General features: G+C 50.9%; 1 protein-coding gene and 1 long non-coding RNA gene across 2 annotated transcripts; one reads left to right on the top strand and one right to left on the bottom strand.

Annotated features, from left to right (window-relative positions):
- The first annotated feature begins 18563 nt into the window (after positions 1 to 18563).
- On the top strand, positions 18564 to 31080 carry ACKR3 (atypical chemokine receptor 3). Its single transcript, XM_069544223.1, has 2 exons — positions 18564 to 18673; positions 29162 to 31080. Exon 2 carries the CDS (start codon positions 29188 to 29190, stop codon positions 30274 to 30276), a length of 1089 nt encoding a protein of 362 aa, XP_069400324.1. The 5' UTR covers positions 18564 to 18673; positions 29162 to 29187; the 3' UTR covers positions 30277 to 31080.
- Positions 31081 to 31261: 181 nt separating this feature from the next.
- LOC138415777 (uncharacterized) lies at positions 31262 to 52030 on the bottom strand. Its single transcript, XR_011247416.1, has 3 exons — positions 51979 to 52030; positions 45478 to 45552; positions 31262 to 33061 (listed from the first exon to the last, which is right to left on the bottom strand). It is a non-coding gene; the product is annotated as an uncharacterized lncRNA (long non-coding RNA).
- Between the last annotated feature and the right edge of the window lie 18679 nt (positions 52031 to 70709).

Below are 70709 nucleotides of genomic sequence, written 5' to 3'. Positions count from 1 at the left end.
ACCAGTTCTGCATATTCACGGATATATATGGAATTTAGAAAGATGGTGACGATGATCCTAGATGCAAGGTAGCAAAAGGGCTACATTCCTATTTTCTTGTTTCTCCCCAACAAGTCCACTACCTTGTCGGCAGGTTTGGATTTGCTGTTTGTTGTCTACGCTCAGTCAGCCTTCCTCGTGCCTTGTCTGCTCACGTATTCTGTGACTTCGCTTCTAAGTTTATTTGTGAGCTTATTATCAGTGGTCTTTGTCTCAGGGAACTCTCTGAGGGCTGGGTTGACAGCACCTCTTCCAGAGATATTTGTATTCACTTCTGTCTGGCTCTTGCAAGAAGGTCTACTTCAAACTAACTTTTGTGGTTCAAACTAACTTCTGGACCACAAAAGTGGGACAAAATCTGCCCCAAAACTCACATAAGTCTGTCCTGTTATTATGAAGTCTGGGGAGTATTTTTTCTCCCTGTAAGCAGGATCAAAGAATCGATGTTGTCAAACTGTGGTGCTGGAGAAGACTCTTGAGGGTCCTGTGGACTACAAGGAGATCAAACCAGTCCATCCTAAAGGAAACCAACCCTGAATATTCATTGAAAGTAATGATACTGAAGATAAAGCTACAATACTTTGGTCACCTGATGCAAAGAGCCAACTCATTGGAAAAGACCCTGATGCTGGGAAAGATTAAGGGCAGGAGGAGAAGGGGACAGCAGAGGATGAGATGGTTGGATGGCATCATCAACTCAATGGACATTAGTTTGAGCAAGCTCTGGGAGATAGGGGAGGATGAAGGTGCCTGGCAAGCTGCAGTCCATGGGTCGCAAAGAGCCAGACACGACTGAGCCACTGAACAACAGCAAGCAGGACCAAGACCAAGAGAGGAAGATTCTTCATCATCTCCCTAGTTAACCTCCTCTCGGAGGGTATGGTACTGTGTGTGGAGGTCCCTGACCTGACCCTTCTTCTCTGTCTCCTGCCCCATGTTTCTTGAGCAAACCAACCCAGCAAGAGGAAGCAGAGAGGACCCTGCAAACCTCTGGCTAGGAGCCTTGTTCTGCCTGGGAATGGAGTGCCGTGTGACACAGGCAGAGAGGCTGGAGAGCATCGTCTGGGGAGACTTGCAGATGTTGGCTTTTTTTCTGCCCTAACAGCCAATAAAAATTCACATCAGCACAGTTCAGCATTTATTTAATTTTGGCTTATATTTACTAGATGAGTTTCTTGCCAGCTAGCTCATTTAAAAAACGTATCTAAAGAGGCGGCATTACCACTTTGGAATATACTGCCTAAAGGCAGACAGCAAGGGCATACATATGCTAGCCTTAAAACTCTTAACTTGAGCAGCTTTTGGTTACCAATTAGAGTTATTTAATAGAAAACCTTAATTTTCTTTGTTCAACCTTGGAAGGAAATGTGAAACAGCTTTAACGGGTTACTAAGAACCCTTGGCAATCTTCACAAACTCTGTTGATCTGAAATGAAATAAACTCTCCTCTTTTGCAATAAAATTGAACTGAGATGCTTTTGAGAGGTTGATGTGTTTCTGTCTGTCTGTCCATCTGGGGGAGGTTTGTCTGAGCTCATGACTTCCATGGAGAACCCTCCCCTCTGTTCTAGCTCTGCCAGCTTCAGGCTCCATCCTCATTCCTGACCCAACCCTTCAGGCCTGAAGGGCTGCAGAAAGGAGGTGCTTCCACCTCTGTGGCCCCAACACGCTTCACAATCTCTGGGTCTGTCTGTGAACCGCCCATCATCCTTTATGGGTCCCTGTTCAGTCACCCTTCTTGGGGTGCCATCTGACCTTGCTCCTGCCTGAAAGGTGACTCTGGGTACCCCATGTTCCTCTTCAATGGACAGAAGGCTTCCACCTTGGGGTCCCCACACACAGCATGCTGGAGGGCCCATTCCTCCCAAGGGCTCTTCTCCATGAGGTATCTTTACCAACAGTTGGGTCTGGATACCACGGGAAGCAAGCTGCCAGTAGGTTTCCAAGTGACTCGGTTTTTAACTAAACCATGACGGAGCGAAGATGCTCACCCAGGCAACATCCTCCTTCCTTGGCTGTAGGTCTGATTGTGAGAACATGGCCACAGCTGGTGCCAGAGACTGGAGCAGGGCCCCCATCCCACGCTGCCCCTGTGTGCCCGCAGAGCTGTGACAGGTCCACAGGTTTGGGCTGTGTGCCCGGTACATCCCCAGGGAGTGCGTTTTGAAGGTGGACATTATGTCTGTTTGTTGTCATTGTTCATTCACCAAGTCATATCTGACTCTTTGTGACCCCATGGATGGCAGTATGCCAGGATTCCCAGTCCCTCACCATCTCCCAAAGTTTGCCCAAGTTCATGCTCATTGAATCGGTGATGCCATTCAACCATCCCATCCTCTCTCGCCCCCAATCCCCCTTTGGATGGCAAGGAGATCAAACCAGTCCATCTTAAGGGAAATCAACCCTGAATATTCTTTAGAAGGACTGATGCTGAAGCTCTGATACTTTGGCCACCTGATGGGAAGAGCCAGCTCACTGGAAAAGGCCTGATGCTGGGAAAGTCTGAAGGCAGGAGGAGAAGGGGGCGACAGAGGATGTCTTGTGCTTAGTAGAAGCCAATGGTCTGGGGAACCATGAGTCATTTCACTTATTTCCAGAGGGCTGATGGGTGAGTAGTGTTGGCAAATCACCACTTTCTCTACTGTGACTGAGGACGTTTCCACGGGACTCTCGTCCCTGACATAACCTTTGTGATGTGACTGCTGGCGAGGACATCTGACCAGACAGGGCGCTGCCTGCTGGGGACACTCACTGACCTTTGACAAGTGCAACCTGAGAGTGGATAATCGCAGACTTTGGCTCAGCATTGTGGATTCTCGTTTTGTACCCTGTCCTTTCCCATGCCAGTGGTCACCAGAGGGCCTGACTTTCTGCAGGCAGGCTGTGCAGTGTGGGAGTTACAGGAGAAAAGTCAGTTACATCCTTTCTGGTGTCTGTGACTGGGATAGAATGGGCTGGAATGCCTGAACAGGAGCACTGCTTTGCCAGACGAGGCCCAGCGGGGGATGTCGGGGGTGGGTGGGTGCCTGGGGCCCTCTTGTCTACCAGGCCAGTGAGCTGACCCGTCTAGTCAGGTTAGAGACAAGCTCTCAGTTTCCAGAGGTGCAGATGCAACTGGTGAGTCAACATTCTTCGTGTCAACGAGCAGTAAATCCGTGCTGATGGATGGCATTACCTTTCGAGGAATCCAGCCTGGGGGACTGCTTTGCTTTGTTTCAGGCCAGAGTCTCATGCAAAGGGTGACAAAAGCCCTAGGCCAGCTCCAGGCGAGGTGGGATCTCTGGGAGCAAATGACTCAGCCTCCCTAACCCAGGCCGGAGACAACTGGACAGCTGGGCAAGATTTGGGGCACAAAGCATGGCACCTCCCTGAGCCTCAGTCTCCCCATCTGCAAGATGGGAGTATTGATGCTTTCTGAAGGGCTGTTACCTGGGTTCAGAGATAAATGCAAAGCCTCTGGTAAAGAGTCAAGGCTCAGAAAGGATCTACTTATTCTTGTCATTGTACTTTTGCTGTGAAAACAAAGCCATTCCTTGCGTCAGCCCTGAGCTCCCTGCTCCTGGCATCTTATTGCTAAGTTTTTCTCTTGTACATTGTTCTGAAGGCAGAGTCTTCTTCCCCATGGGTGTCCCCTCCTTGGTCTTCCTGGTCCCTCAGCACTGCAGATGCACCTGCCCTTGGCACTCTCTTCCACAGGGTGCTGCCTGCCTCTGCATCTCACGTCCCACCTGAGGGCTGGTCTCGGAGGGGCCTGGCTGGCAGGACAAGCAGCTGCCTCACTGGCACCCGCTTCTATGCCATCTTTGGAACATCCTGGCTCCTTGCCCAGACCTCCTCGGGAGGCTGACCTCTCATGCACCAGAGCCCCTGCCCCTCCCCCGGCCAGGGAGCCTCACCATGACTTTGAGCTGAAGGTGGCTGCTTGCAGGCGGAGTGATGGGCCTGCAGGAGTGAAAGTGTGCTCCAGCCTGCCTATGGGGAGCTCAGAGAGTTTTTCCCCGTGGAACTCTGAGTCCCCAGCCCCGGGGTGGGCTGTCTACGCTGACACAAGGAGGTTGAGCTGTCAGCTCCCTCCCCAAGTCAGGCTGCCACCGCTATTCACTCACTAACTGACCCCAAAGTCAACACAGGTTGTGTGGGAACAGTCCACCTGTTCCCCGCCCTCACCACCTAATCCACAGAAGGATGGCTTCTGAAAGGCAAGATGGAATATTTCCAAACAACAAAATGTGTTAGAGGCTGTTTGATATAGAGGACCTCTCCTTTCCAGCGTCAGCCAGCACAGGTTTATATTTTAACCCAGACCTCCAAGCCCTCCACCAACTTGGACACCTGAGCCCCTGGGTCTCTGGTTCCTGCAGCTTGGACCTGGAGGAAGCTGGGCCCCACCCCCTTGGAGCCCACTGGGGCATCGGGGAGACCATGGCTGTGGCTCAGAGGCCCAGCTTCTGGTCTGGCCACTGGTCCCACCCATCCTGCCGTGGGACTCAGGTACCCCTGTTTGGACTCTGGGTGTGTATGCTAAGTCACTCAGTCGTGTCCAACTCTTTGTGACCCCATGGACTGTAGCCCGCCAGGCTCCGCTGCCCGTGGGATTCTCTAGACGAGAATCCTGGAGTGGGTTGCCATTCCCTTCTCCACTTTGGACTCTAGCCTTGCTCCGTATCATCAAGTTCTTTTCCTTTTCTCCCGTTTTAGTAACTGAACCATGGTCTCTGTCTCCTGTGGAAACTTCGGCAGAGTTTCCAATCCAGCACCTTCATTCAGAGTTTTTACCTTTTTGTGGGGGAGACAAGATTTCTCAAAGCAAAGTGGGGACGATCTTTTCGAAAAATTCGTATTTATTTATTGATCATGCTGGATCTTCGTTGCTGCTCGCAGACTTTCTCTAGTTGAGGACAGCAGGGCCTGCTTTCCAGTTGCTGGGCACGGACTTCTCATTGCTGGGGCTTCTCTTGTTGCAGAGCACAGAGAAGGGTATTTGGTAGTTGTGTGTCTCAGGCTTAGCTGCCCTGCAGCATATGGGATCTTCCTGGAGCAGGGATTGAATTTGCAGGCAGGCGGAGTCTTAACCTCTGGACCACTGGAGAAGCCCAGGGATGATCTTTGAAGATGTAAATGTGCTTTGTGAACCCCTGGATGAGATGTGAAGCAGAGGAGACCTCCCTGGTAGGGGACTCTGACTGAGGACGTGTGTCCTGATGGGCATGTCTCAGGGCAGCGGGAGAGGACAATGTTTGGGAAGAGAGAAAGGACTCTTTCCACCTGCCTGTCATCCATCTACAGTTTATTTCACTCATTTCTATTTTACATGGTGAAGAACTGAGAAAATTAGCGAAATCAGAACTAAAGGAACATACCAAGATGGGCACCACCATCCAAACAAAGCGCCCTATAGAGTTTTGGTGTATTTCCTTCCAGTCTTTTCCTCCATGGTTCCACCCTTTGGATAGCACTGATCACCCTGGGCTTTGGTGACCCCAAAACATTTTTTCCTCTGGGGGTAAGGATTCTTTTTTGGAAAAAATGTAAATATCTGCTATTGTCGAAAAATTAGAAAATATAAGCTGATTGTCATGACACCATGAGGTGTGTTTGTCTGCTAAGATCTGGGTGTGGGGACTGGAAGGGGTGGGGTGACAGTCTGCACAGCCAAGGGACCCCTCTCAACACCCACCCCCAGCCAGAAGCAGAGGGACCACAGCGCTGTCCATAGGACTTCATGCTGGCCACTTGCACAGGCTCCTCCCCTCCCAGGCCCCCGGGGAGGCTCATGGTATCACATTTTTGGGGACGTTTGTAGAAGGAACACATTTTACTGACAGTAGGTAATGCACGTCCCTTCCCATTCTGATTTCAATCCCCCTTGTCCCTTTTCCTGTGCCTGGTGGTCTGGAGCGGCCCAGGTGTGTTTAGTCATAATTCTGAGCTCTTTTCCTGAAAGGGGCAACAGAAACGCATCACTTCCAGGCCCCGCAACATTGGGTCCACCGTCATGCAGAAGGGGTAAGGGCTTCCCCACTGTCTCGGAGTAACGACTCTGTCTGCCAATGCAGGAGACATGGGGTCAGCCCCTGGATTGGGAAGATCCCCTGGAGAAGGAAATGGTAACTCACTCCAGTATTCTTGCCTGGACAGTCCCATGGACAGAGGAGACTGGTGGGCTACAGTCCACAGAGTTGCCTGATGTTGGTGGATCTGGAGGCACCCGAGGTGAGGGTGAGAGGGCAGGGGGAACTCTCTTCCTATTTGCTGTGGACCCTGTGGATGCGTCCATTAGGTCAGCCTCCTGGTGGAGAACAGGTGGGGAGGGTGATGTGAGGATCCCATCACAGAGGGATGGATCTTGGCTCCACCGAGGACTGAGGGAAAGATCGTGGCACTGAGTACATCCCACCACCAAGGCAGCCGCTGGTGACATTGCGTCACATGTATGCTTCAGTTCAGTTCAGTTCAGTCGCTCAGTCGTGTCCGACTCTTTGCGACCCCATGAATTGCAGCACACCAGGCCTCCCTGTCCATCACCAAATCCCAGAGTTCACTCAGACTCACGTCCATCGAGTCAGGGATACCATCCAGCCATCTCATCCTCTGTCGTCCCCTTCTCCTCCTGCCTCCAATCCCTCCCAGCATCAGAGTCTTTCCCAATGAATCAACTCTTCGCATGAGGTGGCCAAAGTACTGGAGCTTCAGCTTCAGCACCATTCCTTCCAAAGAAATCCCAGGGCTGATCTCCTTTAGGATGGACTGGTTGGATCTCCTTGCAGTCCAAGGGACTCTCAAGAGTCTTTTCCAGCACCACAGTTCAAAAGCATGCATGCTTACTGTCCTTTAAAGAGAATTCTGCCTGAGGCCAGAAAGACCAAGATGCAGAGAAGCCAATGAGGAAGAACCAGAACAGTGAGAAAACAGATTACTGAGGGGCTCAGTCAAGGAGAAGCTGGAAAATAACCTGGCTGCTTAGAACAGAACCCCCAGTTCTATAAAGTAAGGAACAGATAGAGATGCACCTGCTTCAAATCTGAGGTGGAAAGGAAACCCCTCAGGCCTGGACGTGTTTGGGAGAATACATGAAACATAGCTGCTCAGAGGCCTGCAGAACCGGCTCTGTAGGTGGGAGATGGGAGCCCTCCCCCACCGCACCCCCGCCCCAGGCTTATGTGCAGATGTTGGGCTTGTGGAGGAACAGTTTGGTTTGTGGGCATCTGAAATGGTAAAACAAGAAGGAAGTGTCTCAGAAAAAAATAAAGACTTCAGAAGAAGAAAGTGTTTTCTTTGGTGATATTTTAATTATTTCATCTCAACTTGTTTCAGCCATTTTGGGAAAATTGTCCAGCACTGTTGTTCCATGGTGTGGGGTTTTGTTTAGGAAATGCTTTTGCATCTCATCTCTGTATCATAGCTAGATAGGATCCAGGTCAGAAACTCACAAAAGGCTCTTGTAGTGGGGCGATGGCAGGACACAGTGCCCTGAGGAGCAATGCTCAGTCATGGCTGAGAGTCAGCGGTGGATTTGAATTTCGGCGGGACTTAACTTCAGGGCTTCCCTGGTGGCTCAGCGGTGAAGAATTCGCCTGCCAATGCAGGAGACATCGGTTCAAACCCTGGGTTGAGAAGATCCCTGGAGAAAGAAATGGCAATCCACTCCAGTATTCTTGACTGGGAAACCTGATGGATAGAGGAGCCTGGAGGGCTCATGCACCAGTTCAGTTCAGTCGCTCAGTCGTGTCCAACTCTTTGTGACCCCATGAATCGCAGCATGTCAGGCCTCCCTGTCCATCACCAACTCCCGGAGTTCACTCAGATTCATGTCCATCGAGTCGGTGATGCCATCCAGCCATCTCATCCTCTGTCATCCCCTTCTCCTCCTGCCCCTAATCCCTCCCAGCATCAGAGTCTTTTCCAATGAGTCAACACTTTGCATGAGGTGGTCAAAGTATTGGAGCTTCAGCTTTAGCATCATTCCTTCCAAAGAACACCCAGGGCTGATCTCCTTTAGAATGGACTGGTTGGATCTCCTTGCAGACCAAGGGACTCTCAAGAGTCTTCTCCAACACCACAGTTCAAAAGCATCAATTCTTCAGCGCTCAGCCTTCTTCACAGTCCAACTCTCACATCCATACATGACCACTGGAAAAACCACAGCCTTGACTAGACAGACCTTTGTTGGCAAAGTAACGTCTGCTTTTCAATATGCTATCGAGGTTGGTCATAACTTTTCTTGCAAGGAGTAAGCGTCTTTTAATTTCATGGCTGCAATCACCATTTGCAGTGATTTTGCAGCCCCCCAAAATAAAGTCTGACACTGTTTCCACTGTTTCCCCATCTATTTCCCATGAAGTGATGGGACCGGATGCCGTGATCTTCGTTTTCTGAATGTTGAGCTTTAAGCCAAGTTTTTCACTCTCCTCTTTCACTTTCATCAAGAGGCTTTTTAGCTCCTCTTCACTTTCTGCCATAAGGGTGGTGTCATCTGCATATCTGAGGTTATTGATATTTCTCCTGGCAATCTTGATTCCAGCTTGTGCTTCTCCAGCATTTCTCATGATGTACTCTGCATATAAGTTAAATAAGCAGAGTGACAATATACAGCCTTGACATACTCCTTTTCCTATTTGGAACCAGTCTGTTGTTCCATGTCCAGTTCTAACTGTTGCTTCCTGACCTGCATACAAGTTTCTCAAGAGGCAGGTCAGGTGCTCTGGTATTTCAATGTCTTTCAGAATTTTCCACAGTTTATTGTGATCCACACAGTCAAAGGGTTTCGTATAGTCAATAAAGCAGAAACATGTTTTTCTGGAGCTCTGTTACTTTTTCCATGATCCAGCGGATGTTGGCAATTTGATCTCTGGTTCCTTTGCCTTTTCTAAAACCAGCTTGAACATCTGGAAGTTCATGGTTCACGTATTGCTGAAGCCTGGCTTGGAGAATTTTGAGCATTACTTTACTAGCGTGTGAGATGAATGCAATTCTGCGGTAGTTTGAGCATTCTTTGGCATTGCCTTTCTTTGGGATTGGAATGAAAGCTGACCTTTTCCAGTCCTGTGGCCACTGCAAAAATGCATAACCTATATCTAACCACAAGGAAACATCAGACAAACCCAAATGGAAGAGCAGTCTACAGTATGACTGTTTTGTTATTTTCAAACCTGTCCACATCATGGAACTCAAGGAAAGACTGAGAAACTGCTGGATGGACAAGGAAAGAGATATAATGACCAGGGCAAGCCACGATTCAGAGGCTCCTTTTTCTATACACGATACTGCTGGGATAAATGGCAAAACTTGAATGGGCTCTGGAGACTTGGAGGCATGAACGATTTGATGTTAATTTTCTGGATTTGGTGGCTGCTTTGGGATAAAAGAAGGAGAATATCCTTATTTGTGACAAAAGCGCATTAGGTATTTAAGGGGCTGATAGAACATCATGTCAGCAACTCAGTCTTAGACTGTTTAGGAAAAGAAGAGTCTTTGTTCTCTACTTATAATTTTCCTGTAAGTTCGTAATTATTTAAAAATAAAAAGGAAAGAGGAAGGAAGGAAAGAAAGAAGAAACAAAGGAAGGAAGAATGGAATCTCATTCTAATTTTGCCTCACGTGGTGTTTTAAGCTTTTTAGAGGTATTTTCAAACTACATGGAAACGAACATATATATAACATATATAACAGGTATAAAATTTGGATTCTTAAAACCCATAGCAGCTGGAATAATTTTATTAGATATACTCAGATATTTCTTCTTTGATTGTCTTCAGGTTTAGATATTTTTTAAGCTGAAATTGCTTTTAGACTTTGAAGCTCAGATCTTTATATTGAAGTTTGTGGAATGTTAAATCACAATACTTCTGAATGTTGCCAAAGTTTCAGAAGAATGAGACTTAGTCTGACCTGATGTGCTTGGTATCTCATTAGGCTCTCCATGCTTTGATGCGCTTTCCTGGCAAAAGTCTCCTGGGCTCACTCAGAGATCAGAAAACATTCTATTCTGTGTCAAACTTGACAGTGAAGTAAAAGTAGAGGAAGCCGTGCTTCACTCAGAATTTTCTATTCAAGTTTTCTTTTCTTTCTTTTCTTAAAATTTAAAAGCTAAGAATGAAAAATTTCAAATATGGAGAACAGCAAGTAATATAACGTATTCCCATGAACCCACCAGTAAGATTTAACAGATGAGAGTATTTTGCCTAAAGAAATAAAAACATTACAGAGACAGTGCGCCTACTCCTGTTCCTCACTCCATTGTATTTCTCTTTCTCTGCTGATGAAACCTTCGTTCTCAGGTTGCTGTATAGTCATTCTTCCATCTGTGTAGGCTCTTTGCATAGTTCCACAAACAATATATACTTTTCTTTAAGTGCTTTACATTCTTATATAAGTAATATCCCTTTGAATGTATATATGTGTGTATATATATATATATATATATATGATTCTGATGCTGGAAAAGATTGAAGGCAAAAGGAGAAAGGGGCAGGAGAAGATGAGATGGTTAGACAGCATCACTGACTCAATGGACATGAATTTGAGCAAACTCTGGGAGATAGTGGATGACGGGGAAGCCTGGCGTGCTGTAGCAAAGAGCTGGACATGACTTAGCAACTGAACAACAACAACAAATATGTACAGTCTTCAACTTTTTAGAATCAGTAAAATTTAATGAAAATCTCAGGGCTTCTCTGGTGGCTCAGCTGGTAAACTATCCGCCTACAATGTGGGAGACCTGGGTTCTATCCCTAGGTTAAGAAGATCCCCTGGAGGAGAGCATGGCAACCCACTCCAATATTCCGGAGTTTTAAGCCAGATTTGCAAAAACCACACCAGATTGATCATGTATCTTTATATTAAGCCATAAAATCACAAAATATAAGTTCTCCAACATTCTTTCAAGTTAGTTTTAAATATTTTTAGGTCTTTTCAATTACCATTAAAATATGAAAATCAACCTGTTAATTCTGCCAAAGAATATTCTGTGGTTTTGATTAGGACTACATTGAGTTTACACACAAATTTAGGAAGAATTAATGTAGTAACATGTATTGAGTCTCCCAATCCATGAACACGCTTTACCTCCTCATTCATTTTTGAGGAGAGCATAGCAACCCACTCAATTCCCTTGGCTGGAGAATTCCAAGGACAGAGGAGCCTGGCGGGCTCCATTCCCTTTGGTTTCATTTAATTTCTCTCATGGCTGTTTAGTTCTTGAATTTATTTTGTAGATTCATCAGGATTTTTTATATGTAAATAATCATGTCAACTGCCAATAAAAGAAATTTCACATGTTTTTTCCAATGGCAACCCACTCCGGTACTCTTGCTTGGAAAATCCTGTGGAAGCAGAAGCCTGGTAGGCTACAGTCCATGGGGTCGCAAATAGTGAGACATGACTGAGCAACTTCACTTTCACTTTCTTTCCAATCCATTGCCTTTATTTCTTTTTTTCCTTATTGAGACTAGCTCAGAAACCAGTACAATGTTGAAAGGAGATGGTAAAAGTGGGTATCTTTGCTTGTTTTTAATTTTAGATGCAGTTAAGGTATTCAATTTTTCAGAGTTCAGTATGATGTTAACTAAGTATTCATACATGCCCTATATCAAGTGTATACATTGGTTATATCAAACTAAGAAATTAAATCAGATCAAGATCATTTCATTTCCAGATTGCTGAAAGTTGGTTGATTTTGAAGGTTTTCAAATGCTTTTTTATTAATTTAGTGAATTCTATTAATTTTGAAATGTTTAACTGGCCTTGTATTTCAAGAATAAACCCCACTTAGTCATGATATATTATACTGTTATATTTGATTTGCTTTTTAAAGGACTTTTATGTTCATGAGGGATATAGGTTTGCAAGATCCTTTTTGGCTGATGTCTGGTTATTTCTAGTTTGAGTTCTTATAAATAGTCCTGTTGTAAACATTCTGGCATTTTTTTTTTTTGCTGCAGTATAACACCTTTAAGGTGTGTGTATATGTTGCAATGGAACTTCTGGGTCACAGGGTATACATATGTTTAATTTTAGCAAATCCCGCCAAAGTGGTTGTGGTATTTTGCACCTCCACCATCCGGGTAGAGTGTGTCACTGGACATGTGTGCTGTGAGCTACTTGCTGCTAGTCTGCAAAGGTCCAGAAATCAAGAGTGAGCATTTAGAAACTTCTAGAAATGTGCCACAGCTATGGCACACAGATCCACAGTCGGCAGCCTTGTGTGACAGTGCACACGGACACTTCAGTCAGCACACCTGCCTGAGGGGGCTCAGGCACAGGCTTCTGTCCTGGTGCTTCTCAGTGGACCACGTTTTGGTCTTCAACGCACTGGAGCCTGCAAAGGATGCTGGTCTTTCACCGCACAGAGTTTGAGAAGCAGGGGTGTGGGAGAATTCTGGTGGTTCCACAGCCTTTGGTAACATTCAGTCATGTCATTTGATTCTTTCTGATGGGTCCAGTTGTCTGGCCCCGTTATTTTAGTTTGCATTTTCCCGATGACTAAGGAAGTTGTACACTTATCGTCAAGTGTTTAGGTCATCTGGAGATCCCTCTGTGTGAAGCATCCACCTGCTCACACTTTTTGCCCACTTGCAAGGTTGATATTTTTTCAACTGAAGTATTGTTTTCATTCAGTCGCTCAGTCATGTCCGACTCTTTGCGATCCCGTGGACTGCAGCATACCAGGCTTCCCTGTCCTTCACCATCTCCCGCAGCTTGCTCAGACTCATGTTGATTGATTTGGTGAAGCCATCCAACCATCTCATCCTCTGTCATCCTCTTCTCATGCTGCCTCAATCCTTCCCAGCATCAGGGTCTTTTCTAATGATTCGGCTCTTTGCATCAGGTGGCCCAAGTATTGGAGCTTCAGTTTCAGCATCAGTCCTTCTAATGAATATTCAGGATTAACCTCCTTTACATGCGGAGAGTTGACTCATTGGAAAAGACTCTGATGCTGGGAGGGATTGGGGGCAGGAGAAGAAAGGGACAACCCAGGATGAGATGGCTGGATGGCATCACGGACTCGATGAATGTGAGTCTGAGTGAACTCTGGGAGTTGGTGATGGACAGGGAGGCCTGGCGTGCTGCGATTCATGGGGTCGCAAAGAGTCGGACACGACTGAGCGACTGAACTGAACTGAACTGAACTTCCTTTAGGGTTGACTGGTTTGATCTGCTTGCAGTCCAAGGGACTCTCAAGAGTCTTGAGAATTGAAATATAGTTGATTTCTAATATCATGTTTGTATAAGGAGAAGGCAATGGCACCCCACTCCAGTACTCTTGCCTGGAAAATCCCATGGACGGCAGAGCCTGGTGGACTGCAGTCCATGGGGTCGCACAGAGTCGGACATGACTGAGCGACTTCACTTTCACTTTAAGGTATACAGTAGAGCAATTTACACACACACACACACACACACACACACATATTCTTTTTCAGATTCTTCTCCCTTATAGGTCATTACAAAATATTGAATATGGTTCCCTGTGCTATACAGTGGTCTTTGTGGGTTATCTATCTCATATATAGTAATGTTCATATGCTAATCTCAAGCTCCTGATTCAGTGTTAATGTTTCAGGTTTCCCCAAAACCCTTAACCTGGATTCTTTCCTAAACCCCATCCCCCACTTCTACGAGGGAGAAGATGAGCAAAATAGGAGGAGAGCAAAACCCTAATTTGAAAGTGAGATTTGTCTGAGTTTATTCAGGCCATATTTATGAGCACTCACCACGAGCCAAGCATCGAGTGTGCCCACAAGAACACAGCACTGAAACAAAACAGGCACATTCTTGCTCTTGCAGGAATTTACACTCTAGCGGGTAGAAGACAAACACGAAACGATGACTTTGGATGGTGAGTAAGTGTTAACGAAGAGAACAGAATACATTATTCATCCCAGAGAGTAACTGGGATGGGGGGATTTTTGGCTAGAGTGGAGAATGTGTTTCTAAAGCAATTGTATTTAAGCCTGGAAAAGGATAATGAGAAGAAGGCAGCCATATAACAATTACTGGAAATAGCATTTTAAGAACAGAAAACATCAGGGGCAAAGGTCCTGAGGTGGAAACAAGCTGGTCCAGGTCTTGATTAAAGACTTTTTTCCTATGTGGGGCAAATCTGATAAATTATATGCCCCACAGGCCAAGTGTAGTGGACGCTGGTGGTGTTGGCCCCAGGTCCCTTTGACCCCTTTCTAGTTCTGCGTACCCCCCTGGAACTCTTAATGTGGGTTTACTGCCCAGGCTTGAGACTGGGCGAATCTATGAGAGGCTGACATCGATTTCCTAGAGCAGCTTTGCCCACACAGGTTGAGAAGGGGAAGTATCTGTGGTTATATTCCCTGACCCAGCATGCAGCAGTCCAGATCCACTGGTTGAAGGATATAGGACAGGAAAACTAGCTTCCTTGCTGGGGTTTGGCACAAATTAGGGTGCAATTTAGACTTCAGAGAGACATCAGGGATCAGGCTACAGTTGAGACTTAGTCAGAAATGGTATCTCTGGTTATCTTTCCCCCTGCACTCACCAGCCTCTTCTGGGAGCAGTTCCTTAATACATCAGAGCCCCCTGAATTTTCATCTAAGAGTCTGCTTTTAGAACCCTGGTACACGTTTTACATTTCTTTTAAGAGTATGTCTTTCTGTGCTAGAAAGCTGGGCAAACCAGGCTGAATCTCCCTCTTTTCACAGGCAATGACCTGCCCAGGGGAAGGCTGCCCACTCCCTCTAGGCCTTTAGTTTCCTCAGTTACAAAAGCAGGACAAAAACAGACACTTTAGGTTAAGGGCTGCTGTGATGGGGTTAACTGAAAGAATGCAACGCTTAGCACAGAGACGGGCAAAAGTCACACACTCACAGCTGTTATTGCACAAAGTTTAGGAAGAGTTCATAAAATGTTGCAAGGCTTTAGTTTTATATCTTCAACGGTGCTCTGTGTCACCAGAATTTGGCCAGGGCCAGAGGATGAGGAAGGAGAGAAATAGCCTTTCTGGGACCTACAAGGTGCCTCCAACCTTTTCTTTTAAGCCTGAGAGTGACAGTGAAAGTCTCTCAGTTGCGGCTTTTTGCAACTCTTTGTGACCCCATGGGCTATACAGTCCGTGGAATTCTCCAGGCCAGAATACTGGAGTGGTAGCCTTTCCCTTCTCCAGGGGATCTTCCCAACCCAGGGATCGAACCCAGGTCTCCTGCATTGCAGGTGGATTCTTTACCAGCTGAGCCACCGGGAAAGGCCAAGAATACTGGAGTGGGTAGCCTATCCCTTCTCCGGCGGATCCTCCCAACCCAGGAATCAAACAGGGGTCTCCCGAATCGCAGGCAGATTCTTTACCAGCTGAGCCACCGGGAAAGGCCAAGAATACTGGAGTGGGTAGCCTATCCCTTCTCCGGCGGATCCTCCCAACCCAGGAATCAAACAGGGGTCTCCCGCATCGCAGGCAGACTCTTTACTGGCTGAGCTACCAGGGAAACCCTAAGCCTGAGCTGCACCTGCCAAGAATAGAAGGTTCTGTTATAATCACTTTAAAGACAGGAACCTAAGTGTCCAAAGACATAAGATGCCTAAGGAGACATGGTGTGAAGTCAGGCTCTAAATCAGACCCATCGGACCCGGGCCCAGCCTGGGACCTCCATCCCCTTGAGGGCAGGGCTCTGTCTTCCCTTCCAGGTCCTCTCACCATGCCAGGCATTGGCATCTGTGGTTTGGGGGGGATGTCCAGCCCTGGCTGAGATGACTCCCGCCAGGCCAAGCCTCTAGCTGGTTCCAGGAATCCGTAACACCTGCTGTGATGTGCTGAGGTTACAAGGAAGACCTGCCCTGGGGCCAGGATAGTCTTCGGCCCTCGGGCGACGGTGCAGGGGAGCCTCTGTGGGCCACGTATGCAGTCATCAGAGACCACCGTCTCTCCATCCTACTGTGCCCCCCAAAGCCCCCACCCTGCCCGCCATCAGAGACCACCGTCTCTCCATCCTACTGTGCCCCCAAAGCCCCCACCCTGCCCGCCATCAGAGACCACCGTCTCTCCATCCTACTGTGCCCCCCAAATCCCCTACCCTGACTGCCACAGCTCTGGCCCTCCAGGATCCCTCTGAAAGGGCACTGGGGTTTCGAGGCAGGAGGTGGATGGGGCCACAGTCACAGGCAAATCAGAGCTCAGTGGGGACAGCTGCTCTATGGGAGTCTAAAATCCCAGGTGCAGATTACAGACAGGGAAAGGGGGGCTTGGCTGAACACCCCTTCACGACACCACTGCATGGAGTAGTCAGGGCTAGGAACGGGTCAAGGAGCTATGAGTTCTGGACAACCCTAGGCACAATGACCCGTTCCTGCCTCTCCGAGTTTCCCATGGGGGTAAGCAAACCCATTCTTCCCCAACTAACCCCTCCATTAGAAACACAATCCTCCCAACAGCAGGGCAGACTTCCAAACGTTCCAAGAGACATTTTGGGTCCCAGGGTGATGGATTCCTGTTCCCTTGCAAAACCTGGCTTACTTACCCTCTCAAATCCCCCAGGACTGGGTTTTCCAAGAGGACTGGGGGTGGGGACAGCCGGGGAGTACTCGGACCTGGAAGGGTGGTGGGCGGGCGCACGCAGCTCTGCACGAACCGGTACCAGGATCCCTGCACCCCTCGCCCTTCTCTGGACGCGGAGCCAGGCGCGCCAGCCCAGCCCTCTCGGGGAGCACAGGCCCCACAGCGTCTGACCTGAAGTGGGTTCTTTTTTCTTTTTTTAACATCTAGTTTGCGTTTTCCTTCCTCCGCTTTAGCAACTGCATCCTGTTGCACTGGTTTTTCTGCGAGGAGGCTTGCTTTCTTTTCAACACAGCACACCTAATTGAGAGCAGACTCAAACCCATCCTGCCTTGAACCTGCCAAAGGAGAATCGCGTTCACTGAGGCACAGATCAAGTTCGTAGACATAGAAGGTCAGCCTGTGCGTCGCTGTCCAGAGGAGGGCAGCTCTGTCCTGGCCACCGCCGCGGGCATTTGTCAGGATCACACTCAGGGTCACCTGCCGGGAGAAAACAGGTCTAGGAAAGTCCTGAGCATGTACTTACAGACTCCCCCAAATCCTGCGTGTGTGCATCCCGCCGGCCTGCGGTTTTACTTCACAGTCACTTTCACTCTGGGAGCTCGGAGATGGGGCTTTGGGAGCCCAGGAGATAGGGCAGGAAGGAGGTCCCTGCTAGCTGTTAAGGACAGCGACCTGAGGAGCAGGGACAGGGTGGGCAAACCCCCTCTGAGAGCCTCCCGGAGCAGGTGTGCTCTTAGCTCGTATTTTGGAGTGATTTCACTGTGCCGGTGAAGTTTCATCTAAACAAAATGTTTCTTTTGTTGAGGGCTTTCTGCAACACGGAGGCCTTCTGGCTGCCTAAGAGTTTGACCTCCCAATTCTCCAGACTCGGCATTTGGCCGTCTGCTGGTATTTTTAGTGGAGGTATAAAAAGAACCTCAGAAAGTTTGGGCTGGGGAGAGGGAGAGGAGAGGACTGGGTGCCTGCATATAGTGACTTGAGCCACGGAACTACCACCAGGAGGCAGAAAGCAAAGCAGAAGCTGCAGAACAGCACCTTACTCTGGGGGAAAAGCTCAGTCAGCATGGCTTTAAAAGTGAAAGTTCAAGTCCTTGTCTTACCCTTGATTTATCTAAAATAGGGCAGTAGAGGTGATTATCATGTGAAGCACATTTTTAGGTCTAATTCCCCCATGGACAGAACTTCAGCCCTCCACTTCTAGATAAGAATGTACGTGTCAATAATAAAAATAAATATTTGCTAAATTAACCTCCGAACAGGACATTATCAAAAGACAGGTCTGATACCTCTAATGTGTGTCTGGCACTAGGTAGGTGGTTCAGAACGTTATTTTCACCAGACTTTCAAGATTTACAAATAAAAGAATCTAAATAAAATCTATTACAAATGTTCCGTCCCCTCCTTTGGGGGTAGTACGATGTGGTACAGATTCATTGCTCCCCTTCCAAAACTGTTGCTTCTGTTTTGGAGGAATTAACAAAGACAATCCAGGCTTAATAAATCAACACTGAAGTTCAGAAGTTCAGAGCAATCTGTCTTGGGAACAAAGTCTTCCCTAGAGCTAAGATGCATTCAAAGGAATTCTTGTTGTTAATGGGATTATTAAAGATATCTCTTAGACCCAGATAAATATTTGATGATTTGGCAAAGCGCTGGGGTTTCTTTGCCGGTGTTTCTTCTGCTGACGCATCTGCCCCCTCCACCTAGGGTCTGGACCTTGTAGCTTCATTAGACTCTGCAAATGAAGGCAGGCTGGGATTTCCCCAGAGTATGCTTGTGTGCGAGAGCTTGGCCGGAAACTACAGATTGGGGTTTACCAGAGGGGTGAGGGTGCGCGCACGCCTGCAAGTGTGTGCGTGCATGTAAGCATGTGTGTGTGTGTGCGCGCGCGCGCGCGCACGGAGGGTGGGTGGCCAGGGCGGAGGGATGTAGGGGGAGGGGGCCCGGGAAAGGAAGCAGCAGATGCCGGTTACAAAGCTGCCATCTAGAGGCCGCCCGCCCGCAGTGTATATAACGCGAGTCTGAAGCCCCAGAAAGCTCACACTTCTGCGAACTGCTCAGCCCTAAGGCACCGAGCGCCGGAACCCAGAAGGCAAGCCGCAGGAGCCCAGCGCCCAGGTAAGGAAACGCTGCTGGGTCCGCAGGGCGTGCGGACGGCGGGCAGGGGTCTGCTCTTAAGCGCAGTGGTCTTTTTCCAGAGCTCTTCTTTCTAATAAGCTCTGATGGGTGCTGGCGAGTCCGCAGGTCTTGTTTCCGAAAGCCCAGGCGGCGTGTTGCCTTGCGAAGTGCGCCTGCTAACTCGGGGCTTCCCGTGGGCTGCAGAAAGTCAACAAGGGCTGTTTTCTGAGGTGGAAGGCGCTCTCTGTGTGTGTCTCCGTTGGACTGAGGAGTCTGAGGTTCATCTGCAGGCAGACTCCATCCCGCTTGCTCAAAGTTGGCATAGGGGTCAGCTTAGCACCGCTGCCTGCCTGGTTTCTCTTCTGCCTCTCCACTGGGGAAACAGGACTGGCACTAAACGTGTAATTCCAGAAAGATGTGCCCGTTACGAAGAGGCGTCCTCCAGCGGAGAAGAAAACTGGGCTGAGAGTCTTTTTGGGTCCAGAATGGGTTTGAATTCACTGCGCTGGAGGATTACCAGAGCCTGTAAATCCGGAAGCTATAATAGTGCATGTTAAATACAGCCCGGCCCTCTTGCCTCTCCACTACATCCTTCTTAATCTGACTATTTGCTGTTCTCTCAGAAGGTGTTAAATCTGACTACAGTTGGAAAAAAAAAACAAAAAAGGCACACACAGAAGTCCAGGATCTTGCACTGTGATTGTACTCTTGAAGTAAAAAACATGAATTTTGTTCGATTTTGTTCGCCTGCATGAAGATCTGAGGAGTGACTCAAAACTCTGCAGTGAGGTCAGGCTTGGGTGGTTAGCCAAGACTTGGAAGTTCCAGGGAGAATGAGAAGCTGTAAAAGTCAGACTGCCTGTCTCCCTTTTTCTTTCTCTGTCTTTCTTTCTTTCCCTCAATTCATTTGCTCACACCAGGATCATTACGTTTTCCAGACGTAGAAGAGCCCCCCCCCACCCCAAATGGTTTACAGCCCTTTGAAGGTATTTGATGCCCTGACATCTCTTGAAACATTCATTCTGCAGAGTCTCAATGTGGTAACTTTTTCTTTTCTCTTTAAACGGGCAGATGCTGCCTTTGTGTCGCTTTATTTATTCCAGGGAAATGCGGAGATCAAATAGGCTCTCCTAGAAAGGCAAGTGGAGGCGGCTGGTGTCTGCGCTTCACTTTCCATAGATTTTAAATGGATAAACTGCTTGCCCTTCTTTCATCAGCCCTTGAGCTTCCCCAGATGCAGAGCCTTTTTCTAAAGCAGAGTTGCACATGGGGAGCTCTAGCTTGGAAACAATTTGCTCTTTTTTCCCCAGTCTCTGCCATAAACACTCCAGTGTGCACCAACTGTAGAGCTCCGTGCCCTAAGCTCCTGGAGATGAGGGTTGGGGAGGAGGGTTGCACAGGATTTGGGTGGAAAAGCAAAAGAAAATTGAGACTTGCTGCTGTGTTTTGCTGCTCATCTGATTTTTTAAAAGGGTATGCATTGCAGTTATCATTTTTTAAAAGTTCTGGAAGGTACAGTGTAGGCAGCATGCAGATGCTCAACTGAGTTAGGACTTCCGAGGTTATCCCATATTAGCAGCTAGTCTTGAGAGACTGGAGAAGGTATTATGGTTTCTAATCAGGTCCAGAACAGGCAAAGTATAGTCTTTCTGGATGGAAAAAAAAAACCCAAAACAAAAAAAAAAAACCTTACTTAATCAGGAACAGTGGCTTTTTGTCTGATCACTCCAGGCAAAGAGAGAGGCTCGTGTTTTCCAGGAGACACCAGGGAAATTGGTTACTCAAACCTGAGACTGAAAGAGGGTCATTCTATGAACCCTAAGGGTAACCAGGAGAAGGAAAAAACCTTAAAGGTTTTAGGACTTGTGATGTTCTCAGTGATTCTGCGGAACACGAGTGGAATTTTGGGCTAGAAAGTATTTGTATTTTTCATCCAGGCAACCATGGAACTTGGTTTTTATTCAGGAACAGAAATAGTTTTAGAAGGGCTTCCAGACAAATTGCGTGTGTGTAGGTGGAAATTTGTGTGTCATGTCAAGTGTTTCTAAAGTTCAGGAAATTATAGCTCTGGGAGACATATGTTTTATTAAAGTGAAAGCAAGCAGAAAAAAAGGAAAGAGAAAAAACGGGGCAGTTCTCTGATTTTGAATACTTAATGGTTTGCTGCTGGAATCTTTTGGTTACACAAGAATCGACTCAGCTTAGAACTGGAAAAAAAACATACGCTGTTGCTTGGTTCTTCAAGCGATGAGAGAGTTGCGTATTTTCATAGTGAAAATTTTGCGGAGCCCTAAGCAGATTTGGAAGCTGACTCTGCTTTTTGTTCCGAGGTGGAGGGGCTGAGGCCCCCTCAGGTGGTGCCCACGGGCAGGGGACAGATAAAGGGGGCAGGGCCAGCCGGATGGCCAACACCTCCCAGCTCTCTTATGGTCCAGGAAACCTCTGTCACGTCTTCTCCTAGTTTTAAGTCTAAGATGGGAATCCCACTGTGTGTAGCCCAGGGTTTGGGGTTGTCCTAGGCTGGCTGACCCCCCACCGTTCGTCCTGCTTCTAAGCTGGGTGGGAATTAGGGCTCTGGTTACACCCGCCAGCCCAGACGGCAGCCTTTGTGCCGTGGGAACCTCTGGGTCTGCCCTCCTGGGTCCTGTGCCGCTTCCCAGTCGGGCCGCTGAGCACAATAGGACAGATCAGGTTTCTGGATGTGGGGTTCCTTCTCTTTCCCCCAGTTCTCCCCGGGTATCCATGTGAAGTGTGTCTGAGGACTCTGGAAATAGATGGCCTCTATCTGGATTAGGGTTTGGATTTTTCTCTCTCTCTCAAACAACTCAGAGCAGTGCTTTACTTGTGAAAAATAACAGCAGGCAGGATGTCATTGTTCTGTTTGTTTGACATGGGGTAGGGGGAGACAGACTGCCCCCCTGCCCCCATTCTGCTCTCAGTCCTAGCAGGTGGCCTCTCAAGCCTGGGCCGAAACTTGCCTGGACATCCCCGTAGATTTAATGCAGGATTGATAAGAAATGAAACAAACCCCAGAGCTGTGCAGTTTCCTAAGGACTTTTAGAATTGGTGCTCTGGGACAACCCAGAGGGATGAGGTAGGGAGGGGGATGGGGGGACACATGTATACCCGTGGCTGATTCATGTCGATGTTTGGCAAAAACACCACAATATTGTGATTAGCCTCCAGTTAAAATAAATTAATTAATTTGAAAAAAAAAGAGAAAGGAATAATGCAGGTCTTCGTATATAAATTGCGCTCCTGGAGTGGAAAGGTCTGGGCTTTCGCAGGAGACCTGCTTCTGCGTCCCCCTGGAGAGTCCCTGGGGACTAGGGAGGGTGAACAGAGTTGGTTTCAGCCACACCCCTGAGTTTCTGGCCCCGCTGCCTGTCTGGCCTCAGTTTCCAGGTGCCCAGTGGCGAGGTTAGCCAGGCTGGGTGATCGTGGTGGGACAACACTGAGCTGCTCCGTGAAATTCCATCCTGGGAGGACATGAGTTGAGCCCCAGTTGCAGAAAAGCCAGTGAAGAAGGTCGCCAGCGGGCACAGGTCCTGGAGAGCCCCGGATCCCCTCGGTGCCGAGTCAGTGCCCTGGGTGGCCCGGCCCACGCCACCTTCTCTACACTGCACCTGGGCCTGACAAGCACCCGGCTTCTCCTGCAGGCCTGCTGCCTCCTCCCTCAAAAGCCTTTTCTGCCCCAAAGCGAGGCCCCTGCTCAAGACCGTGGTGGCTCCCGCATGGACAGGCTCAGCCAGGTTTGGTGACCCTCTGGTAGCACATCACTGACCACCCCAGCACCCACTTTTTTCTGGGGGGTCCCCATCGGTCACTGGAGGGAAGTCCCTCTCCATGCTCCAGTGGTGTCCGCACTGCCTTCCCGCCTTCCCAACCCTCTCGGTCAGCTGGCAGGTTCCCGGGGGTGGGTGTGGAGTGATGATTCTGGTCTGTTATTGCCCCAGAGCAGTGCCTCTCACAGAAGGGGCTTCATAAACATTGGGAGGGGCATAGAAACAGGTGAGACTTAGCTCAAGGGAGGGTTCCGGAATAGTCTCCTTGGGGCTCCTCTTTCCGTTGATAATCTCACATTTCTGGTCTCGGGAACTTGATTCACTATTGATTCATTGATTATGAATTCATTGAACATGTGCTTTGTCCAGGCGCCACTGCTGGCTGCCAGTATGACATCATGGGGGTGGGGGCTTGAGGAGGAAGGAGGGGAGACAAGGGCACAGCCTCTACTCACACAGAGTAGAGGTATAGGCCTGGCTGGCAGAAGGTGGGGGCACTAGAGGCGTAAATGGGGAGAGGAGGGCCTACCCGGCTGGCCAGGAAGGGCGCTCCAGGTCTGTGACTGGACTTTGCACGTGTGCTGAAGGCACTGTTGGGGAACTCCGGCTGGGTACCTGAACGTGGGGCCGTCTGTGTCCTGCAGGGAGCGACTGTGGTCCAGTGGAAAGACATGTTCCTTGCAGGCCAAAGCACCAGCCCACGGACTCTGAACTTGGAGATGTCTCATTCTGGCTTTGCCTTCAGCTTGCCGGGTGTGTGCAGGGAGACCACTGGGGGCAGCTGAATGTGTCGGGCCGCTTGGAGCTGTGGTCACCAAGGAACGTCGATTGATGAATAATAAGCCCGAGAGACGAGGGGACATCTCCCTTCTAGCAAATGGGGACATGAGTGGTAGATGAGTCTCTTACAGATGCCAGTGTGGGGTTGGGGGGTGGGATGACAAGGTGGACAGACGCTGGTTCTCCATCCTGCAGGCCATAGGAAAATCTGCTTCCTGAGGTGGAAGTGTGATGCTCTCTGGGTGCAGATGTTGGACCCAGAATCTTCAGGAAGTGATCCCTATAGAGGGAGCTCGGTGAGAGAAACCAGTATCCATTGGGAAAAAAGGGAACGAAAAAAAAGTGATGCTGATTACTGCTTTGTTTTCAGCGGGGTCCCTCTGGTCTAGAAAAAATGGACCACAAACTGCCATTGTTCTGTGGGACATTCGTCCCTCTAGTAAAATTTTCATAACTCCTGATGCCAAGTTTCAGATCACACTGAAGTGTGTGGGTGAAAGCTGCGATCCCGCCTTTGTCCTCTTCCAGCCCAGTTTTATACTCACTGCGGATCTTTCCCCATGCTTTTACACACAGATGGGTGTGTGCCCAGTCACTTCAGTCGTGTCCGACTCTTTGTGACCCCATGGACCGTACATAGCCTGCCAGGCTCCTGTGTCCATAGGGTTCTCCAGGCAAGAAGACTGGGGTGGGTTGCCGTGCCCTCCTCTAGGGGATCTTCCTGTCTTAGGGACTGAACCCGCATCTTTTGCGTCTCCTGCCTTGGCAGGCAGGTTCTTTACCACTAGTGCCACCTGGGAAGCCCCTTATGCACATACATGTACCTATAAAAATGCTCGTAATTCTTGTTTTTTGGGGGCATGTATATATGTGTAACTTCCCATGCTCATAAAAGCACCCCCCTTTCTTTGTACAGCTGTATTATATTCCAGACAGTGGTTCGCAGTCCTTTATGGATCGACATTTACGTTGCCACCATTTTTTTGCTGATATATAAATAGTGCTTCAATAAACATCCTTGCATCTTGGGAATATTTATTTTGAGAAGAGAATGTGTGAGCTTGTGAGATCAAAGACCTGAAAGAATCTTTTATCCCAAGCCCTGTTGCTTTCCTTCCATGAGGACTCTTTACGCAGATGTTATTAACCTGTGTTAGAAGTCGTCTCTCATTCTCCTGCCCTCCCTGGTGGGGGCTCTGACCCCCAGGGACGCAGCTGGTGGGCAGGTGTGACTGTCACCCAGAGGTCCCGCCTGAGCTCTGGCCCAAGCTGATGGGAACGGAACTGCTGGCTTATGGCAGCAGAGGGGGTCTGGTCCACGTGGACTTGGGAGTCAGCTTCAGGCCCTGGGATCTTCAGCCTCACCACTGCCCTTCCTGCCATCACAGACTGGCCACATGGCCTGGAGATGTCACCGTGTACACGAGGATCACGGCCCATGCTTCCCAGTTGGCATAGGCAGTGAGCCCTCCAGTTGCATGGGATGGGCCCTCGCTTTTCCTGGGGGCAAGTGGAGACTCTGGTGAAGGGTCTCAGGGGTTTGAGTGGCCTCAGGGAACTGCTGGGATGCATTCCTCAACCCTTCTCCCTCAGGTTTGGCCGGGCCTTGGGGAGCCAGGGGCCTGGGTAGACGTTCTGCAGTTGCTGGATCACATCTTTGTTCAGGTCAGGGTCTTGAGAGCATCACCTGTTAAAATCTAAGACAGTGACTTAGGAAGTTTGTTGTCTTAGGCGCGGGGACCACCCATGGTTAGCCTCGGGCCTCCTGAACACACGCTCAGAGGCCCACTGATTGCATTCGACGTGACCTGGCAGAGGTCTTTTTATGATACTATTCTCTTTTTCTGGAATGAGCCCTCATTTGTTTCCAAAACAGAACAGGTGAAAAATGACAGGTGACGTGGGCTGTGCTCTCCTGTGGCATTTCCCCCCCCTTTGGCTTCCCGTTCACATCTGCAAGGGCTGGATTGCTGCACTCCTTGTGCGCACAGCTCCTCTCTCGCGGCCTCCCTTCCTTCTCTGGACCCCTGGAGCCTCTGCCCTGGGAGGGGAGGGGCCAGTGGGCTCCCTGGAAGAAGGCCAGTGGGCACGGCGTAGGCCTCTGGCTCATCTCCTGGGCTGGTGGCTGGTCAGTGATTGGTGGTGGATGATCGGTGGGCCAGCTGGCTTTCAAGCTCCAGCGTGGCGCCCCCCCACCCCCGCCCCAGCCTCTGCTGTTCCCCCAGCCTCTGCTGTTCCCCCAGCCCCTCCTGGAAGATTCCCCACACTGCCCAAGAGGAAACAGGGCGACTGCGAGTGGCGGGGGCGGGGTGGCAGTGGACCGACTCTTAAGTCACCTTCTGGTCCCAGAGGACGAGTGATCATTGAGTTGGGCTTTCATTGTCCAGAGACCAGAAACCTAAGGACCCGATGGGGTCCCTGAGCCCTTCCCTGCCTTGGCTGTGGCCCGGGGGACACCGAGGGCTGGCCCAGGCTCAGAGGCGTGAGCGTGGACGGTCTGCTGTGCGGGAGATGTGGGCCCTGGAGGGACACAGACTCCTGGTGATTCCTGTAGGCCTCCTGCACCCATGAGTCCCTCCATCCACACTGAGCCGTGCCCCTCCACCTGGGAGCTGGGGGGCGCAGCGTGTCCAGTGAGCTGGATGACTCCTTGGGGGGAAGACGGAGGTAGGGGCATAGCATCTCGGTCAGGCTTCCTTTTTCTCGAGCCCCCGTGCACGGCGCAGACCCCAGGGATTCTGGCTGTGTCTGTGGAGGCCTGGTAGGGCTGTGCTAGGGTGGGCAGAGGAAAGGACCCCTAGCCAGGGCCTAGCCCCACTCTGCCCGCCTCTGTGGGGCAGCGGCTCGTCCTCCGGCTGAGTTCTGCAGGAACCCGGGTCAGATGAGGTCATGGGCTGAAAGTGCTTTATAAGCTAAAGTGAAAGTGTTAGTCGCTCAGTCGCACCGACTCTGCAACCCCACGGGCTGCAGCCCTCCAGGCTCCTCTGTCTGTGGGGTTTTCCAGGCAAGAATCCTGGAGTTGGGTTGCCATTTCCTCCTCCAGGGGGTCTTCCCGACCTGGGGACTGAGCCCATGTCTCTTCTGTCTCCTGCGCTGGCAGAAGGCTCCTTACCACTAGCGCTACCGTTACCACGAGGCCTTAGGGAAGCCCCATGCCCTGCTGAAAGCGTGTTTCATGGATCACAGCCTGGTCGTGGCGAAGGGGCTTGTGTTACTCAGTGAAGCTATGAGCTGCGAGTCCATCACCCGAGATGGACGGGTCACAATGAAGAGTTCTGGCAAAACGTGGTCCACTGGAGAAGGGAAGGGCAGACAGTACGAAAAGACAAGAAAATATGACACCGGAAGGTCAGAAGTGCCCCCCAGGCTGGGAGGTGTCTATGCTTCTCCCGAAGGAGCAGAGCGCAATTACTAACAGCTCCAGAAAGAATGAGGTGGCTGGGCCAAATCGGAAACGACGCTTAGCTGTGGATGTGTTTCATTTTAAGGAGATGGGAAAAAAAGGGGGTCACACCTTAGAGCCACGCAGGAAAGCCAAGCCCAAGTGCTCCCCTCCCTCTCTCCTGAAGTCGGGGGTGCAGCGGGCACCATCAGTTCCTGGCTGCTTAGCGGCCCAGGGTGGCGAGAGGGCCAGGAAGACCTTGGAAGCAGGGTCTGGAGGTGGCTGCCCACCCCGAGGCCAGTCCAGGCCTCTCAGAGGCGTGTGCTGTGCGTCCGTGTCCACTTGGGGTCCTCCAGCTGCGTCTTGCACAGTCTCTTAGGAGGATGAGTTTATTTGTCCTAACTTGACCTTGGGTTTCCCTGGTGGCTCAGCTGGCAAAGAATCCACCTGCAATATGGGAGACCTCGGTTCGATCCCTGGGTTGGGAAGATCACCTGGAGAAGGGAAAGGCCACCCACTCCAGCATCCTGGCCTGGAGAGTGCCCTGGACTGTGTAGTCCATGGGGTTGCAAAGAGTCAGACATGACTCAGCGACCTTCACTTCATTTCACTTCAACTTGACCTTGCTGATTTTCCATACATGCCCTCTGGTTGTGTTTTGCAACAAGTTGGTGGTCCCAGGACCTGAGTGTCCTCCTAGTGACGGGGGGAGGCTCTGAGGACCACCAGGTTTCCTGGCCTCGGGCCCTGTGGTTCCATCACCTCCTCCTCAAAGGTCCCGCTGTGTCCAGCAGCAAAAGGGGACGCTGAGGCCCGGTCAGGTCACCTGGAGGGGAACCAGCAGCCACTTGCCGCTCACAGAGGTGAACAGACAACAGCTGAGGGCCATCTCCATACCTGTGGTCCTAAGGCAGGTCCACAGCTGTGAGTCTGGAGGCTGAGGTGGCCCTGGGTGGCACCAGGTGCATGGCCTCACTTCTGGGGCGTCTGCTCATTTCCCCTGGAGGTAAAGGCATCGGCTCGCTGTCTGCAGGCAGCTCCTGCCTCTCCCCGCTCCCAGGGCGGGACATTGACCACTTAGCCACTTGGTCAGTTTTGAATGTGGAGCAAGAAGTAAGCGAGTCTGTGCTTTTTGATAGGTCAAGAGAGGGGGAGGATGCAGTGTTGAGCTTCTGTCTGTTAGATTCTGTCCTCAGCCCTTGAGTTCTTAGGTAGCCCTGGGAGACGGGGGCTGGTGCGCTGAGAAAGCAGTGGCAGATGACGGGTTAACTAGACTCACATGAAGCACTAATGAGGGAGGAGCCCGAATCCCAGCCCAGGATGGTCTGGTCACCAGAGGGGTGCTCTCCCACCTGGGTCCCTGTGGACTGTTAGCCCGGTCGCTAGGCCCCGACTCAGGGACCATCCTTCCCCATCCTCCAGGGCCTCTTGTGTGTGGCCTGGAGTCCAGTTTAGATGAACTTGGCAAATAAGCTTGGCTTGCAGTCAGTTCTTACCTGTGACAAGGGAGGAATAGACTCCCTACTCTAGACGGTAACGCCCAGCAGGGCACCCTTGGGCCAAGTGGTTTCGTTTTACAGCCCCTTCCTGTGGGGACGCAGTGAGGCTGTCCACCCAGGGTGGTGGTGAGGGGGCTTCAGAGCCTTCAGGTGGGCGAGTCAGCAGGAGAAGACAGCCCTGGGCAGCTCTTGGAGCTGATGTTCCTGGGCCGTCATCCCCAGGCACAGTAACGGCTCAGGCTGGATTCTTCTGGGCGTTAAGATGGTGCCAGTCGAGAGTGTTGACCTCACGCCAGATCAGCAGGGAAGACCATTAGGAAAAGCCAGCCCCTCCAAGACACAGCTTTGGGTCTTGGTACCAGTTGCTTTCAAAGCAGTTGGACAAATAAAAGATGGAAAACCAGGCAATGGCCACATTTGGAGATGGCTGGTTGGTGGCTCTGAGTTGCGAATCACATGGCAAAGTCGGAGGCTGTGGATGGGGGTGCAGTGAAACTGTGGGGCGGCCACACACTGTCCACACCTCCAGGGGTCTGCAAACCACAGGCAGCCCGACACGGCCGAGCAGGACGCTTGTTACTCACCAGTACAGGGAACAGATCCAGCCCCTGCTCTTGGGTACGTGGGTGAAATGCCTCCGCTGTCTGCAGGGGAAAGCGAGCTGGCCACAGGCACCTCTGGGCTGAGCCTCAGCTGCCTGATGGCCCTCTGACTCCCCAGAATGTGTCAGTTTCATATCCGGGGCACCGCCCAATCTGGTGACCTCTGGAGAACACAGTCCTGCAAAGACAGAGGAAGCAAACACTTTCACTCTTTGAGAGAGACGGATTCACGTGGTTTTAGAACGTGGGTGTGTTTTGTTTTGCAGATTCTGTCGCGGTCAGTTTTGTTCTCTCCTTTCTTTGCAAAGTTACCTGGGAGCTGCCGTGAAACTGCTGAGCAGACGGGGGTGCTGGGAATGCGCTTTACAGGCCTGGCGCGTTTGCTAAGGGATCCATTCTTCTCTTGCATCTTTTAAAGCTGTATTTGCTTTTGCGCACAGGCCGTTGGACCGCTGCCCTCGACACCATGGATCTGCATCTCTTGGACTACTCGGAGCCGGGGAACTTCTCCGACATCAGCTGGCCCTGCAATGGCAGCGACTGCATCGCGGTGGACACCCTGCAGTGCGGCCACGTCCCCAACAAGAGCGTCCTGCTGTACACGCTGTCCTTTGTCTACATCTTCATCTTTGTGATCGGCATGATCGCCAACTCCGTGGTGGTCTGGGTGAACATCCAGGCCAAGACCACGGGCTACGACACCCACTGCTACATCCTGAACCTGGCCATCGCCGACCTGTGGGTGGTGGTCACCATCCCCGTCTGGGTGGTCAGCCTCGTGCAGCACAACCAGTGGCCCATGGGCGAGCTCACGTGCAAGGTCACCCACCTCATCTTCTCCATCAACCTCTTTGGCAGCATCTTCTTCCTCACCTGCATGAGCGTGGACCGCTACCTGTCCGTCGCCTACTTCGCCAGCACCTCCGGCCGCAAGAAGAGGCTGGTGCGCCGCGCCGTGTGCGTCCTGGTGTGGCTGCTGGCCTTCGGCGTGTCCCTGCCCGACACCTACTACCTGAAGACCGTGACGTCCGCCTCCAACAACGAGACCTACTGCCGGGCCTTCTACCCCGAGCACAGCGTCAAGGAGTGGCTCATCAGCATGGAGCTGGTCTCCGTGGTGCTGGGCTTCGCCATCCCTTTCTCCGTCATCGCTGTCTTCTACTTCCTGCTGGCCCGCGCCATCGCCTCCTCCAGCGACCAGGAGAAGCAGAGCAGCCGGAAGATCATCCTCTCCTACGTGGTGGTATTCCTGGTGTGCTGGCTGCCCTACCACCTGGTGGTGCTGCTCGACATCTTCTCCATCCTGCACTACATCCCCTTCACCTGCCAGCTGGAGGCCTTCCTCTTCACGGCGCTGCACGTCACGCAGTGCCTGTCGCTGGTGCACTGCTGCGTCAACCCCGTGCTCTACAGCTTCATCAACCGCAACTACCGGTATGAGCTGATGAAGGCGTTCATCTTCAAGTACTCGGCCAAAACGGGCCTCACCAAGCTCATCGACGCCTCCCGTGTGTCGGAGACGGAGTACTCCGCTTTGGAGCAGAATGCCAAGTGATGGCTTCCCGTGCGGCCTCTGGACCTGTGCACGGCTTCTGGACCTGTGCGTGGGGGCTCCCCCGAGGGGACCCGCCGGGCCGCCTGGTTTTCCGGAGGAAAGCCGAGTGGCTTCGGGCTTGGTGACCCTCGTTGGCATGGAGAGGGCCAGCCTGCGTCCCTCTGGCTCCTTTCTCGCTCTCGGCCCAGCGGGACCCTCGCGGGGCCCCTGTGACAAGCCCCCGCCGCTCGTCACACCAGCTTCGGGACAGGCTTGCCTGCACTTCTGTAACATAGGACTTTTCTGTGCTGCCTGAAGGTTTTATAATGGGGATTTGTATTTAAATCTTAAGACTATTTTTCTCACTCTCGATGTACCCTCTCAATGTATTTGAAAGTTTATATTTTAAATATCGTATGGGAGGATCCATGCTGACATGTACTCAGTGTTGTAGTTCTGAGGTTAGCTTGACTTCCGTTTTGACTAAGGATGGCATTAATTGTTAGCTGTTTTGAAAGCCTCTTGCTATATAAATATATATATATATATAAATAAATATATATGCCAGTCTTGGCTGAAATGTTTTATTTACAATAGTTTTATATCTGTGTGGTGCTTTGGGCCGGTCTGGGATACGGAACAAAAACTGCTCTGTAATGCAGTTTGTGACATTAATATTATTGTAAAGTGACATTAAAAATAAATGCAGTGACACTATCCCAGTCTGTAACACGGCACACAAAACAAACCCTTGTATTCCAGAGAGTTCTTTCCATTTGTAAGTTATTTTTTTTTTTAATAAAGATTTTTTTTTTCCTAAAAAAAGGTGTTCGGATCTCAGTTTTCAAAGCATGTTTGGCATTCAGGCGGCATGTTTGATGATAATATACAAATATTTTCAACATAGCTGATCAACCTAATAAATATGTTTAAAGAAAGGAATACTGTCAGAAAAGCAAAACCCAGGAGGTTGACGTGGATGAAATGATATGAAAGGAGACACATCTGAGTGTGAGTGTTGTGGTTTAATTTTTTAAATTTCTGCCTGTGTGTAAGGGAGGGGATCTGGTTGGTAGGTGCACCTGTCAATGCAAAATTGGTAAAAAAAAAACTCCCGGTTTGCTGTCTGCCCAAAAGGGTGTAGGGCCTGGAACTCACCCTCGTATCCGCCAGGGCTTGAACCTTCCCTGCTGAGGCTCTGAGGTTTAAGTCCTTTCTTTTTCTCTGGTCAAGACAGACTTCATTTTAACAATAATCTATCCATGAGCCTGTCCTTCAGGCCATGCAATAAGTACAATCCTGGCCTGTGCTGTCACCAAATTAACCCACCTTGCTAGTGGTCAGGAAGAGCTCTCTCAGGAAGCCCCTACCGTCTACACGGGCCACAGGAGCGGCATGGGTTTGGTGGGCGTGTCTGGGCAGGAACCCAGAGGAGGGTGTGGCTTCCCGATGAGGTCCCCCACCCCTTCCCCCGGATGGCACTGATGAACAGAGAGAGCTTTTGCCAACACAAAGGTGGACCCGGACTGGGACTTCAGGCTCACCTGGGAACCTGGGGGCTGCCCCCACTATAGGAAAATACCCTGGGTATGGCGGTTTCCACAGCAGACAGCCCCCCAGGCCCTGCTTCCAACCTACTGCAGGAGGGCTCTCCCTTCTCAGAGGTCTTAGGGCTGAGTTGTGAAACCCAGCTTACATATTATTTTAAACATCTTGATACCCATAAAAGTTCTCAGGTCCACGTGCGCCTTGTGGTTTAGTCCCTAAGTCGTATCCGGCTCTCTGCAACCCCACAGACTAGTCCGCCAGGCCCCTCTGTCTATGGGATTCTCTAGGCATTGGACAAGGAAATAGCACCCCATCCAGTGTTCTTGCCTGGAGAATCCCAGGGACGGGGGAGCCTGGTGGGTTGCCGTCTATGGGGTCACACAGAGTCAGACACGACTGAATTGACTTAGCAGCAGCAGCAGCAGGTGAGAATACTGGAAGGGTTTGCCATTTCCTTCTCCAGGGGAAACTTCCCGACCCAGGGATCAAACCTGGGTCTCCTGCATTATCAGGCGGATTCTTTACCTCTGAGCCGCCATCAGAGAAGCCCTTGCCTTGTTCCAAATAGGATTCAGGTCAGATGGTAATGGAACAGGTGGATAATGACGTAACCATAGGTGAAGACACCAAGATCAGGGGGAAGGGATGTGAGGATGGCAGAGTGAAATCGCAGGAGACTATGACCCCAATATACATTCTTGATGATAGAGAAGGACTGCAAGTTTGCTCTGTGCTATCTAGTGGCCTGAATTCAGACAGAAACACTTAAGTGCAAAGCGGGATACGGATTGCACCCCCAGTTCAGCTCCATAATTTATTGTCCAATCTCTCAGTGGTGTCCAACTCTGCAACCCCATGGACTGCAGCTCTCCAGGATTTCCTGTCCTTTCCTGTCTCCCAGAGCTTGCTCAAACTCATGTCCATAGAGTCAGTGATGCCATCCAATCATCTCGTCCTCTGTCATCACCTCCTCCTGCCCTCAGTCTTTCCCAGCATTGGAGTCTTTTCCAGTGAGTCGGCTCTTCACATCAGGTGGCCAAAGATTGGAGCTTCAGCTTCTGCATCAGTCCTTCCAACGAATCATCAGGACTGATTTCCTTTAGGATTGACTGGTTTGATTTCCTTGCAGCCCAAGGGACTCTAAGAGTCTTCAACACCCCAGTTCAAAAGCATTAGCTTCAAGCTTCAAAAGCTTCAGCGTTCAGCCTTCTTTGTGGTCCAGCTGTCACATCCATACTTGACTGGTGGAAAAACAGCTCTGTAATAGGCAAACAAAAATAATTCAATGTTGAGGCCCCATCTCTGCCATTCAGAGGCACCCTGCCCCCATCCCCACTGGCGTCTGCTGAGTTCTCAGTTAGGTTCTTAGTCAGGGCTCCTCTGACAGCCTTGTTCAAGGGTCTCTATCTGCCATTCCACACCACGCTGGACCACAGTGTACTTGGGTACTGGGTAGGCTGCAGCCTGCTCTTTTCTGCATTCCCACCTCTTGAAGCCAGTGGAAATCACCAGCCATTTCCTCTTGCATGGAGGTATGGAGGGAGAGAGGAGGAACTTAATTTAGACACATCGTGTGGATTTCTTGTCTCCCTGTAGAGCTTAGCACCCAGTGTCGCAGACCCCTGTGCGTCTTCGGGGTGCAGGCTCCATCTGCGGGGTGTGCCAGTGACTAAGCCCTCTCTGCTCCTTCCAGAAATCCTCTTCTCTGCCCTGCCCCTTGTGTGTGTGTGCCTGCTTAGTTGCTCAGCCATACCTGACTCTTTGCGGCCCCATGAACTAGTCTGCCAGGCTCTGCCGGGGTCCAGCCCCAGGGGATCCAGGGTGACTTGAAGGGGAGACGGATAGGCAAGGAAAACTTATTTATTTAGAGATATAAGATTAGATTTAGGAAGAAATAGTATAGTAGGAAATTTAGACGGAGAAAAAGAGGCTGAATAACTTGGTTTACGGGAAAAACCAATAAAACCTCGAGACAAGAGGTTTGCACCATCTACGTTAGGCTATCGGTGTCCACTTGAATATCGAAGGGTGCCCCGCCTTAGGCTCCCTTTCGTGTGGATCTTAGCAGCCAGGGCAAGTAAGTAGACGTGGTGAGCCTCCCCGCTCCAGATGGGAATTCAGCCGAAAAAGGGGAGAAAAGAACAACACAGGGAAGCCCAGCGTCCGTGCAAGACTCCAAAAACTTTATTTTCAAAATCAGCTTATATACCCCAAGTTGTACATAAAGAAATAATGGAATATGCAGAGTCATGCAGGGGCAGCAGTCCTGACCCTCATTGAGACCAGGCTTTCTGTTTGCATACCCTCCCGTATACAAAAGGTCTCTGGTGGTTTACATTATCTTCTGGCCAAGAGGCCTGTTAACGTTTTTATGGCTCTCTTCCTGGATAATTGTCTATCAAACCAGAAAACTCCTTTTCCCTAGAAGTGTTTTTTCTTTACTCTGCATCACCCTCAAAGTACTAAATAAAGTTACATTTCTGTAGTACGAAGGTGCGGTGGGTTATAACAAAGAAAGTACTTAACTCAAAGAGCTAATGTTGCTAATACCAGGTCTACTACCTATTTTTCTATATACCAACTATCTCTATAAATAAAAGATGAAAATTTGGTGGCAAGTATTGGCTCAACAAATGAAACCTTTAATCAGTCCTGTTCTAATGATGTTGACTCCTCAGAAGCCCCTACATTCCTAGGATGTTTTAAGCTTCCTGTGTGCCTCCTGCGGTCAGGAGGCCTCAAACAAGCGCATGCGCAGCTGTACGAGTCCTGCAGGCAGCCTAGAAAGCCATCAGGGGGGTTTTTGGACTGAAACACTCGTATTATGCCCAGGAGATTTATTATCTAAAAGCTCTAATTTTTTCCAGAAAAAGGTGGTGGGGGGACAGCCCCCTGTTAATGACAGAAGAGTAGGTGGAAAGCGTAACACAGTAAAGCAGGCAGACTCTGGTCTTGGGGGGTGGATGCTCAGGAAATTCCAGGGGGAACCCCTGAAGTCTGATCACGTCCTTGCGTTTTGTCAGGCTTCCTTCCGCATGACCTTGTCACGGGCGGGATTCCTTATGCTGGCCCCCGGCAAGGCTCCTCCGTCCATGGGATTCTCCAGGCAAGAACACTGGAGTGGGTTGCCATTTCCTCTGCATTTCCCGACCCAGAAATCAAACTCATATCTCTTGCTTCTCCTGCACTGCAGGCAGATGCTTGATCTCTGAGCTACCTGGGATCCCCCCTGAAGACTTACGCAGGTTGGAGTCCTTTCCTTTGACCTCTGGTGTAACATCCCTCCTGGGAGCAATGGCACGGGACAATGTGGCTGCAGGTGGGGTGACTGAGGCCCAGGTCAAAGGCATGGAACATCAGTGGGGATGTCATCAATTAATATTTTAAACGTGGAGTGGGCAGAGGTCATGTGCACGGTTTGGGATTTGTGGTGGCCACTTGGGGGAGAGGGGCTGGGCAGAAGCCCGCAGCTCTCCTCAAATGCAGAGATCAGAGTCTGAATTCTGCCCTTCTGTCATTCTTTTGGCATCTCTGGTAATGGAAGGATCTTGACACGTACCCACCCCTGTATTTAAAATGGATAACCAATAGGGTCCTACTATATAGCACGGGGAACTCTGCTCAGTGTTATGTGGCAGCCTGGATGGAAGAGGGGTTTGGGGGAGAATGGATGTGTATGCATGGCTGAGTCTCTTCACTATTCACCTGAAACTCTCCACCTTGTTTGTTAATTGGCTATGTGCTGGGCTGTGCTTAGTCACACAGCTGTATCTGACTCTCTACGACCCTGGACTGTAGCCCGCCCGTCTCCTCTGTCCATGGGGATTCTCCAGGCAAGAATACTGGAGTGGGTTGCCAAGCCCTCCTCCAGGGATCTTCCCAACCCCGGGATTGAACCCAGGTCTCCCGTATTGCAGGTGGATTCTTTACTGTCTGAGCCGCCAGGGAAGCCCTAATTGGGTATACCCCAATACAAAATAAAAACTTTTAATAAAAAGAAAAAAAAGAAAGGTCTTTGAAAATGCCAGCCTTCTGAGATGGTAATAAAACTGTTGGTGATCCAACGAGTGATGGTATTTGGACCCCATGTGGATGTCAGGAGCTCCAGTGTGGGGCAGGGTCTGGGCTGGGGAGGAAGTCAGCCATCAGATCCTTGACAGCGCTGCCTGGCGCTGGAGATGGGGAAGCTTTTCTGCCCCCCTCCCTTCCACCTGACGCTCTATTCCAAAAGGCAGCAGGCAGGAGGACCATTGCAAGCCACCCAGGTGGCAGTCTGTCGTCAGTAATAAAGGCTTTTCATTTGGTTCAATGTATAAGCTATTTACTGGGTTCCCTGAAAATGAAGAAGAAAAATAATGCCATTGAAAACACCAGATGTGAAATCCTTTGGGCACAAAGCAATCCAGGGGACGGTAGACTTGAGTCCTCCCAGCAGCCTTGCCGCAAACTGGGATGAGGCCCCGTGGACATCGGTGTTCAGTTCTCTGATTGAGTAGCAAGAAATTCCAAATCACTGACAGCTTGCCTTTTCTCGGGGTCTCCCCAGGAGAGAGCAGCTCAGCAGTGTGACCCCATTTTTTAGGAATGTGGAAATCCTGCCTTTGTGGGTCCAGGAGACTTTCCATCTAAGTTAAGCCTGGCATCGCAGAATCTGGAGTCTCATGTGAATCTGCCCTGAATGGGCTGAGTGATGATGGTGGATTAGCTCAGGAAGGTCCCCAAAGTTCCCTCCCGGAAGGACCAGGCTTCACTATGAAGCTCCAGGAGGGTACCTCTGTATGGATACAAGCCAGTAAGATCTCATCTCTCCTGAGAAATGGTAGCTAAATGTTTGAAACAATCCATCCAGTATTCAAAAACACTTCACTTTCCTTTGTCTGTGGTCTTGGACCCTCCAAGGAAAGCTACTGTATACCTTTGGCAGTGCCTGCCAGGACTCTAAAATACTGATAACAGGGCCATTTAATATGGAATGATGCTAGTTTGGGGCAGGTCTGATAGGAAATTAAATCATTTATTGTAGGCAGTCTGTATTTGCAGCAAGGTTTTTGCTTTCTGGGTGATTAATGATGGCTCGATTCGTCTATAAAATGCTAAGGGTATTCTTCCCTGGTATTGGCTCTTACACTCACTCACACACATACATGTGGTTTCGTTACCATCTGGGAACTAACACACGCATCATGGACATGGCTTCCACGGTCATGTCTAGGATGGCCTGGCCAAAGGCTGGACCACAGCGTGGAGGTCTGCCTTCTAGAAAATGGGGACTCCTGCCAGAGTTGGGGCAGTTGAGCACAAAGCCCAAAGAGCCCTCAGTGCTTATGTCCTGGGGAATCTTGGAGACCCTCAGCTTCCTCAGTTATAAAGTCGGATGATAACAGTTCCTGCTTCACAGGGTTCCTGAGATGGTCAAATTCCACAGAGCCTGCAGAATGCTGGTTGGCTGCCTGGGGCACACAGAGCCTGTGCTTGGGTCCAGAGCCCCTCTTCCGCAGTCTCTGGGCGCAGTCTGCATTTTCTGTGCAAGAAACAATGCGTTGCAGAGAAATACAGAGAGCGAACACCTGCCCACGGGCGGAGACTGAAGGAGCGGGGCACCTGCCTCCACCGGCGCTTGTGTCCCCCAGGAACTACCAGCAGGGTCTGGAGACATTTTTGGTTGTCTCTCCTGGGGGTGAGGACGCCATGGGCACCTGGTGGGAGGAGGTGAGGGAAGGGGCAGGGCATCCTACAGTGAACAGACGGCCCTCAGCAAACAACTGCTGGCCCCAGGTGTCAGCAGAGCTGAGACGGAGGGACCTGGGTCTCGGATAAGCCAACCATGAGACACGAGAATGCTGGCTGCTATTCATTGCCTACCTACAATCTGTTCAGAGCAGGTCCTGGGGCTGAGGGTACATCCTAGGGGGCCCCCAGAGCCCCCAGCTCCCCTCTCCTTGCCCCTCAGCTCTGCAGAAGGGTGCTAGCTGACAGGTGAGGGCAAGGCGCGCCTTCAGTGCTGGCGCAGGACTAGCACTGAGAGTCTCACGGTGCCTGAAGATACTTCAATTTCACAGGATTCAGACCAAAATTCTCATTTTAATTTCAAAAATCTGGTTCATTACTCGTTTACATGAAAGACGCTTGTGAAAAAGCCACAGGCAAGTAAACTGTAGTCAACATCTGAGGTGCCCCGTGAGGTTTTGTCTTTTTTATTTTTTGCAATGGCTGTAAATACCTTTAAAGCAGGAAGGAAGAAAAATGAAACGTTCGATTTACAAAGCAAGCAAGACATCAGAACTAAAGGGATCTGTGAAGAAAGTAGGATGAACTAAGCAATTTTTTTAAAAAGCAGAAATAAAAACAAAATCAAGAGAATTACAGTATTTAGTTTCGAAGGCCCCAGAAAGAGCGCGGTTGGTGACAGGGCTGCGTGAAGACAGCAGTGTGACAGTTTCGATTCTACGTCTCAGTAACTGGGTGACGCGGGAAATAGTCACGAACCCCACGAACCTCAGTTTTCTCGCCCTTAAAACGACCTCTCCACCTTTGTTAAAGGGTTCTTGCAGAGGTCGGAGGTGTGCGTGTGCCAGTAAACACGGCTGAGTGACGGGATAAAGGGGTGAGTCGGTGCTTTACCCCTCTGAAGCACCTCTGAAGCCACACCAAGAATTCCCAAGCTTGGGGCGGGATTCCTTCCCTGTCCAGTGCTTCCGCTTTCTGTGGCCTGGAGTGTCTTCGATGTCTCATCTCGAGGGCGGCCTGTGCTTTGCAGGCCTGTGTTACGTCTGCACGCGTTTGCAGTCACCGTGCCCTGCTGTTAGCCACCGTCCATATAGCCTTGTCTGGGTTTCCCAGGCTTGCGCTTCCGAAGGACTGAGATGACTGACCGTGGGAGGAAGGCTCTTCACGGGCACGGGGGCGGGCGGTGCTGCTTATCTATAGGGTGCGTGACAAGCGATGGGCAACGTTGGTGTTTTCCTTAATTTCCGAAGCGTCATTTCTGCTGGCTTTTCATATGCTTATTCACTCAGCCTTTTCCATGTGGGATTCAGAAGGGCTGACTATCATGTCGTTTCTCCCGATGGGTTGCAGGGGGCGGGGGATAAAAGAGGGGGTGAAAAAAGGGGGGCTTCATCAGCCATTTGTTAGAATATAATGTTCAGAAGCAGTAGAATGGAAAAATCTGAATTTCCATAGTTATTTCCGGAACTAAACTGATTAAAATCCTTTCCTAGGTAGATCGGAATCTTCCCTTTAACCACGTTCAGAAGAAAAGGCCGAGAGAGGCATTGTGGCGAGGGCATTAAATCTGCTTGGGTGACTCAGAATGCGGGTTGGCACGGCGGCGTGTCACGGGGCGCGTCGCAGACCCGGCGAGTCGGTGGCCGTGGTGTGTCTGAAAGGGCCCGGGCCTCACGCTACCACGCTGAATTTGCTTCCTTTTAGGCTTTCACAGCAAAGTGTTTGAAGCTGAGCCTTTCATTTCTTTTCGCGGGGCTGTCGTCAATAGGAAGAACGCATTAAGGTCCCCCCATCGCTGCTTTTCTCAGGATCGTGGTTAAAGTGGGGATTGTGTTTTAGGCCGTGCTCTAATGAGAATTTGAATTTCGTGCAGAGCTGGAGTGTCAATGAAAAATCGCCCATTGCCCAGCTGTGCAGCCTGTGAATATCTTTCCCTGTAGTTTTATTCCACTCTGGCTCCTGTTAATTTATTCAATCACGGATCAGGCCATCGTTATTGAACGCCTATGGTGTGCCAGGCGCTGGGCTCATCTTTAAAATGTTAAAGACAGCTGGGGCTTTGGTTTTTCCGTTTTTAATGTTTAAATTTTATTTTTTAGTTTTTTGGCCATGCAGTGCAGCCTGTGGGATTTCAGTTCCCTGACCGGGGATTGAACCTGTGCCTCCTCAGTCGGAAGCATGGTCTCTTAACCACTTGACTGCCAGGGAAACCCCTGTTTTCCTAGTTTTCTACGACCCCAGCCTGGAAAAGGAGATGGATGACAAGATGCAGAGACGTTGTTACTGGCAGCATCTTAAGAAGACTCTGGGGAGGCTCAGAGCTGAGAGGAGGCAGCGATTCTCCCAGGAGGAACGGGGGAATGTCGGCAAAGAGCCGCCCTGCCCCATCTCCATCTGAGGGCGGCCGGGACTCCAGCGGGCAGGCCCCTGGGACAAGGGCTGGCAGCCCTGTATGGGCTGGCAGTCCCCAGGACAGCTTTGGGAATGCTATCACTGCTAAAAGGAAACACTTTCAGGAAAAGTGAAGGCGTCTGAGGTGTCCAGAAGTCAATCAGTGCTGACACTATTAAGCACTGTGTGACAGGAGCGTGTTTCTAGGTCAGAAGCCAAGGTCATTGGGCCACGCCCATCCTGAGGACAGAAGACGGGGTTTCAGGACAAGGACTTGGGCAAAGGATAGAGGCTCTGGGGAACACATGCTCAGCTCTCACCAGCTGCGGGACGGACCCCTGGACCCGTGTTTCAGCGGGATGGGTGGTCCTCGGAGAGCCTGGACTCCTGTCCTGCTCAACGTCTGACTGCAGTCAGTAGGCTGACTGCGGCTTGGAGGTCTCTGGCAGTTTCGGGGCGGCAGGAGCAGAGACCGCGTTTTGAAGCTGAGCTCTCAGGGTGTCTTCCCAGGTTTTCCATAGCATTTCTCCCCGCTCCCTGTGGGGTCTGTAAATGAAGGCATCTTGGATCATCTGCCGTGAACACAGGACAGCTCAGGCACCGCTGAGAGGAGCCGGGAGCGTGCAGTGCCCCAGGAGGGTGCTCCCTGCTGCCCGCCTTCTGCACCTGGTCTGTGCGCTTGGCTACAAAGACTAGACCTGGAGCCCCAACCTACTTTCTCTGGGATCTGGGTTTCCTGATCCGTAAGAGTCCTGGGGGTGCCCTGGAGGGCATGCGGCCACTGTAGGGGTATGGGGGCCCCAGTCAGGATGGGCTTCAATGCAGGTGCTGCTCCCAGGCCAAGAAGCCCACTTCCCAGGAAGGCCCCACTCGCAGGCTCCAGATGGGCATGTCTGGGGGGACACTGATCAGCCCACCTCGGGGATGCTCCTGCCCGTGGATGGGGTGGACATGGTCAGCCCGTGTCCTGATTCCCAGCCCAGCCCCGCACGCACGGGACCCAGCGTGGACTGACCTCCAGGCAAGCCCTTCTCCCCATTTGCCTGCTTGTTGGTTTTGGCCTCTGACTTTCACGTGAGGGTTTTTTTCTCGAATAGCTCCTGCTCTTTGGTAACCTAGCCACAATCTACAGTGAGACTCCGTGCGCTGGGGGGGCCCTGGCATCCAGCAAAGCTTGTGGAAGGACTCACGGATGGACCGAGATGCTTCACCTTGGTGCCCTGAGTGTGAGGGCCTGGGGGGCTTTATCTCACATGGGTCTCTTATTCCAGACCCTCCTCCAGTCTCGGTGCATAAGCCTGATTTGTGGCCCCCTGGAGAAGGACCCAGGGAAGGGGAATGGGAAGAGGACTGGCGGGTGACACTCACCTCCAGGGGGGCACCCCAGGGAAGGGGAATGGGAGGAGGGCTGGCGGGTGACGCTCACCTCCAGAGGGGCACTTTTTCCCAGCCGCCCCTTTCTTTAGCCCTTTGTCCTGTGCCCACCAAGTCTTACCATCCAGGGGCATAAGTTTGTTTAATGGCTCTATTTTCAAGACGATCTGCTGTGCCTGAGGTCCCAAAGCCCAGACCCTGATTCAGTTCCCCGCCAGGACACCCTTACTCTTCTGTCTGGATGGAGACAGAGTATGAAGCAGGGGTGGGACAGGAGGGTCTAAGATGGTATGTTTTCAGCCTCATCCAGCGGCGCCTGAGGAAATGTTAAACAACTCCTTTCTAGAGGAGAAATCAGCCCTGGTGTCTAGTGTCTGCCGATTCCCGTGTGGCCAGTGTTCCCCTGGTGGTCCGTTTCTAGCGGCCATGTGACGTCCCTGGAGGTGGAGTCCATCAGAGATGCTTGTGCCACGCCCACTGCGTAGATATAAGAGACCGGGTCCCCTCGAGAAAGGACAGTAGCGAAATGTGATGGAAGAATTAGAAAATGATGCGTTCTGAGGACCTTCTACATGGTTTTACAGAAAATGCTTGAAATTCTAAGTTTCTGTGATTTAAGTGTCGATGATGGCCGCTTTCAAAAGCTGACTCACAAAAGTCCTGAACGTGTCGCCGCTGGTTCTTGCAAACTGGTACGAACTGCCGGTCGAACACCTCGCCACTGGACCACATCCCCCACTCACTGGTCCACGGGAGCTCAAGTTTCTAAGGCGTTCTGGAACTTGTGGTGTAAATAGGCTTGTTTCTTCGTGATTTCTCCCCCTGCAGGCCTTTCGATTTCTTTCCAGTTTTAAAAGGTGGAAAGTAAAAGATGTGGTGAAGGTAGGTGAGTGTGCGGAGTTGGACAAGGCTGAGTGAGCGCGCGTGCACACACAGATACACATGTGCGTGTGTGTATGTGTTTGCATTTCTGTTTGCTTTCTCTGCTGCCCCGTGGTAAGGTTTGGGGAAGATGTGCCGCGTGGTCCTTGTTGTACCTTATAGCTTTACACTGAAACCCCCCTGTTTAGATTTCTCCTCCTGATTGAGATGGGGTAGGAGGGGGTGGAACAGTGCCCACCTGCTGGGTCACGTGGCAAGTTCAAGCTCAAGTGAACTGTCTCGTGGGCTGGTCTGTCCTCACAGTCTGCAGCCACCCCGTCATTCTCCCACCAGGGCCTCCAGCTTAAGCCCTTTCTAGCTTTCTCTTGTTGGTTGCTCCCTTACCTTACCTCTGTCCATCCAGCTCACCCTCCACGGGAATGTCAGAGTCATTCTCCCAAATGTTTGGTACTAAAGGTTTGACTCCTGCAAGCGGCAGTTTTGGGGACCCCTGGGCACTGGCTCCTGGCCACCCTGGGCCAGAGGCTGGGCCAGTGAGAGGGCGGGAGCCAGGCTGTCCTTCCTCCCAGTCTCTGCTTCGGTCACTGTCTCCAGTGAGGCCCCCATTATCTCTATAATCCTAATTCCCACTGGCTGTGCCTGACCACAGAGCCACTCCTGCTGGGTGGCCTTGGACTCTGCTCAGGTACCACCTCCACCCCAGTGCTGATCTCCAGGTGGCCTCGTCGGCCTTGAATGACTCTTTAGCAGGGTCAGCACAGTTTACCAAGTTCCCCATAATATGTGCTCTGGAAGAATCACTGCTTTCAAACTGTGATGCTGGAGAAGACTCTTGAGAGTCTCTTGGACAGCCAGGAGATCCAACCAGTCCATCCTGAAGGAGATCAGTCCTGAATATTCATTGGAAGGACTGATGCTGAAGCTGAAGCTCCAATACTTTGGCCACCTGTTGCAAAGAACTAACTGACTCAAGGAGAAGACCCTGATGCTGGGAAAGATTGAAGGAGAAGGGGACGACAGAGGATGACATGGTCAGATAACATCACTGAGTCAATAAGACATCAGTTTGAGCAAACTCTGAGAGATGGTGGAGGACGAGGGAGCCTGATATGCCGCAGTCCATGGGGTCGCAGAGTCGGACACGACTGAGCGACTGAACAACAGCCTGCTCTCTACTCAAGGACAGGCGTGGGGTCCTTGTTCCTGGCCAGACTCTGAATCAGTGAATACTGCCTTTGAACCTAACAAAGTCTCCTGACCTTGGTAGGGGAGTGCAGGGGCATTCCTGATTCCCACTCCGTGCTCCCACCCACTCATGCCTGATATTTTTCTTCTGTTTTCTTTCTAGTAAATTCTGTACTTGACACTAGCATGGGTAAAGAAAGAAAGAAAGTGAAGTTGCTCAGTCGTGTCCGACTCTTTTTGTGACCCCATGGACTGTAGCCTATGAGGCTCCTCTGTCCATGGGATTTCCCAGGCAAGAGTACTGGAGTGGGTTGCCACTTTCTTCTCCAGGGGATCTTCCCAACCTGGGGATCGAACTTGGGTCTCCCACATTGTGGGCAGACGCTTTCCCGTCTGAGCCACCAAGGAAGCCCAAAGCTCCGGCTCATTTCCAATGCTGTCCATGTAGAATCCTGGGACCTAGAACACCTCCTCGCTAGCGCTCAGGGCTGAGCCTCTTGCTTGATGGTGCCCAAAGGCCTCGGTGCTGGCAGAGGCACCAGCTATGCAGAGGCACTAACAAGCAGGCTGGAGGAGGAGACACAGCCCAGCAGAGAAGGGGAGCAAGTGACTCACGGGTGTGGAATCCCAACAATCAGGCCCTGAGCAGTCACTGAGTAATTAGGTGTGGTCACTGGTTGCCTGCCTGGAGGCTGACTTAATCAATTTGTCATTTCTGGACCACTCGAGCTCAGCTTGCTGTGAGGACCCTACCCATTTACTTTCCTGGTTCGAGTGCCCGCTGGGTGAAACAAATCATGAGAAAACCAGCCTCGTCATCACCCTCATCTGTGACCAGACCCCAGAGCCCCAGGCTCCTTGGTCACAGGTTACAGACGGCTTCTCGTATGGCTCACTCTGGGGTTCAGGCTGGCACTTGTTTTATGAAGAATAAACAGACACAGCCCAGGGCAGGTGTCTTGGTCGAGTTTGAGGGATTGTCCTTGGGGTATCAGATTTCAGCTGAGTTATGCTCCAGGGAGCGGAGCCCTGGCTCTGTGGCGTACACGCTACAGTGAGGATGAGGGATGAAGTGATGCTCGGCACTCGGTCCCAGCGGCACTTCTCCAGGGATGCCCAGCGCAGCCAGAGTCCCAGCGCTCGTGGAGAAAGGGCGTTCTGTGACCATCCACTTTTAGAAAGAGCTGGGCTTCCCAGGTGGAGCTACTGGTAAAGAATTTGCCTGCCAATGCAGCGGACTCAAGAGATCCGGGTTTAGTCCCTGGATTGAGAAGATCCCCTGGAGAAGGAAACGACCACCTGCTCCAGTACTCTTGCCTGGAGAATACCACGGACAGAGGAGCCTGGTGGGCTACAGTCCCTGGGGCTGCAAAGAGCTGGACACGACTTGACACTTGTCAGCAACCTTGCATTGTGGGAACGGCAGGTGCATCCTCCAGGGGTCAGAAAGTCTTGAGGTGAAGAACCCCTTTCAGCTCTGGTGGCCGTGGGACCCATTCCTTACTGGTCAGGTGTTTCTGGCCCCGGAGGTGGTTTTGCTGCCAGCACTCACATGGAACACAGCAGAGTTTCTGAGCCTGGCATCAGGTATCAAAGATGCTCCCTGGGAAGGTCTGAAACCAAAGGGTCCACCCTTTGCTGGGGTCCACCCGTGGATGTTTTGGTTTAGGAACACCTGGGTGGACCCCACAATCCAGGCGTCTTAAAACTTCCCTGGAGAGTCTCATGATCACTCAGGTTAGGATGTGGACTCGATCACCCGGAGGAGCATTTTGGTGGCCACAGAGTCCTAGAGTTGAGTTTTTCTTTTTGGTGAGTCTAAGCACCCCAGAGGCAAACAGGGAAGGCCAGTGGTGGTCTGAGTCCATCTTAGATCTACCCTGGGCAGTGAGCATCTTGGAAGACAGCCTCAGCAGAGATCCCCATGGAGTCATCACGCTTTTCAAGGGCTGGGAAAGAGCTCTTGGGAAAGTAACTTTGCATCAGTGACTTGCAGTGAAATTGTGAGACTGCACAAAATTGTGAGATTGTGCTGCGACTGAATTGCTGAGTTAGCAGCTCTCCCTTTGGGAAGTGGAGGGAAGGAGAGGGCCTCCTCTGTGATTATTTACTCACCCTCGACTTGCACAACATCCAGGAAAGTGCTTCTAGTGCATTTCCACCCGTCCTGGGGAATGTGCCCCACATCACCTGGGAAAAATCAAGATGAAAGAGACATCTGAACCGAGGATGGACCCATTTAGAACCACTTGAGGAAGGGTCTGAGGCTGTGGATTTGAGCTGATCCGCCAGCACCTTTAATAACGGGGGAATGGCAATTACCCAGGCCACCAAAGGCAAGCATGAGCAGCCAGGGATACGCTGGGGGCAAGTGGGCCTGGCCATCTGGAATCTTGTGCCAAAATCATCATGAAGGTTAGACAGTGTTAGTCCCATGTCAGACTCTTTGTGACCCTATGGGCTCCTCTGTCCATGGGATTCTCCAGGGAAGAATAGTGGAGTGTGTTATCATGCCCTTCTCCAGGGGACCTTCCCAACCCAGGAATGGAACCTAGGTCTCCTTCATTGCAGGCAGATTGTTTACCATTGAGCCACCAGGTAGGACAAAAGGACCCGCAAAAACTGAGGCTGTCCTACTCTCATGGAATCAGGTCCTGCTGAGTGGTGGTTCCAGTAGACCCAGAAGCAACAGTACCCTGGGCCGGCGAGCCCCGAGGGGAGTGGAAGCTGGGCAGGACAGGACTCCTTGCAGCTCTTATGAACCTCATGCGGTTAAGCTTGGCTGCACAAAAGAATCTGCAAATCAGTGGAACAAGTCATGTTTAATAAGTGACCAGATTTCAGCCTCAAATGAAGTTCAGATCTGTTTTAAATGGGTCAAAATCTTGCTTAGCTCACCGAGTACTTCCTTGTATAGAAAATGCTGGAATTTATTAATCATACTCTGCATGCATGAACTATTCTACCTCCCAACCCACAAAATCAAGGTGCCTCAGGGGCTTTAAATAGCAGCCAATGCAGAAAGGGGCGTGGGTGGAAAACTCAGGTCTAAAGTGAAACAGAGAGATGTGAAGCTATCCCAAGCCCTGGAGTCTGGGGAGTCTTGCAGGTCTGGGTCTTACTCTGTCTCTGTATGACTTTGGGAGAGTTACACAGCATCTCAGAGCTCTGGTTTTGATGACCACCGCATGGGAATACAGGTGGTGACTTTTTCAAGGGCTCGTTTTGACGACTAGTTCAGGGAAAGTGCATTCGCTGTAGGGCATGGTGTCTGGTCCGCGTGTTCACTCAGGGCGGGGTCGGTGTAGGCACAGAAGTTACGGTCCCTCTGGGTTCCCGTGCCCCGTGGATCTGTCTCTCTTCATTTTCTGTGTCCTCAGTTTGACGCGAGTGCGCTGAATCAGGAACCAGGTCGTCGCTGCCCACCTAGCGCCCAGCGCCGTGCCTGCTGTGCCAGCCGCTCAGAGCACAGCCGTTGAATAAACAGATGAATGAAGGGAAGAAGAGTTGGCGCTTTTAACGCTAAGCCCCAAGCTCTTCAGCTACAGTCTGCTGCCTTCAGAGAGACGCTGTGACAGTGAGCAGCGAGAGCAGGAACACTGGTTTAAATCCATTAAACAGCGGCGTCCTGGGCCGGGTCCCCGAGACGCGTTCAGAAGCGACACGCAAGGGGCCCTGCAGGCTGCAGTGCGCCCCCTAGTGTTCCCTGTTACCCCTGCTCTCCCATAGTGTCCAGTGGTTTCCCACTCAGACCTGCAAACCAAGACTCTGAATAGGATATGGGTTTTCTTTTCTTTGTGCGAAAGTAAAAGAAATACTTCCATGTGCTTCAGCTTATAAAGTAGTATAAAGCCCACATGATTCAAAGAAAATAAACATTATGGTTTATTATGATTTATAGTGATAAATCATAACACCGACTGGTATCTCAGTCGGCAAAGAATCTGCCTGCAGTGTGGGAGACCTGGGTTCGATCCCTGGGTCAGGAAGATCCTCTGGAGAAGGAAATGGCAACCCACTCCAGTATTCTTGCCTGGGAAATCCTATGAGCTGAGGAGCCTGGCAGGCTGCAGTCTTTGGGGTCACAAGAGTTGGACATGACTTAGTGACCAATAAGTCACTAATAAGTCACCACCATAATGGAAAAGAACAAAAAAGAATGTATGTAGATAATAATGGAATCACATTGTTATATAGCAGAAATGAACACAACATTGTAAGTCAACTATGAAAATGAAAAAGTGAAAAGGGGCTTCCTTGGCCTGCAATGCCGGAGATCTGGGTTCCATCCCTGGCCTGGGAAGATCCCCTGAATAAGGCAATGGCAACCCACTCCAATTTGAAAAGAAAAAAAAAAAGCAACAACAAAAAATACCTCCTGCATTTGACAAGAAGCTCCCAGCAGTTTTGCTCAAGTTTTGGTTCCTTGGCAGCTCCAACAATGATACCATGGGAGCAGCTGGCTGGAGATGGTGGACTGGGGGGTGGCCAGGTCCAGAGTGGCCCGGTGCAGTCTGAGGTTTCAGAGGGACTGAGAGGGAGGAGCCCCCATGTAGGTGTTCAGTGCAGGGTGAGCCTGTCACAAACATCATGTCATCGAATCTAGACTGAGCATGGTTACCACCCCTGCTTCATGTTAAAGAAACCCCCACAGAGCGTGTAAGGGGACGAAGCCCGAGTCTGAACCTGGGACTGGCTGCTCTTGAGGCCTCTTCCACCAGCTGCCTCCATAAAAAGGACCCGATTTGCGAAAGAATTCTATGTCCTTCTCTCTCTTTGCTGAGCTGTGAAGTCCTTGAGTCTTTGATTTCAAGAGCAGATACACCTGATGAAATACAGATTTATTTTCGAGAATTTGCCAAATTCAGAAGTTATATGAAGGCCAAGCAGGATCGCAGCCCAGGGAGACTATCTGAAAACAGAAAATTGGGCCTTTGGGGTTCCACTCAAAGGAAGGAGAAGATGAGGGGAGGGTTTAAAACTGAGCAAAGGAAGTGCCCTGATTTTTACTTAGCAGTTCATTTTCCCCATCATTTCTTTTCTTTTTTAAAATTGTTTTTATTATTTGGCTGCATCGAGTCTTGGTTGCGGCATATGGGACATTTCAATGGGAAATGCAGGCTCTCTAGCTGTGGCTCATGGGCTTAGTTGCCCCTAGGTGTGTGGGGTCTTAGTTCTCTGACCAGGCAGGGATCCTGTGCCCCTGCGTTGGAAGGCTGGTTCTCAACCTCTCAACTACCAGGGAAGTCCCTCCCCTGGCCTTTTCTTTCTGAGGCTGGATCGAGTCTTCTAAGATCACTTGAAAGTTGTTAAACCGACCATCTCTTTTTTTCTGTTTGTTCATAAAAATGATATCTATGGCATGTGGATAGAAAGCTCTTTCTCAGAAGCCAGATCTTGGGTGTAAGTAGGGCAGGCTATGAAGCCAGACACCAAAGCTGGCTTGCTTTTGGTGAAAAAAATCTGAAATGTCTGAAACTGGAGATTAAGCCAATCAGAGACTTTGTGAAGGTTCTGTATTGAGAGGCGGCCAACTTTCTTCTGCTAAGCCTAACCCTAACTTCCTTTAACAGATGGCTGTGGGAGCTGTTGGCTTCTGTGCAGGGCCTACTTTTGGTTCCTTGATCTAGAAGATGCCCATGGATTTGAAGGCTCAGCAGAGTGTGCCCTTGGTATGTTTCCCTGCGGTTAGCTTCTCACTCAATCATAATCCCGGAGAAGGGCGCCTGGGGAGGCCCCTTCTGCTTCTCTGCACCTCCAGGTCTCATGTTGAGCCTGGCAACAAAGTAGACCTCACAGAGGCTCCCTGACTTAACAAGCAATCACACGGATACGGGAGATGACTGCTTTTTCTGGCAACGCTCGTCTCAGTGAGGGAACATGCAGTCAGAGCAGGCCCGTTTGGACTCTAAGCCAGCTCCGAGAAACTGGAGGAGTCTGAGTTGATGATTGTGGGGTCAGGTCTGGCTTTGAGCCAGATGAGGTGGTGCATCCCTCCACCTTCGGGTGTGTCTCTCTGAATGTCCTGGACTCCAGGTGGGCCCAATACCACCCAGTCTCCCTGGATCCTGCCAACTCAGACCTGGGAGCCAGGATCTCAGTGAGCCAGACTTTCGTTCTGGATTCCCTTGGTCTGGACCACCGAGCTCACATCCCTGCTCTGGAAGCACGTGCTGCCCATCCCCCAAGGAAGCCTTCCTCTGCTGGTCTAGAGCATTCTGGTTCAGAGATGGCGTCATTAGACATACCTAGATCCATACTCTCGCTCTGGACAAGTGACTCAGCGCCTCTGAGCCCTCATCCTTCCCTCGAGAGTGTTGATCCCCTACTAGCATCCATCTCAAAGAGTGTGGGAGAGTCAAGACAATTCAATATTGGCCCTGACTGCGCGTGTAATAGGGAAGAACACATCTGACTCCACGTTGGACTGCTTCTCTTCCTTTAACCCTGTGCTTTGTTGCCTGTATGTAGTCAAGCTGGCTCTTTCATGAAAGAATGCGGCCTAGAGCCTGAAATACACAGAAGAGCCGGTTCTCCAGCCTCTGACCTTTAAGAGTACAGCACTCTTCCATTCATATGGAGAAAAAAACGTTGCAACACAGAGAATCACATCTGTCCTCTTGGAGGTTTACAAGACAGGGTGACTGACCTACATGGACAGCTGCGGGAACAAAGGATTCCAAGACCAGGAAGAAACCAACACCATGCTGTAAAGCAATTATCCTTCAACTAAACATAAATAAATTTTAAAAAAATTAGGGGGGGAGAAAAACCCATCCACAGACACACACACACGGGAAAGAAGTTTGCCACAACCGCCGTGTCCCTCCCTCACCTTGCCCTGAAAAATGCTTTGCTAAAATCTTTCAGGGGGTCCCAGGTTTTTCAGGGCATGATCTACCCACCTCCTTGCAAAGCCCCCGCAATAAACCTTTCTCTGGTCCAAACTCTGACCTTTCAGTTTGTCTGGCCTCACTGTGTGTCGGGCACACAGACTTGCATTTGGTAACACACAGCCAGGGCTGGCTCCCTCTTCCCCTGGTCCAACAGCATTCTTTTTCGAATTTCCTCCAATGTTCAACATTATCATGAAAGGACAGTTGAGGATAGGAGAGCACGTTTGTGATACACAGGCTTGGACAATGCTGGGACTTCCCTGGGCCCACCATAGACCCTGCCCATGGGCGTCTCAGAGGATGGTTATTAAATGAATCCATCCATTGTTTCAATTTCACAACCCTCAACCTTGGCAGATTCTAAGTTGAGCCGGTGAGCTCTGATTGCACTGCAGCCCGCTTGGTCTTCTCAAGAAGGAGTCTTTCCACAACATCCCTCCTTTTAAGCATATTTACCAGAAGTTGTTTGCTTTTACATTTCAAACGCAGAGTTCTTTTCTCTTTTAATAGCCTTCTGTGATTAGTTTCTAAACCCCTGCCCCTGTGGTCATGTGCATAACATTTGAGGTATGCACATATTTCTAAAAATTGGTAACAGTAGGGAAAATAAAAAACATTCTTGACCCCACCTATGATGACTCAGTTTTCATAACTCTCTTTCTTAGCCAGGGTTTGACTAAGTCATGATCAGGCGCCGTTCCCCCAAAGTCAATTAACTCGGTCTGTTGGGACAACACCGAGGCAGAGGGATGGGGCTCCAGCTTGCCTTTCAGACCCCTGAGGGCTGCCTGGAGGAGGTGGAATTCCCTGACGGGCCTTAATCAGAATCTATCCCACATGCCACTTCGGGGCAGCTCTGTCCCTGAACACCTGGCCCTCTTGATGCTCCATTGCTTGGTTTTCAGTCTCAGGGATGACAGAGAAGGGATGCGAACCCTGGGGACCATACCCACCTGGGAGCACCCTGGCATATAAGAGGGTCTGGGCTTCGTTTCACTTGCGTGTTCTCTAACTTCTACTGTATTTTTCACCTGAAGGGAGTTGGGAGGGCAGTAGAGCCTTTAGTCAGGAGGCTGTCCTGCTCATCTTAGTGTCTTTGGGCCCTTCTAGTGTTTGAAACACGGGGTGATCCATCCATACTTTCTGAATTAAGGAAGGAATGAATGAGTCTCCTGCCCTTAGAGGGAACCAAGAGACTTCACTTCTTCAGATCCGGCTGATGGATTTACATGCTTTCATGAGACTCTCATAAACTTGGCCAAGACTTACCACATCTATCCTCAGGGCAGGCTGGGTTTTTGAAAGCAACTATCTGCGGCTTCCTTAATGAAAACCAAACAACATAAATCGTGCCAGGACTTACCATCGACAGCCCTGGGGAGGCAGGCTCCTCTCTAATTGCCTGCAGTGTTTCTGTGGGGAATAGTGGCTGGCGGTAGGGGCTGAAGACTGGACAGATCTGTAAATAATTGCAGTCATCACAATGAAACCCGAGTTGTCAATGCGCTGCCTTCTCACGTCCTGTGAGCATCCGATAGTGGACACATTGCTGCAGATGGACAAGGGGACAACCTCTAAACCAGCCTCGGGCCAGTCTCCTCAATCCTACCTTCACCCTGGTACCTGTCAAGTAACATTCAGGAGAGGTAACCGTGAAATATTACTTTAAACAGTTTCTTTTTCCTACTGAGAACCAAACCCACAATCCAGAGTTACTTACCTTGTCTGGCTCTGCAGCTTATGAGCGACTTACTTCTGCTACCAAACAGACTAAAGAGAATGAGTCCATTCATCATAAAACCCTGCTCCCCAGTCGGGTGCTAGAATTGATTTTTAACCAGCAGGAACCAGAGGTAAGCTTTAGATGTTGCTTTAGTAAGAGAAACCTCACGGGCTATTTGGTGAGAGGGAAACACTGCCGTTTCAGGCGCCTGTGTGTGGGTGGACCAGCCCGCTCCCCACTGAACACACTGCTTGGGGAGACTCATTTTACTGAGACAACACCCGAACTTCAAGCGGGCAGGCTGACTTCACAGATTTTGAAAAAAAAAATGTTGTTTTCCAAAATCTCCAAATGACATCATAACCATTACACTCTCACATCTGAAATGACCGCATTTAATAAGGGTTCTCGGAATGACTTTTTGCCAATGAGGTTTGAATATATGGGGTGGGGGGAACCCGGAGCACTAACAGTCTGGGTATGAAAACCTCACAGACCGCAGAAGGATGCTTTCCCCCATGCCACAGCTCTCTGGGCTAGGGTGGAGAGGCCGTGGAGCTACGTGGGCCAGGGTGGAGGGGCCATGGGGCCACGTAGGCCAGGGTGGAGGGGCCGTGGGGCCACGTGGGCCAGGGTGGAGGGGCCGTGGGGCCACGTGGGCCTGGGGCTGGCAGCTCAGAAACCGTGACCAGCTGAAAGAAAGGGCTTGCTTTTTTAAAAATTTTTAAATCAATCCAGGAAAAATACTGTGTAAGCCAAATTGTCATCAGTCTTTTACATTTTATCACTTGGAAACACATGGCAGACCCCTGGCCTCCTTGGCCTTTGGCATCTGGGAGCCTGAGCACCCTCTGGGTATGCGTGGGGCTGTGGTACCCCGGCCCCGTGGCCGCATTTCCGACTCTCTTAAAAGGACCGCTTATCAGCGGCTCTAACAGGTACCAGTGTGTGTGTTTTTCCATTGCTGGCACAAGCACAGACTTCCTACCATTTATTTTTCTTGTGTCCTTAGAATTCTTTTCTGGGACTGCTCACAGTTCTTTCACTTGCCTTGCATCTGAGCATACACCATGGCAGAAATTTGGCAGAGCTTTGGGAAGAAGGGTGAATGTAGAACATTTTTGCTTTTCTCTGGATCAGTGGTGTTCAGCAGGTGACAGGACTTATGGAACAGGACAGAAGGAAGAGTCCGTGGGTCTGGGTTGGGTCCCCTCTGCCCGGAGACCGCATCCAAGCTCACTTTTCTGTTACACACAGGTCCTATGTCGAAGACTCTCAAGACTTTATTGGGGAGGGAACATGGGAACGGGTAGGAGCTGCCAAATTTCCAAAAATGCATTTTGTCATCAAGAAAACCAGCGAGGAATTTAGTGGATGATGGAAAGGTGATTAAATACTTTTCTCTGGACATCGCAGTTCCTTCAGGGATTCCTTTATGGAATCTCTGTGGCTTAACAAGCCCCAGGAGGGGGCAAATGGCTGGTTACTGAGTTTAATTAATCAACAGGCATCTTATCCCCCTCAAGGGGCTTCTTTTAAATTGTTGGGAAAAGGACCCAAGGATCCGATAAAACGCCATGAAAATATCAGGCCTGTAACTTTCTAGGGTGCAGCTCTTCAGCAAGTCTGGGATGTTTTGAGATTTTTCAGAGAGCTGCTGGCATATGACAGGCGCGTGAGGTGCTGGGGGGCGGGTGCGCAGTGACCTCTGCTGACTGAGCAAAGACGCTGGAGAGTGACCTTCCTCTCTAGGCTTCACACCTCAGCACAGCTTTACTCCTAAAAATTATTCAGCAACTTCTAGGCCCCTGGCTGATTTCCCTTTGAGGGGTTAATTCAGGGAAGAGAGACTCTAATGATTTCAGCCTGTTCTTTCGTCTGGATGAGCCTCCAGCCTGGCCTCTGGCTTGGCAGGCCCAGATCCTTGGCTGAAACTGGCCTTTTCTTTGCCCACCGTGGCTAGCACATGTCGGATCCAATATGGTAGCCAAAAGCCACCTGCAGTTTAAATGTGGATTAATGGAAGTAGAACACATTCAGTTTGTCAGTGGCACCCGCAGCTTTGAGTGTTCAGGACCCAGATGTGGCTGGTGGCTCTAACGTTTCCTTCGTGGCACAGAGTCCTGTTGGGTAGCCCTTCTTCTCAGGGTCCACCCTGCAAATCCCCACCCTCAAATGATACCAACAGCCCACACTTTGTCACGTATCAGGATGGTCACTGCTGGAGAAAAATCCCAAGACTGTGAAGACTGGTGCTGTCAAGGGGACAGTGTTTAACCTTGGTGGGTCCCCCTAGACTCGTGGAAACGATGTCCTTCTTCCAGAATCTTCCTGTCCATTCCCCCCAACATGTGCCCAGCTCTCCCTTGACTCAACTCCTACTTCAGCCCCTATCCCTAACGCCTGGCCAAGGACCCTGGAAAAAGCAGGGAAACAAGGGGGTGCCCTCTGTTTCTTTCCAGGGGCCCATGCCATGCTCATCACCCCTCTCCTTTTTCTTCACAGCGAGCCTGACTTCTTGCGTCTTGCTCCTGACTCTTCAGCCCAGCCAGGGACTTTGTTTATCCCTGCTTCCCAGATCTGCCCATTAGCCTCTTTATCCCTCGGTATTAGTTTCCCAGGGCCGACCTCATAAACTGGTGCTTTAAACCCCAGGAAAGCATTGTTTCAAAGTTCTGGAGGCTGGAGACCCAGGTGCCAGCAGGCCTTTACTTCCTGGGAGGTCCCAAGAAAGGACTCGACCCTGGCCTTTCTCTTGGCTCCAGTCCCTGGAGGCCGCCCTCGACCTTCCAGGGCTGGTGGACCCTCACTCTAATCTCCTGTCTTTACACGGGGCTCCCCCTGTGCGTCCGGCTCCACACAGCTGTCTTTTTATATGAACACCAGTCATGCTGGAGTCGGGCCACCCTGTGCCGCGGTGACCTCATCTTACTCATTACATCTGCAACGACCTTGTATCCAAGTCAGGTCACACTGTGAGGTCCTCGGGTTAGGGTTTCAGCATATTTTTTTTTGGGGGGGGGGGACACAATTCCTGTCTGTCAACCCCCACGTCCATGATCAGCTCTGCCCTGTATGTGGGGGCATGGCCCCTTTGGCCTCTTCACTGGGTTTTCTTGCCCTTGGTCCTTGGCTGGGCCTGTCTCCACGAGCAGATGAGCGGTGGGAGAGGTGTCTGGCTGTGCTCTCAGACCCTCCTGTGATGACGCTGCGGGTCTGGAAGTGCCAGGTCCTCTGATGCCTGCCTTCTGTCGGGCACCTTCCCCTCCTCGGTCTCCGTAGACAAGCACAGTGCGGGCATTGCCATTTCTCTCTGTCCTCCCTTCAGCTCTTAGATGTTTAGTCCTTGGGTGTCTCGCTGGCTCAGACAGTAAATAATCTGCCTGCAACTCGAGAGACGGGTTCAGTTCCTGGGTTGGGATCAGATTCCCCTGGAGAAGGAAATGGCAACCCACACCAGTATTCTTGCATTCTGGAGCATCCCATAGGCAGGAGAGCCTGGCAGGCTGCAGTCCACAGGATCGCAAAGAGTTGGACACAATTGAGCAAATGACACTTTCACTCTCTTCACTTGGGTGTCTTAGCACCCCTTTCATTCCCTTAACGGGGCCCATGGTTCTCTGGAAACATTCTCCGCACACTCCTTGCTGAGTGTGCTGTATTGTCTGGTAGGATCTTGCAGGACGTGTCCCATGCCAGCCACATGCCACTCCCCACTGTCCACAGAAGCAGTCTTGAGATTCTCACATAATTCACATGCTCTTTACTGAGAACAAAAGAAGCAGAATCTTAAAGTCTTCCCTGGATGCTCAGTCCCCTTCACAACACTGCCCCAGCATTTCTGCCCTGGACTCCAAGCGTCTTGAAGGGCTGTTTACTGCATTCATGGTCTGTCCTCCCGCTCACTCCATCCAGCCTGGCCTGGACCCCACGGCCCCATAGAGACAGCCCAGACTTTTCACTGGTGAATGGCCTCACCAGGAAGTGTCTACTTGACGTGGTGCCTCCTGCCCTCCCCCGCTCTCTGTGGCTCTGTCCTCTATCACCTGGACTCACACCTCACCAGCATCCTGACCTCTTGCAGGATTCCTTGGTTGTCCTCTCTCCAAATGTGGTTGCATTCGAAGAAGCTGGGGGTTAAGGCTCTGACACATGAATTTGGATGAGGGCGCAGTTCACCTGTAGCAAGCAATCTTCAGTTCAGTTCAGTTGCTCAATCGTGTCCAACTCTTTGCGACCCCATGGATTGCAGCACTCCAGGCCTCCCTGTCCATCACCAACTCCCAGAGTTCACTCAGACTCATGTCCATCGAGTCAGTGATGCCATCCAGCCATCTCATCCTCTGTCGTCCCCTTCTCCTCCTGCTCCCAATCCCTCCCAGTATTAGAGTCTTTTCCAGTGAGTCAACTCTTTGCATGAGGTGGCCAAAGTACTGGAGTTACCTACGCCAAATATGGGTCCATGAGCTCCTCGTTCCGTGCCTCTGGCCCGACTTCCGGGGACCCTTCCCCTTGGCCTCTAAGGGCTTCTATTCACCTCACACCCCATGGATTTGGGTGAGAGTGGCTCTCTTGGCTTGTTTGGGCCACCACAACTAAGTTTGCCTGCCAGGGGCTTAAACAGCACTCTTCTACTTTCTCACGGTTCTGGAAGCCAGGAGTCCAAGGTCAAGGTGCTCAGTTTCCGGCGAGGGCCTGCTTCCTGGCTTGCATATGCCTTCCCGCTGTGTCCTCACGCGGCCTTTCTTTTGTGTGTCTGGGGAGAAGGGAGAGAGAAAGGGGACATTTCTGGGGTCTCTCGCTCTTCTGATCAGGCCACAGTCCCAGTTAGGGCCCCACCCTTTTGACCCCATTTAAGCATAATTTCCTCCCTGAAGAGCTTATCTTCAAATACAGTCACATGGGACTTGGTGGGGAGGGGACTAGGACTTCAACATATAAATTTGGGGGCCCACAGTTCCATCTAGAAGCAGCTGGGGCTTGGGAATGTGGAGGGGACCTGAGGTGGTGCACAGGGCCAGGAGCCCCAGGGTGGCTTTCAGGACTCAGCTTTGCTACCTGTTGGCTGGGTGACCTCAGCCAAGTTCACAGCTTGTCTGACCTTCCAAAAAGAGTCCTGTGTCCTCCACAGGGCTGGGGTAAAGACGAAGGAGACAGGGCTTCTGGGGAGGTCGATGCCCTGCATATTCCAACCACATGGAAATGGGGTGGTGTCGCCAGGAAAACAAGCTGGTTGCTGCAATAACATTTCTTTTAAGAAACCTTGTCCCTGGAGGTAGGGCCTGGCTGCTGACACTCACATACCTTCCATTTCCAATGAATACAGTTTTTTTTTTTTCCTTTCTATGTGACTGGAAGCTTAATAATATTACCACCTAATGAATTCCAGATGAGAGATCCGAGATACCAGGGCTGCGAGCCTGTCCCAGATGCTCCTTGGGCTTGCTGGGCTCACATGATATGTGCCCTGACATTTCTCCAAGCTGAACAAGAGGTAAAAACCCAGGTTTTAACCATTAAAAAAAATCCATAGTCTTTAGTAATAGATGTCACTGACATTTTTGGGTCTTGACATTATTTAGCAAATCTAGCAGGGGCTCTGGGGATCTCACATGCCCCAAGGGCTATGCTCTATCCTCAGGGAGGTTGTTTTGTGTTTTGCTTTCTGGAATAACCTCAAACCACGTCATATCTCCGTTTTTCACTGAGTCTTACAAGAATAACGTCAGGTCTGCCTGTGTTGTGTGGTTCTGCCCTATTATGCCTAATTTTATATTTGGTTGTAATAAAACCACCCAATCACTCCTAGGCCAAGCCTAGGAGGCTCTGACTGATTCGATTACAGAAATGCAGGTGAGTTCAGACTTGTGGCAGCTGCCTGATGTGTTAGCGAGGATTCCAGGGAAGGGTGTGAGCCTGGGTCCTGGGTAGGGCGAGGTGCTCAGGTAGCTAGGGGACTCCAGGCAGGTGCCCGGGAGACCAGCCTCAATTTTCTTATCTGTAAACATGGGGATTGCGTTAGCTCAAGGCTGCTGTAATGTTTTCAGATATGTAATACAACACGAAGGGCTTCCCAGATGCCCAGTGGTACAGGATTTGCTGGCTAGTGCATGAGATGCAGGAGACGCGAGTTCAACCTCTCGGTCAGGAAGACCCCCTGGAGGAGAAAACGGCAGCCTACTCCAGTATTCTTGCTTAGAGAATCCCATGGACAGAGGAGTCTCGCAGGCTACAGTCCATGGGGTTGCAAAGAGTCGGACACAACGGAGCATGCAATAAAACACAAACAGAGGGAAATCCAAGCTGCTCTGGTTGAGGTGGAAATCACGAAATACAAGCTTCCCTCTTCCCCTCCTCTACAAGAGCATCTGGGCACTGCTGGGGACCACGGTGTAAAATCTGTGGATCCCACTCGAGTCAGACCCAGAGCTGTCAGCATCTGCACTGCGTTTTTAACGTTCGCTGATCAAGAGCGCTACCTTCTGCTCATGTTTCATTGTGAAGAATTACCCAGTGACTCCTTATTGACTTTATTTTGACGAAGGATAAATGATGACATCTTCATGTCAGTTAGTTGAACAGTTCATTACCTGAAACAGCAACGCACCCCCAGCAATAATGGTGAAGTAGTCAAAGGTGCCACGGCATTTTGTATTTTTCACAGATAATTGCAGCAAGGTATTCTGACCCCTGCTCTCTCACAGCTTGACTTGGTCACTCCTAAGACAGGCCAGGTCCGTGTTCCACCAGTCACGTACCTATAAAAAGTCTTGCTTATTTATGACTCATGGGGACAGCAACACCGTTTTCCAGCTTAGCCACAGAATTTCTCTCTGATTGTGAAGGTGAAGTCAGTGGGAAGGTTTAAGAGTGGGGCAGGGATGAAGTCCCTGAGCTCAAACTGCCATCTTTAAATGCAAACCAGTCTCAAAGCCAAGTCCAAGCTCATTCCAGCCACTTTCTTTGCTCACCTGACTTATTGCATACTCTTGCTTGGTATTTTTAAAGAAATCAAGCTATTATGTATATTATAATCAACTTTGGATTGGTTACAGAAAATGGGGAAATAAGAGAATGACTGAAGGATGAAAGATGATAAATAATAAGTGAATAAATAAATAATAAATGAATCAGCATTGTTTCCCATTTGTGTAGAGCTAGATTCTCCAAATAAACCAAGTTTTTAGATGAGATCTCACTAAACAAGAGACAAACCCTAAACTTGGGTGGGAGAGACCAGTGCTCTGTGGAGTTAGAATTCTGAGAAATGGGAGAAGATACTGTTCCTTTGGGCCAGCAGGTCCCCCGACAAGAGCCCTAACTCACTGGGTTCCCGCTGTGTGACCAGGGCTTGTCAGCCAGCATCTCACATCCTTTCAAGGCCGTCTTGAAAGACTGTGTCCGTGTGATCACCCACCCATCTGCCTTGTGATCACTCACCCATCTCACCCACGCTGCTATCACTGGAGCCTGGGTCGCCTTCATTCCTAGGTCTTCCGTCTACGAGACAGTAAGTTGGGTTTTCTTTTCAACTGACTCTGCTCAGCAGGTGAGTTGAAAAGAAAATTCATCCCAGGTTAGCTGGGATGAATTAGAAAGTGATGTTTCGTGACTGGCTGACGGAGATCAAGACATACAGAATACTCACTCAGCCACCCTTTCTGTATGCTTTATATATGAATACAAGCCATATCTGTGGCCTCGAGGTCTACAGTCAATGGGGGTCACAAAGAGTCGGACGCCACCTGGAGACTGGACGCCACCACCAATGTGTAATATCACCAAGGAATGGGAAACCAGCTCCTACACCGTGACGGCACCCCAAGCGCCCGTGTGGCTTAGTTTAGAGAAGAGGGGAGTGAAGTATGTCCAAGGCTGTTCAGGTATTTGAGGGTTATCTGTCTACTGCAGACACTAATGTTAGAGATTAGTGTCCAGGGCCAAATTTCAAGTCCCTGCAAACAAGCACATCCTAAAGGGTGCAGAAGAGGACTCCAGTGACCACCTGCGGTCCTCACGGGGCAGGCTTGGAATGAAGAGTCGAGGGGCTTTCTGCAGGTCACCATGATAAAGGCCACCAGCAGCTGCAACAGCAAACGGACAATCAGCCCGTGTGTGACCATTTGACAGTGAAGAGACAGGAGGAAAGGCTTGCTTCGGGCAGAGAGCAACAGGGACAGCTGCACCCAGAGCGCCTCCCTGGGAAGAGGGCTGGGGAGACCAGCCAGTGCGACATGTCACCCCCAGAGCAGGTGCCCTCATCCTGGGTGGGCGTCAGGGTCTTCAATAAAAATTCCTCCTGTGCTTTGGCTCCACAAAGATTTTATGAAAACAACGTCAAGTTGACAGTGAGCCTTTGGCACTGGACCTGGTTGCAAGGCAAAAGGAGGGAATGTGGAAGCTTAGTCACCCCTCCGAGCCCCATGAAAGCCATCCCTGTCAACACTTCACCTCGTGATGTAAGCCCAGTGAGTTACAGTTCAGCCACTCAAAAATACACAACTACTTACCTTCAGCTTCAGTGGCAATGTTTGATCAGCCCACACCTAGCCTCAGCTTCCCTGGTGGCTCAGATGATAAAGAATCCGCCTGCAATACAGGAGATGTGGGTTGGATCCCTGGGTCGGGAAGATCCCCTGGGAAAGGAAATGGCTCTCCACTCCAGTATTCTTGCCTGGAGAATTCCATGGACAAGAGGAGCCTGGTGGGCTACAGTCCATGGGGTCGCAAAGAGTCAGACACGACGGAGCAACTAAAGAACAACCTTGTAGCCTGTTCCTTACTTGTGGATGGTTTGAATGATCCAAATTTATTTTGCTAACAACCCCCCAGTGAGCTGGGAGGAATGGAGGCTGCCCTGGGAAACTATGAGTTAGAGGAGCTTTGAAGAAGTTGGATCATTCACTTGGGCCCAGCTGGGGAAACCAACCAGGGATGCAGAAATACCTGCAGGTCAGGAGTGAACGTATGGCCACATGGTCACCTTTGGTGTCCTTGGCAGGCGTGGTGTATCCATCCTGGTTCTCTTACCCATCAGTCCCTTCTTGCAGGCTTGGCTCAAAACCCTTTTAAGACAGTGATCACAGGAACCACTGCCAATCAGCTGGGTTTGACCCTGAAAGGGCAGCTCATCGGCCGTTTTAGTTTTAGGGGTCTAGCACTAAAGGGGTCTGAGGTCAGGGAGTCTCCTGCTGGGTCGAATGTGGGGTGGGGGCTGGGGACCGGACAATGTGGCCTTTGCCTGCTGAGCACGGCGAGTCTGGCCTTGGAGTACCTGGGGCTGAAGCTCGTTGCTACTCATCTCTGGCCACCACGATGGCCTCATGGTCCTCTTCTGTCCTAGCCCGCAGAGTCCCCGGGGCAGAGGTTGAACTCCGCTCACCTCTCCATCAGGTGGAGCGCCTGCACGTAGTACAGGGTTCTCAGAACGTGAGTGCTGAGCAGACGGCAGCCAGACGCCCAGCAGAGACGAGGAGAGACACTTACTCCATGGAAGGCAGCAAACGATTGCCCTCGCTTACTCAAGCCCAAGTCTTCATTGACATCCTTTAGAAGGATAGTTTGGCGGCTGCTGCTCTGAAGGATCTCACTGCAGAAGTTAAGGGACCTGCCATGGTTCTGCAGGCACTTCCCTGTAAGGGGTGTGTCTAGTTTGGGAAAAGTCAGCAGCTAAAAGCTTTGTGTGTATTCTGGAAAGTTCTGATCTCTTAAAGCACCCCCAAGGGCCCCCAGGCTCTTGGATTAATTACACGGACTGCAAAAAGCCCCAGTTGGAATGTCCCTGGTGGTCCACTGCTTAAGAATCTGCCTTGCAATGCGGGGCACTCCAGTCCGATCCCCGACTGGGGAACTAAGGTCTCACGTGCTGTGAAGCAACTCAGCTGGCGAACGGCTCGTAGTCTGTGCGCTGCGATGAAGATTCCATGTGCTGCAGTTAAGACCCAATGCAGCCAGATAAGTAAACAGACATATTTTTGAGCAGGCCCTGTTTGCTGGGTCTCCACGTCTCCACTTGCCCCTAAGGGAGAGTTAGTGCCGGGCCCACACTGTGACGCCCACCAGGGTCCTACGATTGTCCGAGTCCTCTGTCCTCACCCAGGGCTCCTCTTTGACCTACAGGAGGGCCTTACTCAGTGTGACATAGAAGATCACTGGCTGATCCTTGCCTTCCCTCCAGCTCTCTGCTCCCCATCAGTCAGCTTGGAAGATGAGGGACTCATGACCCAGCTGTGCCAAGTCCGACCTCTCCGTGCCACCGTGTCGCAGAGCTGGAAGCAGCCGTGTAGCCTGATGGACCTTTGTCTGTGTCTCTGAAGGGCAGGATCTTCCTGGCGTGGCGGTCCCCACGGGGAGGCCACAGGACCCTAAGCCCAGGGGCTGCTTGTCTATGCTGGCTGAGCACCCGGAACCCTGGTGGGAAGCAGACCCACCACCCTGGCTGGTCAGTGTCCTTTCACGAGTCCAGTGTGGGAGTTCCACAGGACCATCAGTGCCCGCACTCACAGAACAGTGGGATTTAAGGAAAAACAGCCAGACCCATAGTTGTGTTTTCCAATTGGTCAAGGTTCCTCACTAGATTTTGCTTGAACTAATATTGCGAAGACCCGAGAGGGTGGCAACTGCTCTCTCCATGGCCCACAGAGATTTCTGTGAACAAGTCAGACCACTCTGGGTGGAGAATAGCTGCCTATTGCCTGCTTGCCTTCTCCCAAGGGACCAGAGCTGCATCTGTGTCGTGGGTGTGTGAATGTGGGCATGCAGGGATGCGGAGTGACGTGATGTCTCAGAGGACGTGTTCCAGCCCTGGCCTGGGTACCACTGGTGCTCCTTCACTGAGCTTTTCTCACCACCATCCTCCCACCCACAGTTGAGGGCACTGGGCTTGCCCATGGGCTCACATCTGGTCTGTGCTGGGCTAGGAGAGGGACCTGGCCCCTGCTGCTGCTTCTCAGCCCCTAGCTCTGCGCTCCATCTGGGCCCTGGGACACGTTGGCTGAGGCCTCGCCTCCAGGCTTGACAGCAAGAGCTGGTCCATCGCACCAGCTGCCGCGGCTGCTTTTCTCTCCAAGGTTGGCGTTTGCCAAGGCCACCAAATGAGCATCTCCCTGCCAAAGGCACACTTTAGTGGCCAAAAGGCAGTTTTGTTAGCAAAGAACGTTTAGCTTAGCTAAACCAAAAACGCCATCATTCTAGAGAAGAGGTATTTTGACGACTTTAACCATTTGTTTCACTTAAAATAGGTGTTTTGTGTGTGCAGTCTGTGTGCGCTGGGCTCTGTTTGGGAGCAGGCCATCCACTGCCTCCAGAGGGTCGGCTCTCGGCACACATCCGCCCACCCAGAGTGCGCACACACAGGCCACTTGCACGCGTCTGCAGCAGCTCCCCACCGACAACATCCAGGGTCAGTGAGAGAGTGGCGACTCCCCTCCAGCCCCACTCCAGTGTTCTTCCCTGGGAAGTCCCATGGACAGAGAAGCCTGGTGGGCTACAGTCCATGGGGTCACAAAGAACTGGACGCGACCGAGCACGCACGCATGGCCCTTTGCAAACTGGGCAGCTTCCTCTGCGTCTGGCCGCCTCTCCTGAGGGTAGCAGGATTAGCGGTGTGCGATCAGCCTAAGGAGGCAGGGGGACTGTGTAACTGGGGTCCCTGACTCGCCTGGCTGATGAGGGAAAGAAGAAAAGAGGGATGGAAGGACAGCAGGATGGTTCCCCAGGGCTGCTATAACCAGTGCTACAAATTAGATGGTTTAAATAGCAAAACGTACTGTCTCATAGTTCTGGAGGCTGGAAGTCTGGAATCCAGTGCCCCAGGGTCATGCACCCTGTGAAACCTGCAGGGAGAAGGCACCCTGGCTTCTTCCAGCTTCTGGGGGCTGTTGGCAATCCCTGGCGCTAATTGACTTGAAGCTACATCCTGTCATTCTCTTCCTCCGACCTCACGTGGCTCCTCTCCTTACCTGTCTCTCTGTGTCCCTACCAAAAGTACCAAAGACAGGATGGCTTACAGATGGCCGATTTCTCATCATAGTGGAGGCTTGGATTCTGGAAGCAGGGTGCCAGCAGGATTGGGTTCTGGGCAGTGCCCACTTCCAGGTTACACACGGCTGGCTTCTCACTGAATGTTTGTGGGCAGGAAGTGAGCTACCCGGCTCTCCTGTTCATGGGGCCTCCACCCTCTGACCTCTCTCCCTCCCAAAGCCCCCACCTCCAAGACCATCACTTGGATTAGGACCTCAACATGGGCATCTTGGGGGCCAAGTCATTAAGTCCATAACACCAGCCAAGTTGGGCTGGGGGCCCGCCCTAACCCAGTGTGGCCTCAGCGTAACCTGATCACATCTGCCAAGACTCTGTCTACAAACGAGGTCACCTTCACGAGCTCTGGGTAGACGTGAATTTTGGAGGGACGCTGTTCAGCCCAGCACAGCTGGACCCGGCCATTCAGGACATTTGGTGATTCCTGAATGAGATCGGGTGAGATAAAGTCTATAGAGCTCTTCCTGGCACGTGGGGAGCTCAGTAACCTCCCTCTGACTCCTGCAGCACACCAGGAGCATCACCTGGAAGAACACAGGAAGGCAGATGTTGCTTAGAGGGCCATGGCGTGGAAGGGTGGCTGATTGTGACAATGGAAGCGCAAACATGTGGTCACCAGGGGCGGTCTACCGCCACGAGATGAGCATCTTCTGTGTGTAGGCATGGACCCGGTGAGTTCATTCTGACACCCACTCAACAAAACCAAATGCCTACTATATTCCAGGAATGGTGCAAGGGCTGGGGTGTGAAATGAGTGTGATTCACTGAGCAGTGTCCTACGAATGGGGAGTCTTGCTCTCTGCCTGCACAGACCCAGGATGACCCCCAGCAGAGGTGTCCAAGGAACCGGGAATGGATGGAAGGGTGGGGTAGGCCAGGTAGGTGACTGAGAGGCCGAGCGGGGACCATCCAGTGAGGTCACTGTGTGGGCCACAGCCAGGGGGAGGGACCTTAGCCTGGGTTCAGGGTGTGACACGTTGTTTCCTGGGCTGTGCATGGATGAATGGCGGGAGGAGAATCGAGGCCTAGAGGTGAGATACTAGCCTCAACATGTGATGATGGAAGCAGCGGGTTGACAAAGACCCCAGAGGTAGAAAATCAGAAACAGCCCAAGTTATGGGGAAACCTGATTGAACTTATTGGCCAATCCAGTAGCTGGAAACAGCCCAGAGGTTCAGCATGGAAGGAACGGTGAGGAGATCTCAAATGAGTTCCTACAGCAGGGTGCTAGGCTGCCATGAAGAACAGTGAGCTTATACGTGCAGACACGACAGGAAACCCAACCCACGCAGCTAACCGGAAAAACTGTGCATAACCCGTGAGTTATACGTACGCAAAAAGAAACAAGCAAGCCAAACGGAGACTTCAGGGGCACTTGCCTGTGTCCAGCATGGCTTTCGGTGTGTGTATGCTCAGGGCTAGAAAGATCTGGAAAGAGAAATCACAAGCTGTTATTAGTGCTCACTTCTGGGCAGTGGATGGGGGTGGGGTGGATTGGGGCCACAGTGACTTTGAGAAATTACTCGGTGTTTTACAGAAAGGTTGTCTTCATCTCTTTATTCCTGTCTGTGACCAGGATGTGAGCACACACCCAAAGTTTGAGAACATGCTTTGCTGAAGGCTTGGCAAGGATGCACAAAAGCTGTCACCCCCGATTTACATTTTGACCTTTCCCCTCCAGTTCTCCTAAACTCAGCCTTCTGGTGATACCAGTTTTTTGTCCCTATAAATGGCATGCCCCTCATTACCGGAATCTGTTTTCTGCTGGCGGGACGGGGGAGTGTGTTGGGTGACCAGCAGCAGCTGCCAGACTGATAAGGAAGGCTTCACCGACCTTTGCTGGAGACCAGCCTCCTGACTAGCATGCTCTTTGCCTCCATGCGTCTTCTGCGGAATCTGTCTGGGAGGATTTCGCCTGGTACCCTAATGCTCATGGAATGTGCACTCCAGAGGACTGATGTCTGGGACTCCAGATAGAGGAGGGTGAGGAGGCACGTTAACCACTTCTTGTTTGGCAAGAAGCTGGCCCTGCTTTGAGAGGAGAGACCGTGAGGGTGGTGGGCATTCAAGAGCAGGATGTTTGAATGTGTGTCCAGCAGCGCTTGGCAGGGCAGGCCCAGGAGTCAGGAGAAGTTAACTGCAGGGGAATACTGTAGCAGTTTTTACTTCTACACATTAACAAAAAGAAGACCTACTTTTCCAAAGACAGATAGCTAAGAAGTCTATGAATGATCTGGATGAACAGTTAGGGAGGAATACTGGATGGCGGCTGAAAGGATGCAATCTCATAAGCAAAATTAACTTGACTTCAAGAAAACCAATTGCATGGATACAAGGATGTGTCAGAGTGAGGGCAGGTGTGTAGGAGGCTGGGGATTTGGGAGGATGAGGTAATGAAGTCAAGGGGTGAGCCGCGTGGCTTCGGGCTGCCTTCACGCACCTGTAGGTCATGCAGGGAAAAATGCAGAGGGAGCCCCTGGGGGCGTGTGTTCATTTCTGGGCAGCAGCCTTTCTCAGAGCTTGTTGGAAGATGCAATTCTCAAGGGGTCCTTGGAACTTTTTAAGAGGATGAGTGGGCTTCCTTGGGTCAGAGTGAAGTCCTCGGGGCTGGATGTGTGCAGACAGCCTCACAGTGGGAGCTCCTCAAGGCCAGGCAGCAAGGTCGTTCTTGTTACCTCCACTCCCAGCATCGGCACCACGCTCCACGCAGCCGTGCTCCGTACTGTTTGCTCAGTTCATGAGGTGCTGACTATTACAAATCTGGAGAAGTATGAGATGGCCCAAGCGGTGCCTTCCCGGAGTGGGTCCCTGAAGTCCCCACTTGAGGGAAAAGATATGTATGAGTTTCCTGGGGCTGCTGTAACAAGTGTTACAGTGAGTTGACACCACACACTTACTCATTTTAATTCTGGGAAGTCAGGAGTCTGATGTTGGTTTCACTGGGCTCAAGTCGGGGCGTTGGCAGGGCTGGCTCCTTCTGGAGCCTTTTAGAGAAGGGTCTGCTTCACGTCTTTGCAGTCTCTAGAGGCTGCCTGTAGTCTTTGGCTCACGGCCCCTTCAATCACCTTCAAGGCACATCACCCCGACCTCTGCAGGCCATCACATCGCATTCTCTCTCCCTGCCTCCTTCTCATAAGAATACTCGTGACTACACTCAGGGCACAGGAGGATCTGTCCATCTCAGGAGACATCTCTCCATCTTAATCACATCTGTAAAGTCCCTTCTGCCACATAAGGAAACACTCACAGGTCACAGGGGTCGGGATGTGGGCATCTTTCATGTGGGCGGCTGAGCATTATTTAGCTCACCACCAGGTGGAAGAGATAAGACCGCTGTGGAGAACAGTATGGAGATTCCTTTAAAAAAAAAACATCTAAAACTAAAAATACAGTTACCATATGATCCAGCAATCCCATTCCTGGGCACATATTTGGGAAAACACAAGGTCCAAAAGGACCCATGCACCCCAGTGGTCGCTGAGTCACTGTTTACAACAGCCAAGACCTGGAAGCAATCTAAATGGTCACTGACCAATGAATGAGTGAAAACACGTGGCATATAGGTACACACACACACACACACACACACACACACACAATGGAATATTACTTAGCCATTAAAAAGCAGAAAAGGATGCCACTTACAGCTGTAAGGATGGACCTGGAGATTATCATACTAAGTGAAGTAAGTCAGACAGATCAAAACAAATATCATATGATATTGCTTTTATGAGGAATCTTGAAAAATGATACAAATGAGCTTACTTACAAAACAGAAACAGACTCATAGACCTAGAGAGTGAACCAGCGGTCATCATGATTACCAGGGCTAAGGGTAGGGGAGGACAGATAGATGGGGAGTTTGGAATTGAGATGTACACACTGTTTTATTTAAGATAGATAACCAACAAGGACCTACTGTAAAGCAGAGGGGACTCTGCTGAGTATTCTGTAATAACCTAAAAAGGGAAAGAATATGAAAAAGCATAGATGCATGTACATGTATAACTGAATCCGTTTACTGTATACCTGAAACTAACACAGCATCATTAATCAACTATATTCCAGTATGTAATAAAATGTTTTAAAAAAATGAAACTGGAAATGGGTTACTGGAAGCCCTTCCGTGTTTGGGGAAGGGATGGAAGTGATGCTAATGAAGGAGCAGAAGAAGGAGGCCTTGACCTCCAGGGAATCCACAACCATACAGCCTAGCAGGGGGCATCGGAGGGAGAAGATGAGAGTTTGGCCTGACTTTCTCACGGCAGCACCATCAGTGCCTGGCATGGAGCAGGTGCCTAGTTGGGGTCTGTCAGATGAACGAGTAAGCGAGGACGTTGCTAGCGGCTGGGCTCACAGTCCTGGGCCAGCGTCTCTCGAGGCTGGGTTCTGTAAATCCCCGTGGGAAGCTGGGATGCGGGCTGGCCATGCCCTGTGCCAGGAATGAGAACGGGGCGCAGGGAGCACAGCCCCTCCACCTGCTCTGTTTCAGGGGCCGCGGGCTTTGTGTCTGGTGGCACTGGACCCAGAGGAGAGGTGTGGGCATGCGGGCGGGAATATGGATAGGGCTCTGGTGCACAGAGCTGAGAGTCTGGCCAGGTTCAAGGTTTTGGGTTTTGTCCCATTTTCTGAAGGAGAAGACGTGAGGCTTAGAAAGCAGTGAGCATTCGTGTCTAGAAGCCAAGGAGTGGATTCCACGCCAACAAGAGAGCTCTTTATTATTCCGAAAACTTCCCCTTTCCCTCAAACGTTCCTGCTTCTGAGACAGAACCGAAAAGTCCCAGCTCTCTAGCTGTAACCCCAGACCAGCGGCAGATGAGAGAGCAGGGCGGGGCGCCCCAAGGCCTGTCCCGCTGGCCGCGTCCAGCAGACGGAGGCTGGCGTTTCCTTGCAGTCACTCCCTGGAGCTGCCGGCATCCTTCACGTATAATTACCCGCATCTGCAGAATGAGCATGGATCAGACAGTCAGCCTTCCCCAAAGTGGACGCCTTGGCAGGCAGGATGAAGCCAACCCCCGAAGAACACCCCTGGGTTTTGAGGCTCGGCAGACGGAAGGATGCTGCAAAGCTCAGAGCTCCTTAAATTCTCTGCACAGCTCCGTCTCCTGTTACCAGCTTTGATATAGGATTTCTTAGAATTCAGAGACAGTGATTCATGTTTTACAGCCTGCACGTTACTGCAAAATAAGCTCTCTGTGAGGCTCTGTGTTTACTCTGAGTGGAGGAGCCCCCGGGCTGTAGGTTCATTCCCGGAATTAATCATTCATTCGTTTACCCAGGGCCTAGGGGGTGTCTGCCCCATACCAGGCACCGTCAATACAGAGAAGGAGGGCTTACCCGGCGGTCCAGTGGCTAAGAACCCGTCTTGCAATGCCAGAGACACCAGTTCACCTTCTGGTCTGGAAGGATCCCACGTGCTGCTGGGCAACTAAGTCCACGGGCCACAACTACTGAGCCTGTGGGCTGCAGCTGCTGAAGCCCATATGCCTAGCGCCTGCAAGCCACAGCCAGAGACGCCACTGCCTCAAGGAGCCCACGCACCACGACCGAAGCCCGTGCAGCCACAAAGACCTGGCACAACCAAAAGCTTCACACGTAAATCTAACAAGTACAGTGGCGATGGAAAGGCTTTGTCCTCTGTCCGCTGGAGTCAGTGGGTGATAGAGGGGCAAACAGCGTCCCCCAAGCTTTGTGCAGGGGACAGGTCTGCCTGAAGCCCTCAGGCGCACAGAGCATGGCGTGGCCATCACCTGGGGGCGAGGGTAGGATGCCTCCGCTGGAGGGGTGTTTGGCGGGGCGGCTCTTGGAGGAGGAGTCGTCGTCTGGTTTTCCAAGTAAAGGAGTAAGCGACAAGAGGAGCTTTGGGTCCAGGGAGAGGGGAAGAGCTGCTCTGACCTCTGCCTGAGACTTTGTATCAAATCAGGGCCTGGTGGGCAGGGTAGAGGGTCGGGGGAGGGGGAAGCAGCTGGGTCAGCAGGTGAAAAGACATTATTAGTCTTTTTCTCCTGCAAGGAGCAGAGTCACAGCAAGGATGTTTAAATGAAAAAGCAGCCTGGCGACTGGGGGCAACTTGGCAGATGGATTAGGGAGATGAGGGCCGGGCTGGGAGGTGGGGGCTGGAAGCAGGGATGGGGAGTTTGTTCTCACTGCAGGGGTTGCTGTGAGGACCCCTGCTGAGCGGAGTGGATGGAAGGAGAGGGTTACCTTGGAGGTGCTCCGTTAGGGGGACATTCTGGGCTGAACCATGGCCCCCATAACTTGCAGGTTGAAATCTTAACCCCAGAGCCTCAGATTGTGTGTGAAGACAATCCTTAAGAGGTAATTAAGTCACACTGAGGTCTTAACGGTGGATGCTAATCCAGCCGGAAGGGAAGTTGCTCAGTCGTGTGGGACTCTTTGCGACCCCATGGACTGTAGTCCACCAGGCTCCTCCGTCCATGGGATTCTCCAGGCAAGAATACTGGAGTGGGTTGCCATTCCCTTCTCCAGGGGATCTTCCCGACCTGGGGATTGAACCCAGGACTCCCACATTGCTGGCAGACGCTTTACCCTCTGAGCCACCACGGAAGCCCAATCCAGTAGGACTGGTGTCTAATAAGAAGAGGAGATTAGAACATAGATATGGAACAGGAAGATGGTGTGAGGGCAAAGTGGCCATCTGTTAATGAGAGAGGTGGCCATCTACTGAT

This window comes from Ovis canadensis, chromosome 1 (genome assembly GCF_042477335.2).
Source record: "Ovis canadensis isolate MfBH-ARS-UI-01 breed Bighorn chromosome 1, ARS-UI_OviCan_v2, whole genome shotgun sequence".
NCBI classification, from domain to species: Eukaryota; Metazoa; Chordata; class Mammalia; order Artiodactyla; family Bovidae; genus Ovis; species Ovis canadensis.
This window is presented reverse-complemented; position numbering and strand designations above follow the sequence as displayed.

What these genes read in the sequence shown, in the direction of transcription:
- ACKR3 (XM_069544223.1), top strand. Translation starts at nt 29,188, where the DNA reads ATGGATCTGCATCTCTTGGACTACTCGGAGCCGGGGAACTTCTCCGAC.